Consider the following 61,100-nt stretch of genomic DNA (forward strand, 5'->3'; position numbering starts at 1 on the left):
CGTCAATATTCTTGCCTTTTAATTGGGTGGGAAAACATTGTGCCACTTCATGGCCTCTGGCCCTTTAGTTTATCTCAAATATCTTGGTTGTCTTTCTCCTTCTTTTATGATTTATTTACTTTTACTTCATTCTATTTTTGAGACAGGGCATCATTATGTAGCCCTGGCTGGCCTCAAACTCAAAAGATCCGCCTGCCTCCCACTTGACCTTTACGACCAGTTACCTTTATAGACTTCCTCTTTTATGAGTCATTTGGGTCAGGCCCCATGATGACCTCACTTAAGTCTTGATCATTATCATTAGGGGCCTGTCTCCAAGCACATTCATGCCCGGAAAACAGACTTTCAATATATGTTTTGGAGGGGGGCATGGGCAGAACACAGTCAGACCTTACTTAAAACTTGTACAAATGAACAGTGTACAATGTGTCATTTCTTTGTTTGTTTGTTCGTATGATTGTTTCAAGACAGAGTCTCATCTGTAGTCCAGGCTGGCCCTAATTTTTTTTTTTAAATCTTCCTGCCTCAGCCTCAAAACTGCTAATAAGATTAGTCAGGTGTAGTGGTACATGCCTTTAATTAATTTAATTCCAGCATTTAGGGGGTTGGGGGAGGGTGGAGTTCCAAGCTAGCCTGGTCTTCATAGAGCATACCAGGATATCCGAGGCTACATTAAGACTCTGTCTGGGGGCGCTTGAGGGGTGCTAGGGTTACAGATTCTATCAGAAACCAGTATCTTAATACATAAGCCAAGAATACAAAATTATAGTTTAAATAAACACATTTGAGGGCCTGGAGCATACAGGGTTGTTTGTGCAGTGCTCCCAGTTAAATCTAGGGCCTGGTGCACCCTGGGCAAGTGCTAGTTGTATATTTCTTGTATACTTGTATACCAAGAAAAAAGTATGGCTTCTTCTTATACAAGTAACTACTTGTATATTTCTATTTATTTATTTTATACGTTATGTGCGTACACTGTAGCTGTCTTCAGGCACACCAAAAGAGGGCACCAAATCCCATTACAGATGGTCGTGAGCCACCATCTGGTAGCTGGGAATCCAACTCAGGATCCCTGGAAAAACAGTCAGTGCTCTTAACCACTGAGCCATCTCTCCAGCCTCTACTTGTATACTTCTTAAATAAGAGAGTTCTTACGTCATCTTTTAGAAGAAGCCCTTGGAGTATGCTAAAGGAAAGATCAGCCTCAGAAGAGAATGACTGAACTCCTGAACTCCCTTCAAAGTCTCAAGACTTCAGGCGGTTACTCATCCCATGGCTGTACTTTGAGACAGGGTCTTGTGCTTTCTGTGCTGACCTCCAGCTCTCAGCCTTCAGCTAGGGAGGCTTCCGCACACCTGGGATTGGAGGAGTCTCTGGCGAGAGCTCTCTCCCCCCCCCCCCCCCCCCCCCCCTCTCCCCCCCCCCCCCTCTCTCTCTGTTTGCCTTTCTCCCAGCAGCCCTGAGGTGGCCCCTCCCTAACTGTGCACCTCTCTCTTTTCTTCCTCGCCATCCGGCTTACAGAGCACACACCTGCTTCTTTCCCTCAGAGTTCATTAACAGGAGTCCTCTCTTCTTTCACCATTTGCTGAAGCCTCTTTAAAAGTTGTGTGTCAGGGTGAGGTTACTGAACTACGGAGGAACGATGCTAAGACAGCTGAGCCCACAGGGCCAGCCCTGCCCTGCCTAACAAAAGCTCACCACAACTCTTGAGGACCAAAGGATGTGTTTCTTGTGGTAAAAGTATTCTCAGAAAGCGGCAAATACTGAGGCTATCTTCGAGAACTCTGAAAAAGGAACTCATGATAACTCATGAATCTAAAACAGCATGATATCATATCCTCTTCTCAAAAGATAAAACAAAAAAAAACCTTAGTAATAGAAATATTTACATATACACACACCAAAAAAATTTTTTTTTCAAACAGCCATGATGTGGTGGGAAACCCACTTCCTTCCTGACTGGAACTGATTCTTTCCATTTTCTAGATCATCTCTGGCCCGCTGTAACCCTCATATAGACAAGCCTGTACGTGTAGCTATACTTTAAATTTATCTTAAAAAACAAACGAACCCTTAATTTTCTTTTGGTGCTGGGGATTGAGGCGAGAGATCTACGTGTGCCAATTGCGGGCCCTAGCTCTGAGCTATGCCTCCAGCACCTTAGAGATGGACTCGCTCTCTTTTAGAACATATCGTACTTCATACTTTCTCCAACACTAGACCTCAGAGGTCATCCCAGGTACACATACAGATCTAGTTCCTTCTTTGTCGGGGATACAAACTCCCACTCCATTGTTCCCCAACCAGCAGACATTCATGGCCTTTTTCATGTTGCTCTTGTTTTCCTTTGTTAAATTCCTGAATGACATTCTATGGTGTGTGTGTAGTTGGGGGATGGGGAGGGGCGAGTGTAGGTGCACGTGCCATGCATGCATGGAGGTCAGAGGACGACTCCCAGGAGTCAGGTCTCTGCTTTCACTGCCTGGGTCCTGAGCTCGGAGTCGAGCTGTTGGACTTGGTGGCAGGAGCTCTCTCAGCTGACCCCAGTCTTCTGCTCTTCTAAAGCTGCAGTGAATACCTAACTGTCCCAGTGACTTTCGATACACACCTATTGGTTTTGGCAGAACATACATCTAGAAAGATAATTTCTACATCCAAATCGTTATTTAACATTTTTAAATTAAAAGTAAAATTTTAAAATTAAAAGTGTGGGGCTGGAAAGGTGATTCAATAGTCATGAGCACTTCCGGAGGACTGAAGTTCAGTTCTCAGATTATACATCACACAGCTCACCACTGCCTAGAACTCCAGCTCCAAGAGACCAGATGCCCTTCAATACTGATGTACACACACCTACCAACATACACAAAGTTAAAATACTAAGGCCAGGCGTGTAACCCAGGAGGCAGAGGCAGGCAGATCTCTGAGAATTCAAAGCCAGCCTGGTCTAGAGAGCAAGTTCCAGGCAAGAAACACTGTCTCAAAACAGACAAACAACAACAAACCATAATAATAAGATACTCTAGAAAACTGCATGAAGTCAATGCTGACACAGACAATATTTGGGAAGAACTCAGTCATTCGACCACTACTTAATAAGCTTGCTGTGTCGGTTGGGGATTTAGCTCAGTGGTAGAGTGCTTGCCTAGCATGCGCAAGGCCCTGAGTTCGGTCCCCAGCTCCAAAAAAAAAAAAAAAACAGAATAAGCATGCTGTGAAATTCTGATTGCTTATTTAAAAAAAAAAAAAAAACCTAGAAGCGTGTTTGGCTCACAAGAAGCTATCTAAAGCATTAAGCTTTTATATTTTACCAAACTGACCTCAAATACTTTCATGAGAGTACATTTCCCTTTCCTTTACAGCATTGCTTATTTGGAATTTGAATTGTGTCAATCTAAAGGGAATAAATACTATGTCATTGGGACTTTCATTTCTTCCTGCCTCCCCGCTCAGAACCTCACTATTGTAGCTCTAGCTATCCAGGCTGGACTTAAACTCATCTGTTTGTGCATTCCAAGTGCTGGGATTAAAGGCATCTGCAATGATGCCACACTCTGACTACTGTCTTAAAAAGCTTCTTCCTACCCTCCTACCCCGGCCCTCAGTACCATCTCAACCTTCATCACATTTCTCATCTTATTTCTTACCAACGTAAATATATCTGCTAAATTCTTGATTCAATCTGTGCACATAGTCCAACTGCAGCTGTTAAATTCTAAATTTGCCAGCTGAGGTATAGGAGACCCAGCTCAATCTAATAACATAGGTTTCCAACCGCCATTTTATTTGCAAACTCTAGCAACTCTCCGTTCTGCACTGTCCTTCATCAGTAGTTACTACTTTCTGCGTTATGCAGTTACTTGTGGTCATGAGAATTAAAGCCTTAGTCGGGCAGGGGCTGGGCCTTTACACTGTTCATCAGTTCTTTCTCTGGAACTATCTGCTGAATTCATTGTTTCTCCTTATAAAGGGAGTGTGGTGGCCATTCCTGGTTGTCAACTTGACTATATCTGGAATGAACTACAATCCAGAATTGAAAGGCTCATCTGTTATCCAGATCTTGAGGCTAGAAGATACAAGTTTCTGACCTGGATCTTGGCCTGGAGATCTTGAGGCATAGTGGCCATGAAAAGCTTAGGCCCGGGCAAGGTAGTACACCCTTTAATCCCAGGTGAGGCAAGGAGATCTCTGAGTTCAAGGTCAGCCTGAGACAAATCAAGTCCCAGATACAGGCTTGAAGGTACACACACCTTTAATCTAGGCCACACCTTCTGCTGGGCCACACCTTCTGCTGGAGGCCTATATAAGGACATTGAAAGAAGGAAGATTCACTCTTTTTTGCCTGATCCTACTTGCCAGCAGATCTGTTGGAACCTACTTCTGAAACCACTAGTCTCATGGGACTGAGTAAGTATTAGATTCTTGAATTTCCCATTCATAACCATTGTTGGGTTAGTTGGACTACAGACTGTAAGTCATCACAATAAATTCCCTCAATATAGAGACATTCCCTAAGTTCTGTGACTCTAGAAAACCCTGACTGAATTATGTTGGGTTAGGGAGAGTTCTTAAGATATGAGGCTAAGGAAGAGGAAAATTAAGAATTTCAATACTGCCAGCCCATGATGTCACATGCCTTTAATCCTACCACTTGGGAGACAGAGGCAGGTGGAGCTCCGAGTTTGAGGCTAGCCTGGTCTACAGAGTAAGTTTCAGCACAAACAGGGCTACACAGACAAACCCTGTCTTGAAAAGAGAAAAAAAAAAATTCTAGGGGGAAAGCAAGTTTCATCTTGGTCTCTTACCCAGCCTAAAGTGGAGCCATTCCAATACAGCAGTCTAACATCAGTTCACAGAATAAGGTCTACAGAATACACGCACCCCTTTCAACTGTACCAAAAAAAAAGGTAAATAATGCAGCCCCCCCCCAACAGTCCAGTTTGGGGGCATTTCCATCACACAAAACGATCCGTAGCCCATTCCCACCCCCAGACCCAGGTATACAGAGTTATTTACGTGTACTTTATTGAGCCGGAATGACCAAGTTCAAGGTAACTCAAAAGAAACTCAGGCTAGACTCCCAATGAATGCTCTGTGTTCTGCAGTGCGTCAGAGTCAAGTTCTGCTTGGCATGTGACTAAAGTCTTCGCTCATTCCCTAGGCTTTTAAAAAAGCAGCGGGGTGCCTCCGTGAGATAACTGACATCGGAGAACCAAGCGAAGAACAGGATGTTTGCGCATGCGTAGCTTCGGGGCTCCCGAGAGACGAAACTGAGATCCCTTGCTCCAGACCTGTCGCACCGGCTGTTGGAACATTAGGGATCTAAGCATCCACCCGTGACACCTACAGAGTCCAGATCTGGAAGGGGGTACAGTGCCCACCCCACACCGGAACTTGCACTCAAATCCTCTCCGGCCGCGAAGATCCTCAAACTCATCACTCGCCCCGGCACACACACAAAACCCTTATCCACGCCCCTAAGCTGCCATATTGCGTCTGATTGGCTGCAAAACGCTTCAGTCCCACCCACTTGAGCCAACGCCAACGGCCACGTACCCGTTTTACGTGTCTTACCCCCGAAAGCGGAAGTTGCGCAAATACTCGCGAGCGCTGCGGAGTCGCTGAGTTTTGTGTGTGTGTACACACACATACACATATATTGTATTCGGCCGCAGCGCGGGGGCGGTACACGGCATTAGAAGGCGCCGGAAGTGTCCGTGTCGAGGGGCGGCGGGAGAAGGGCCACCAAGGCAAGCCAGTCAGTAGAGCTTAGGCTCAGCGAGCAGCAAGACTCGCGTCCGCCGCTTCCCGAGTCCCCGGCTCAGCCGGGCTGTTCTCTTCAGCCAGACATGGACTTCAGGGAAATCCTCCTGATCGCTTCCAAAGGACAAGGTGTCAACCATGTACCGGTGAGTCACCGGGGTTTCTGTAGGAAACCCAGGCGTCAAGTTCGTATGTGGTGGGTGGAACTTCCAGGGGAGCGCCTGTCGGCCTCAGGGAGACCTGAACTACGCACGCCCTCTTCTGGAGTTTCCGCGGAGATTTGGGTACACAAGGGCTGGGGATGGGAAAGGGAGATCTTTCTTGGGGTCGGTCTCACTAGCTCATGTGCCCTGAAAAGTAGGCTTTGCGGCTTGCGGGTTTTTTTTTTTTTTTGTTTATGGATGTTTTTTTTTTTGTTTTTGTTTTGTTTTTTTTTAGAGTTGCGCAAAGTAGGGGATGAGCCGCGCCTGACAGGGTACTGTGTAGCATTAGTAGCCCCTGACTTCCAATAAACTTCAGCCCCTAAATTGAGGACCAATATAGCCAGGAAACTCGGGGACTTTAAGGACTTCGCCTGATAGCCTTTGGGTCTTTTTAGCGGTGTCGAATACGGATTTTCAGGTGAATGTTTAGTGATTTCTTGAAAGGGTTCTCTGGTTCGTAGCCCCACCCACTGAACCAAAGATGAATCACCTGCCAAGGAGGTATCTTATATTGGAAAGAGTTCAGGGCTTTGCAGGAAATTCATTGCCAACTAACTGTAAGGTGATCATGTGGGCTGCGGGTGTGTGGTAGACCTTTTATTTGCCGCATGTCCCTTGGATCTATCGATTCTCCATGCGAGCGGGTTGGGCAAAGCCATTTTCAGCTTTCATTTCCTAGTGGACTTCCAGATTTTGGGGTTCTGTTTGCTCAGTAGATGTGTGAGTTCGATCATATTCTCAGAGGTAAATACTGAAGTGGCGCCACATCTGCTTTCTGGGGTTGTAGCTGTTTTGCATAAACTAATCATTTCTGGATCACCAGAAGGTACCCACAGAACAACTGTAAACCGATATATCGCATTGTGATACCTGTGATTTAATCAGTGAAGTGTCGGACTTAACCTTTTAGAGTCAGATGAAACTTGAGATCTCACTTGCATTCTGCAAAATTTATAATTTTGTATGTTGCTGTACTTTTTCCTCTGTCACTTCTTGTCAAATCCAGCCTATTTTTTTAACTCTTGAATATATCTACCTAAAATAATGAGTAAAAGTAATGTGTGTATGTGTGCGCATATATGTACATATATATTACATGTATGTTAATATATGTGGTCAGTCATGTCCCACCCTGATAATAATCACTCATTAAGACTCTTCTAAGCCGCATCTCATAAGTCTTGCAGGTTGAATCTGTGGGCACAAGCCTTTGAGGTCTGGAGCAACAATATTTATCTATTTGTAGATTATCTAGTCACATTTAGTTAGGTCTAATAGTCATGTTTGCATAATTTGGTCTGATTTTATCTTAGATCTTGAATCTTGAGAAAGATTTTGGTTTTGTTTGTCTGTTTTTGTTCTGTTTTGTTTTAAAAAGATACTAGCTTTATATGCCTAAGAATTGTCTTGTGGAAGAATCAGAACCCAGATTTGATTCTGGGGGGGAGAGACAGACAGACAGACTATTAAAAGCCAAAGCTCCTGGAAAAAAGGCAGACACGGTAACCAACATCATCCCTTTGTGTGCTTGGTCCTTTCTCCCTTTAGCTGTCTTCTCCCTGTCAGCATCATCTTCGATCCTATCAGAATGGACTCAGATTCTAGTCTTCAGAGTTTTTAGACCATACCTATATTGAAGAAAGCCAACCTGGCTGGTGATGGGCTAAAAGCTAAGAGGTTAACATCCAAAACACCCGTGCAGCCATGTTGGCTTGTCACAACAGATGTAGGTGTCTGTGGCTGCCTACAGAGCTACAGTTGTATACCCTTACCTGGAGTACTTGGCTCTAGAAGTATTCTGCATGGCGGAATTTTTCTGCAGAATTTTTATAGAAATACATTTGTGTACATATATGTATAAATATAATGAAGTATGAGGATAGAAATTAGGTCTAATGACAAAATTCATTTGTTTTGTTTGTGTAAAATTTGTGTAGTTTGGAGATATTTTTAATTTTTTTATTCTGTCAGTTTCATGGTAATTATTGTCACCCTCCGTTATCCTCTGTCCCCTCTCCAACTATGTCTCTTCGTCCCTAGGCCTCTCCTACTTTCATGGTGTGGGTGGGTGGGTGAGAGAGAGTCACAGAGAGACCCACTGAGTTTAAATAGTCACGTGCATGAGCATGGGTGAGGCATGGCCAGTTTACCAGAGGCTGCATCTCCAAAGAAGTCACTCCCCCTCCCTGAGCAACCATTACCCACTAGCTCAGCAATCTTTATTTCCTACCTCAAAGAGTGGCTTTCCTATTGCTGTGATAAGACACCATAACCAAGGCAACTTATAGAAGAGTTTATTGGAGGCTTAGAGGGTTAGATGTCATGACCAATATGACACCAGGCATAAAGTCACCTTACGAATGAATCCCGAAGCCTAACACCAGTGATACACCTCCCCCAAGGCCATACCTTCTGAGTCTTCCCAGACACTTCCAACTAGGGACCAAACAGGAAAACGTGTGAGCCGGCAGAGGCATTGTGATTCAAACGATCACAGGTCCCATGAGCCCCTCTCCCATACATAGTGTTCGGAATGTCAATTTTATCCTGCTTGGATCTTGTACAGCTTGAAGATCCCTTTTGTTCCTCTTTAAACAATTTTAAACTTTATTTTATGCATATGGGTGTTTTGCCTGCTTGTATGTCTGTCCGACACGTGCACACAGTGCCCCAGAGTCCGGAAGAGGACATCAGATCCCTTAGAATTGGCACTACAGAAAGTCGTGAGTCTCTCGGTGAGTGTTGGGAACTGAACCTTGGTCTTTCAGCAGAGGATCAGGTGTTCTTAGCCACTGAGCACCTTAGAGTGGTTCTTCACTGACTTTAACCCAAGGTGTGAAGGCAAATAAGCAGTTTCCCACTTGTGCTGCCCGCTTGTTGGAGAGGTCAGAGTTCGGGTTAGGTGTTGCCAGGTTCTTGACCAAGAGTTGAAAAGGCATACACACACATCGATGATCTTATTTGCAGCAAAGCAGTAGTACTGTTGAAAGAAGTTACTTAACAGCACAAGAGCAACGATAGATCACTGCAGCCTGGGGAAGAGGGGCCTGGTTTTCTTTGGGTTCAGTTATTTTGATTGATGGGTAGGTTGTATAATCATTTTTCTACTATGCATGTTCCTCTACGTCTGATTTTGACCCTGTGCACCCCCAGTTATGCCCAAGTAAATAGAGATTCTCCTCTAGGGTTCCAAGGGGATGCACTTCTTCCTCACGGTGCATGCAGCAAAACCATCTCAAGCCTAATCGGCCCTTATAATCTGTCAGACCTGGAAACTGGAAATAAGCTTGAGTAGAAATTGTAAGTTTGCTCATTAGGTTGGAAAGTATACCATTGTTTCAGAGAGGGAAGAACATGTAACCCACATAAATGATGGATTGAGTGGCTTTGAGGTTGCTAGGTGCAATTTAGAGTGGCTATATGTGTGCATGTGTGCGTGTGTGCACGTGTGCGCAAGTAAAGGAAACAGGCTACCAAGGACTTTTTTCCCAAGGGGTTGTGAATAACCCAAAACCAAATAGTGGTCCCACTAAACTGTCTCTTATACTTTTACCTGACTTCACTATCAGCCAGCCCTTAAGACACTTCCAATTTTTGGAGCACGTTGGATTCTGGATTTTTGAATTAAGGATGCTCAGTTTGTACTAATATTTCCCTCATTGCTCTTGTTTTTAAATGGATCAATCATCTTCTTCATGTTTTAGTTAAAACAAAGGTAGGATTGCATCATGTGTGGAAGTATTAGGCAGAGACTCTTTTCTCAGTGGAATTCTGAACACAGAAATAACAGCTGATCAGGATGATGTAACCAGGCATTGCCAGCAGCCTTTCCTTATAAAGACAGGATCTTATGTAAGGTTGGCCTATGGAACTCATTATGTAGACCAGGCTAGCCTCAAACTCTGAGAGAGCTGCCATCCTCTGCCTCCCAAGTGCTAGGATTGTAAGAAATTGTCCAGAACGGTGTGGGCTAACAAAGGTTTTTGCTGGAGTAGTGACTGCTCTCTGGAAATTGGATCCTGGCCTCCCACTAAGGGCTAAAGGCTGACTAAGACATCCCTGCTATCTCAGACAGCTGCTCTCTAGTCTAGAGTGTGCTTCTCAACCAGTGCTTCATGTACACGGGCTTTAGAAACTGCTGCTCCACCTCCCTTCCCCAGGGACTCTGTTGTCTCTCTCCCCCATAACACCTTAGAGAATCTCTGAATAATGGGATAGCAATTAACAGCCATTGTGCTGAGGCTGTGCCAGCCACTGTTCTAAGAACTTCATGCGTTAATTAATTTAGTCACCATAATGAGCATATGAAGAAGATTTTACTTTAGACGGAGGCCTAGTGAGGAGAAGAAGCTGCCCAAGGCTGCACAGTGAGTTGTGGGACTGGCTATAATGAAACAGGGGATCTGCTCCAGCAGACTGCTTCACAGTTCCTGCTCTTGACCATGGCCCCCTGTTGGGCTGGGGGAGGGGTGTTGAAGTGAGAAAATTCGCCACCTTCATAGGCAGAAACTCAAGCTCCTTGCCCAGCTCTTCTTTTTTAATACAACTTTAGGCAGTAACACTTGGATTTTTATATAAATAGAAAATAGAAAAGAAATACAAAAACCAAACCAATAGCATATAGAAACGGCGGACAACTATGACCAACCACCTGAACGGGCCCTCCTGATCATGTCTGATTTCTGAGGTTAAGCAGGACTGGAAACTGGTAGACAGTGGGATATGGGAACTCTGTTCTAAAAAGTGTAGGCGTGATTCCTCTCCCAAGGAGGGAAAGGACAACATAGGGAAGATCAGCTGTAGACCTCTCTTGGGTACACATGCTCCGGTAGAATTTGGGGAAGTCTATTTAAGATCGAAGTCTGAGCTGGAGAGGGGAAAAGTGTTGGAGTTAGATAGAAAGTTAAAGTGTGGGAATATGTTTGGTCTGGAGTCAGAAGACCTGCATTCACTATGTATTCAGCTACAAAGCTTATGCCTAAGCACCGGGAAGCCCAGTCACTGTTTTTAAAGACCATTTCTAGTAAAGAAGTACTCATTGGATGGGTGCGTTTGTGAGATTTGAATAAAGCACTAAGGATTGAAGCAGGGCCTCCAACATGCTAGAAGTTCTCTATCACCGAGCTGTGCCCCGACTCTAACCGAGGATTTTATAAACCCCACAATATTTGGTTTTGGCCCTAAACACCATAGACAGCATGAATGGATGCTCTGGATATTTTCTTTTCACATCCTTTCCCACATCCTGCTGAGCTAGCTTAATGCAAAGAGCTACTTCCTGCATTCCTCCCCTAGCTAGCGTCTTGAGAAGGTGTTCAAAACTTTGTGGTGTTGATTAAAATGAACACATTATTTGACTACTCTAATCAATAGTTAAGTGATGTTAAATCATCAGAAAATATATTTTTTCTACAACAACCTCATTTCTCCTAAGGAGCGTTCAGGGGTGAGTAAAATGCTGGTTCTAACGGAGCGTACTTGTTGAGCAAGGCTTGTGAATGGCATGCTGCGTCTTAATCTGATCATGACTGGAGAGTTTCCATGCAAGGAGTGTTTTTAAATAGCCTGATGTGTTCTAAACGCATGGGCTTTAGAACTACAAATCTTGGCAAACTCCATGGTGCCATATTAAATGTAGAAGTGCCACCATGGTGGATCCTTCATGGTCCAAGAGTGATGAGACTGGCTTTGTAGGGTAAAGAAACTAGTCCAGCGGCTTTTCATGAAGCCTAGACAATGAAGCAGCCTTGTGCCTAGAATCAAGAGTCAGAATTGATAGGTACATCTTGATGTGCCGCTGCTATGGCCGTGCGTGGCCATCTGAGGCAGGAGACATGCCAGATGGCCTAAAGAGAACACAAGTGTTCTGACCTCAGGTTTAAACATCATTCTCTACTGTGAGTTGGGGGAAACCTTACAAAATATTCCATCAAAACATATTTTGGTCTGCTTGCAGCCCTCTCTAGAAAGGTTTATGGAATTCAGTGTTAAAAGATATATGATCGGGGAGGGGGGAGCCCATATAGAAGGGGAGAGGTAGGGGTTATAGGGGGATGTTGGCCCGGAAACCGGGAAGGGGAATAACAATCGAAATGTAAATAAGAAATACTCAAGTTAATAATATATATATATATATATATAAAATCATATACCCAAGGGAAATTTAAACATCCATCCCGCCTAAAATGTCACAGCAGCATTTTTTTATGAAGCCAAAAAACTGGAACTAGTCCAGATGGCCAGCTGGCAAACAGATAATGTATTGTGTATCTATGCCCTGCAGCATCGTTCAGCTGTTTAAGGAATGAGCTCCTGACAAAGCAACATGAGCCTTGAAACCTTTATGTTCGTGAAGAGGCCAACTGAAAGACTGTTCTGTCAGGCGCTAGTCTCTGGAGAAGCACAGTAGGAATGGTTGGAGGGGGTTATTTGTGCAGCTGGCGAGTCCAAACTTCGTATGGGAGGCCAGGCACTGTGGAGTTAACGCTATCATCCAGAGGTAGTGTCATCTCTGCTGACCCCAGAAGGGTTCTGAAGTCACCGAGCTAAGTAGGGACCGTGGGCATTATGGCAGTTAAGCTGACTCAGATGTTAATGTTATCAGTAAAATTCTTCCAGGCGCAGAAGATAAGCACCTGGTTAAATAGTTTGGTTCTAAGCCAAGTGAGCACACAGAGTTGACTGTCACAGTGTAAGATTTCATTAAGTGTATAAACTCGAGGGTAGGTGATTTCGTTTTGAGGTGGTTACTATATTCTGAAACTCTGCATATACCAGAGATACTTAGATCGTGAAATGCTGCCTGTGAGCTGCATGTCTTAGTAAACTGGAGTCGGGTGTCATATTCATAGTAGTATTTCTGGATCGAAAGAGCTCTCAGTTCAGTTTACAAAGATGTGGACTAATTATAGGATCTGAATGTGTCCTAGCCTGGGTGACTAGGAAATAATTGGTGCTGTCTTGGGATTTCTCTGGCAGAGATGAGTCAGTCGTGAACACTGCCATCGTGCAGGATTTTCAGGTTGGATGAGGTCTGCCTTCTCAGCCAGCTGCTTTTTCAGTTGACTAATTTACTTGAAACTTGAGCTTACTGCAAGATACATTGTGTTTGTCAGCCCTGTAGTAAGCAGATCCTTTGACTTTCTTCCAAGGATGCCATACACGGGATGGGAGAGCATGGGGATGATAGGCTGTCTGTCATACACGGGATGGGAGAGCATGGGGATGATAGGCTGTCTGTCATACACGGGATGGGAGAGCATGGGGATGATAGGCTGTCTGTCATACACAGGTTGGGGTTTATAAACCGAGCATGGGGTTTATAAACTGCTGGCTTTTTCTACAAAGATGATTTTACTACCAACACAGACACAGATTCAGTAGATAAAGAGAGTGTCTGTCTTATATAACAGAGAGGGTTGGAATATAGCCCAGTAGTAGAGTGCCTGGCATGTGTGAGGCCTGGGTTTCTTCTTAGGCTGTGATTTAAAAAAACAATCTGGCCCATAAATTATGTCCATTGTCCCAGATAGGAGAATTAGCTCTGTTTATCCATGCTTCTTTAATAGTAGATATTTAAGAGATTGAAGTATTTTTTTCTTTCAGGGTTCAAATCATCCTTATTCCTGTCTCAGTCATTTTCTGTATGCAATTACTTAAAAACCAAAGTCCATAAAAATAACATCTGTGCCTGGGCAGTCTTCGTGATCTTGGTAATTCGAAAACCAGTGTAAAGGAGCTGTGTAGCAAATTAATATTTAATGAACTTAAATGCTACAGTTAAAGATTACAGAAAACAAGGCTCTTCATTTAGATTCCTTGTTCTTTCCCTTCCTCTTCTCATCCTTTCCTCACTTTCTTTTCTACATTTTCTGCAGTACTGGCTGGGGATTAAACTCGGAGCTGATACACGTCAGACAAGCACTCTCCTCTGAGCCTCACAACCCAGCCCCTAGACTATATGTTTGTAAAGTGTTGTTGCCTATAGTTTTTATTGTTTTTGTTTTTAGAAAAGGTACAGTTTGGCGGTGGGACCTCCGAAGAAAGACCCAAAAGTGAAAGGTGTCCAGTCAGCAGCCGTGCAAGCTTTCCTTAGGAGGAAAGAAGAGGAGCTTAGACGGAAAGGTTTGTGCTTGTGCTGCTTCTCGGCCTGTCTGCCACCAAACCCACGTGTGTTTGTGAAAACCTAACAGCTTAGTAGTTTGGGAATATTGCATGTGTGTCTGGGTTAACTTCATAGACAAATACATGCGTCCTTGTGCGCTTGCATGTGTGTGCGTGTGCTCAGAGTTGGTTATTTGTGTTGTTCTCTCTAACCCCATCTCACCCACCCCCAAGGCTTTGTGGCACTGGGCATAGTGATATTCACCTGTCACCCCGGGTATACAGCAACTGAGGCATGATCATTTCCTAAGCTCAGGAGCTTCAGAGCAGCAGGGACAACACAGCAAGGCCTTAATCTCATGAGGGAAGGTGGGGAGACATGAAAAGGCCTGGCGTATCGACCATTTGAATAGCCATCGTATGTCTTCATTCCTTACCTCGGTCCTGGTACTGTTACAGGTTTTCATTCATTCGTTCTTAACAGCTTCAGTGGGTGCTGGTGTTTCATTGACTTAAGTGTATTTGAGACATTTGTGCATTTAACCAAAAGCCAAGTCCCTTACCTGCTTAGTCATTAAGAGAAGCTCATATATGACCCACTTCCTTATTTGACAGATATCTAGAAAACCATAATTTAACACTAAGCTTTGGCTGTGCACTGACGTCACAGGAGCAGCTGCTACACTGAGGCTTGAAATAATGTGCTCTTGTTTTACTCCTTTCAGCCTTGGAAGAGAAAAAAAGGAAAGAGGAACTAGTGAAAAAGCGAATTGAGCTCAAACATGACAAAAAAGCAAGAGCTATGGCCAAGAGGACAAAGGACAATTTTCATGGTTACGATGGGACTCCTATCGAGGAAAAGACAAAGAAGAGACAGGTGGTGGAAAGTCCCCTGAACCAGGGAACTGATCAGGAGTACGATATGGAGGAGGAAGACTTCATAGAATACAATCAGGCCGATTTGGACCAGGACTATGAGGAGGAGCTAGAGCCTCCCAAGGTTGAAAGCAAACCAAAGGCCCCCCTTAAAAGTGCCCCATCACCCATGAACTTCACTGACTTACTGAGGCTAGCTGAGAAGAAGCAGTTTGAACCAGTGGAGATCAAGGTAGTGAAAAAAGCAGAAGATCGGCCCCTGACCGCAGAGGAACTGAGGGAGCGAGAGTTTCTTGAACGGAAGCATAGGAAAAAGAAACCTGAACCTGACGCCAAACTACCTCCAGCCATGTCCAAAAGGGCGCCCTCTCATAAAGACATGAGGGGCACACAGCCCAGCAAAGGTGCCGGGGACAGGCAGCCTCCTTCCAAAGGATTGCCCCCTCCTCACGCTGAGAAGAAATTCAGACCCAGCACAGCCAATGAGAAACAAGTAGCTTTGCCTTCATCCAAATCCCTGCCAGGAGAGAGGACCAAGGTAGGATCTGGCAGTAGCTCCCAGCCCTCACTTCGAGAGGGTCACAGCAGGCCTGTCTTCAATGGGGCAGGAAAGTCCCACCCCAGCACCTGTGCACCAAGTGTCCCAAAGACTGCTGCTAGCGGGACTCAGAAATCTGCTTCTGAGCACAAAGCCAAAAAATCTCTTTCTTCTCATCCGAGCCATTCCAAGCCGGGGCCCACAGTTCTCTCACACAACAAAGCTAAGAGTCCAGGTGTCAGACAACCGGGCAGCAACTCTGGCTCTGCTCCGGGGCAACCTGGCCCGGGTACAGCTCGACCTGCACTTAGTTCTGGCCCTGTGCCCAGGCGCCAGAACAGCAGCTCCAGCTCAGGGCCTGAGCAGTCAGTCAGTGGGATCAGAAAGCCGGCCAGCAGTGCACATCCCTCTGGACGAACACTCAATGGCACAAGTGGCCCTGGGCGACCTGCAAGCATCTCTAATGGCCCCGGGCGACCCATCAGTGGAGCTGCTGGTTCTGGAAGACCTGTGGGCAGCTCTGGAGGCCCTGGGCAGCCTATAAACAGTCCACATGACCTTCGACGACCAATGAACAATCTAGGCCCTCCTGGGCGGTCAGTCAGTGGCCCTGGGAGACCCATAAGTGGTTCCATTCCAGCTGGACGAACTGTCAGTTCAGGCCCTGGAAGACCAGTGAGCAGCTTAGGGCCTGGACGAACAGTTAGTAACCCTGGTGTCCCCACAAAGCCCAAATGCACCGTTGTCTCAGAGACAATTTCTTCGAAGAATATTATTAGTCGGTCAAGCAATGGACAAATGAATGGAATGAAGCCTCTCCCCTCTGGCTACAGATCTGCCCAAGGTAAAATTGACCCTCATCTTAAAGAATATATTTATCACGAGGCCTTTGGAGAAAGGACCTTGCTTATAGAATCAGGAACCCTGTGACCACTTTCACAAGCCCTGTAATGTGCTCGTTGTTGATAGTAGAAAAAGAGGGCTTATCTAGGAGCCCCTGCTCACAGCCCCCACCTTGTCTCTCTCACAGCAGGAAACCTGGCTTTGTGATGTGAGAGGTGGTGACTGGACATAGTGGTTCTGTAGGATAATGTTCTATGTGAAGACTAAAACTTGGAGACGAGAGAATAATTAAGAACTTAGAGCGTTTGCCACTCTGTCGTTCAGCAGATATTTGTTAAACGCCTCCCCGTACCATCAGCTATTTAGGCTGCCCTGAGTTCTGTTCCTTTTAACGGGTGGTGTGAAGACCTTGTCACTTGGTGCTTTAGGAATCGGCCATCTCAGAGTTCAGAGGCACTGACCGCTGTGTGCCGCATGCTTTTCAGCCAGAGATTAAAAAGTTGCTCTCAGACACTGGTCTGTGGTTGAGTACCTGTCTCTTGAAAGTTGTTCTTCAGTTCATGGGTGGTTTGCTTTTTGTTTTATTTTGTTGTTTGTTCATTTGGGGTCGTAGGCTTTGTTTTGTTTTGTTTTTACACAAGATAGCTCATGTTGACCTGGAACTTAACATATAGCTGAGGGTGACCTTTAATGTCTGATCCCCCACCTCTACCTCCTGAGTGCTGGGTTTAATGTAGTCGTACTTTTAAGTCTATAAAAGCAACTATAACTCTGAAAATGTTTCCTACTTGTTTTTTTAAGCTAGGCTCTTCCTGTGTTGTCCATGACTTCTTAAACTGTTGGCTTAGATAGTTGACACTTTGGGCATGTGCAGGTCTTTGAATTTTTTTTTTTTTTTTTTGGGTCTTTTTTTCGGAGCTGGGGGCCGAACCCAGGGCCTTGCGCTTCCCAGGCAAGCGCTCTACCACTGAGCTAAATCCCCAACCCTAGGTCTTTGAATTTTTAAGTGAAATGAAAATTTCTCTGTAAAAAAAAAATAGGAAACTACTTTTGGTATGTGTATTTGGTAAAATTAAAAATTAATGGTGCTGTGGTAGTTTGTAACTTGACTCAGCTTCAGAAATTTTACTGATCTTTTAAATCCCAGAATAACTAAGCTAGAAAATCTCTGACAAGGCTCCGAGGTGTGCTAAGACGCCCAGGAGCTCTGTCCCTTTGGGTGCTTGAGCCGTCTGGTGCACCCTGCTTTCAGGGGTGCCATCGTAGTGTTTCTCTGAATCCTGGGTGACATGGTCCCCTGCAGGAACTATTCCTCCATACAGTGTTCTTACATGGCTTTTGTTCGTAGGTCCTCAGAGGCTACCCTTCCCCACTGGCTACAAAAGGCCTCGAGAGTATGATGATGATGATGATGAATATGACTCGGAAATGGATGATTTCATCGAAGATGAAGGAGAACCTCAGGAAGAAATATCCAAGCACATTCGAGAGATCTTTGGCTATGACCGAAAGAAGTAAGCCAAAGATTTACCTAAACATAAACTCTATCATTTATAGGGGAGAAACATGAACAGTAGAGGCAGCGAATGCTTAGTTAGAAACCTTTGGGTGGTGATGCTTCTTAAGAGCCCGAGCTGATTAGTTTTTAATGTCAGCTTGTCACAGCCTAGAGAGAACTTGACACAGGAAGGGAAAACTCAGATTAAGAAAATGCCGCTAGTGAGATTGGCCTTTCGGGAAGTCTCTAGTACATTTTCTTGATAATTGATTTGGGAGGGCCCTCAGCTTTCTATTGGCAGCGTCACCCCAAGGTTGGTGGTCCTGGGTGCTATAGGAAAGCCCGCTGAGTGAGCTCTGAGGAGCAAGCCAGCAGGCAGCCTCAGCATCAGCTGCTACTTCGAGTTCTCGCCCTGCTTCTCTGGATAATGGACTTTATATGCAGTGAATTGAACCCTTTCCTCCCGGGGAAACCTTGACTAAGATAGGGCACACGATAGTTCTAAGGAATTCAGAGTCGTTTGTGTTGTTGGTATGGAGGCTGCTTTCTTTAAAAGCTTGGGAGTGAAGCAGATCCGTGGAATAGAGATAGACGAGCTGTGGCGCCAGAGGTGGTGAACTGCAGGGAATTTCCAGGTAACACTTTGGAAGACTTGAGGGAGGGCGTGTGTGAGACAGTGAGACTGTCACACTTCCTAAGACAGTGTCGGCACAGCTTTAGAGCCCCTCTAGAAACCAGGCCGTCCAGACAGCATCAAAGACGCACGGCACAGTGGGAGGAGGGGCCGCTCTGGAGCACATGGCAGCCGTGGAGCAGCAGCACCGTCTGTAACGCTGCCATTAGCGAGCGTCTCTGCCTCAGTCTGCCATTGGGAAGGTCTTGTCTGCCGGGTGTGAGTTATTAGATAAATGCAGCTGGTTGAGGACACCTTGTTGAGTTCGGTGCTTTTGCTAATGCTGGGTTCTGGAAGAGTTGCCTTGTAGGCACCTAAGGCTCATTTAATGCCTTTACTCAATACCCATTTCTACCCACTCTGCCATTCTCACTCCAGACAAGCCAGCAGGAATCCTGACACTGGGTAGTTTGGTTGTAAGCAGGTTTGGTTTTGTTGTAATGAGAGGCTGTAGCTCTTTTACGAAAATCGAATCTTGCTGGGCAGTGGCAGCACACGCCTTTGTCACTGCACTTGGGAGGCAGAGACAAGAGGATCCCCGAATTCAAGGCCAGCCTGGTCGACAGAGATTGTTGCAGGACAGCTAGGGCTGTTGCACAGAGAAACACGGTCTCAGAAAACCCAAGAGAAAAAAGTGCATCTCTGTTCATTTTTGACTTTGCTTTCTTGCCAGATACAAAGACGAAAGTGACTATGCCTTACGTTATATGGAGAGCAGTTGGAAGGAGCAGCAGAAGGAGGAAGCCAAGAGGTGAGCATGTTGTATACAAACATCTCAAGCCTGCAGCTGCAGGGTCCCACATGGGGCCTGGGCCACAGTTCTCTAGATAGCAGTGCTGCTGGCTGCCTGTGAGAGCTGCGGGCGGATGCCTTGCCTTTCTGAGGTTTTCCCATTTGTAAAATTAGAATGTACTTTAGTCACTGAAGCTTCTGGGGTTAGCAGTGTGTACCCAGGTGATTACAGTGTCTCGTGTGGGATGTATAGTAAGATTAGAAGCCTCGCCAAGTCTACCATGGGCTGTTTGCTTTTCTGTGCCCATCAGACTTGTCTGGGTGTTAGAACTTGTTAACTTTGCTACCTCGGGGACCTAATTGGAGTAGATTAGATTCCCTCTACCTCCTTATTTGACTGCCCAGTGGTGAGTTTCCAAGAGTTTTTTAGGTAAGGGTAACAAACAAATAAACTTTGCTTATAGTGTTGATGATGATAATTCCCTATTATACTGGAACAATTTACCTCAGTCCTAACACAAAACACTAAACCACTTTTTTTCTCTTGACCTTCCCTCCTCTAACTAGATAAAATGTTAAAATAAGTATTAAGAAAAAAGAATATGAACTATTACAATGAATGAATGTTTCCTGGGTTTTTATACTAAGTGTGTATGTGGGGGGAGGGTCACTTCTTTTCTACCTTTATATGGGTATCAAGGATCAAACTCATGCTTCTTTATTTTCAAATGTTTTTGAAAAGGGTGGAAAGATTGCTCAGTTGTTAAGGAGAACTGCTGTCGTAGAGGGCCAGAGTTCAGTTTCCAACACCCATATCAGGTGGCCCAGAACTGCCTTTTACCCAACTCTGCTCCATGGAATCTGTCTTCTTCTGACCAAGAACCTGAACGCATATAGACATATTTTTAAAAAAACAAAAAAGCAAAAAACACGGTTTCTCTGTGTAGCCCTGGCTGTCCTAGAACTCACTCTGTAGACCAGGCTAGCCTTGAACTCACAAAAATCTGCCTTCCAAGTGCTGAGATTAAAGGCATTCACCACCTTGCCTGGTCTTATAGTCTTGTTTTAATTTTGGATGTTAAGACTTTTTCATCATTCTTCTTGTGAAATCTTTATTCTACATTTTTCTGTCTGTGACCCTGTTTTATTTAAAGTGTGTGTGTATGTGTTGTATGTGTGTGTGTTTTATGTGCCTGTCACATAGGGGCAAACTCATCAGCCAATCCACATGAACGTTCTGTTGAGATGCCAATTTTGCTTTTTTAAGTTGTAGTTTCATGAATATTAACACGATCCTTCAAAACAATCTCTCCATAGTTTAAGACTAGGTATGCAAGAGGACTTGGAGGAAATGAGGCGTGAAGAGGAGGAAATGAAACGTCGAAAGGCCAAGAAGCTGAAGCGACACTAGCTGCTGCTGCTGTGAATTCTGGGAGGGACACTGCTGCAAGGATTTCCTGCCTTCAGACTGAGCAAGCCTCTTAGCGGCTTAGATTCACCCATGGGCACGCAAGAGGAAGGAATACATGCTTTCGTTTGCAGGCTATCGTTTGAGTGTGCAGTGTTTTCAGATAGTCCAGGGTGGGACCTGTAATGCTGGCCGTGTGCTCTGCTGAAGTCAGCCATTCCTGGGGTCGGCCGTGATCCTGATGAGCTATGCATGCTGGTGTGGGACCGCTCCCCAGTCAGCTGATCGCTGTTCCTTTGCTACTTCATTCAGAAGGAGAAAGACTGACATGTGAGTAGGGTACCACCCAGATCGCAGTCTCACTTGTCCTTAGGAAGGGCCTGGCCCTTCTGTGAATGCTGCCAGCAATAAAGTGACCTGTCCTAGTCTATGTTTGAATTAAAAACCCAGGAAAGAGTAGGCTTTATAGATATTACGTGAGTCTCATCCTTGTGACTTTGACACACAAAATAGAATGAATTATATTGTATTTAGCTTATTTGTGAATTGGATGCTAAGCATTCTTAATTGATATTAGGTAATAAAAATTTCTTAAGTTAAAATACCAGTTTTGCCGGAACAAGAATGTTCTTTTCCAGTTCTCCTTTCAAGCTTTCTGTTATGTTGATTTTGCCTGAAGTAGATGAGGGCCCTTACTATTATGGTGATTGGTTTTTTGTTTGTTTAATTCCTTTTTATATTAAAGAAAGATGGTTATTAAGATATTAGATTTGAAAGGTTAGTAGTTTAAAAATTAGCAAGCAACATGTATTTTGGCCCCTTCTGCTTTATTCTCCCAATTAAAATGCTGTATGGGACCCTAGGGTGACCCTGTACCTCTTGATGTTAATAACATTGCATTTGTAGCTTAAATTCCTTAGAAAATGTTAATGACCAAAAAGCCAAATATTTAGTGTATCAGGAATACCACCTCTCTTTGTCCGTATTGCACTTTTATTTCTAACTATGCACTGTGAAGAGAATTTTCCCTGTTGTTGGTGTTTTACTGAGCTGTGTAAAACCTTAAGTTCTATCCTGCTTAAAGCCAGACCTACAGACTTGATGTCACTTCAGCCTAGAGTCCATCCAGGCTGATCTAGGTCTGGCTGGAAGGAAGCCATGTCTCGAGGACAGTCAGCAACAGAAAATGAAATACCACGCTAGAGACTGGAGTGTGGAGGGTTGGGAGTAGCCAGGATTTGGATTGTGGGGCAATTCCACATGACTCTGGCTGTCTTCAACTGTTAAGCCATGATGGGTGGGAAGCTGGAGAGGCTTCTTTTCAACAGGTCCAGACTTTATGCATTTTGTCCATGATGTCTTCATTCTTTAAGCTTGAGTATTATGGGTAATCATGTTTCGCCTTCCTTTGTGGGACCATTTGACCCAGTCCTTAAAACAAACTCATTTTGAATTGAGTTTCAGACTTTGAGAAAGTGCAAGGATTTAATTTTAGAGGGTGTAGAACACTATGACTCTCCATGTAGGTCTTTATACACTGGGAACAGAGAGTCTATTAACTTCCCTTTCCCTAGCCCACCGCTAATACAAAGGGAGTAAGATTCCACTTGATAAGTAGGTTTGAGCATTGTGTCATTGCTGTCACTTGTATGTTTCCCCTCCTCTGTGATTTTCCCTGAATAACCTTTTTTCATATCCATACTCTGGACTCTGTCATTGCAGTCAAAGTTACTGGCGGCTGAAAGTTTACTGTACTCAATGTCAGGGTGCAGCTGTTTGCACAGAAAGGAGCCGTTGTGCTAGATTAAAGTTTCAGAGCTCGGTAGAGTGAGATTGTAATGTCTGTCATGTATGCATGCATTTCTGTAACAGACATGCATCAACTTTTACATAAGTACGCTGTGTGGCTCGTTGAGAAAACACAGGAAAGAAAGATTGTAAGTCCAAATCATGTCTTCCACTTTGCTCTTCTATATTTCCTGACCACTTAGAAAAAAGCTCACAAGCCTTTGAAGAAACAGCAGCAGGCTGTTATTTTTTCAAGGTTTACAAATTAAGTGCTTGATTTTTAATGTATTCTCGCTACTGTTTTGATTTTCAGATCTTGATTCAATATTTGAAGATGTGCCTTTTATTGGGTAATGTTAATTCTCGAATGTAGTAATGTTGTACCACAATTGTAATGTTACATGATCATGGGTGTGGCATTCTCTGACAAATTATGTGACAAGAAAGTCATTTTCAGAGAACTCATGGCTCCGATTGCACAGTCCCCTTGCTAAAGCAAAGGGCACTCTCTTAAGGCTACTTCAGAACTGGTCTTTGTATTTTCTCTAAGTGATGGATGCGTCGTGTCCATTTAGAGGCAGGGTACCACGTGTCCCAGACAGCCCTAGATACGTGCCATGAGAAAGTTCAAAGACTAACAAAGTCTATAGGAACTCAAAATTTCATTTTTGTAATGGTAACCCCCCCAAGATTTTCTCCAAGAAATAAATTATTTTGTACTTTATAACTTAAAAGCAGCTAGTAGTACATTTCTGAGATATAGCAGGAGACCAAAACATTTTTGGAAAAAGAATAAATATATAAAGAGAGACTGGTTGTTTTATTTTCAGTGTGCTGATTAGACTATTTATTGTGTGAGTGGATGAGATGAAATACATATTCAGGTTCAGGGTGTGATTAAGAGTGAAATATAGATTTCTTTGGCATTATTAAATCCATGATGTCTTCTACATAATGGACAAATCAAATATGAAAGAAAAACAAACACTTTGGCATAGCTTAGCTTGTTTTCTGGTGCTGTTGACCTGCAGAAGAATATACTTTTGCATATACAGGTGAATGTCTTGCAATTTATGTATACAAGAAATTGTAGGCATTAAAATATTTTGTTGATATTTTTACTGGTTCTCATTTATTGATCAGAACTTGAAGCTATTCCTTCTCACCTGGAACACCGCACTAACTGGGAACCTCTGTAGGCTTATTAGGTTCCAAGGTCAAGCTTGTCCCTGGGACACACTCCTGCTTGTCGTCCCTTATATACCTGTATCTGGTCAGCCTACCACTGATTTCTCTTCCACCCTCCCACCGTCAGCTAGAATACCATTGTGTTCTCAGATGCCAAGTTAAAAAAAAAAATGGAAAATGGGAGCTGGAGAGTTTGCTCAGCGGTTAAGAGTACTTGTTACCCTTGTAAAGGACTCAGATTCAGGGGTTGGAGATTTAGCTCAGTGGTAGGCGCTTGCTAGGCCCTGGGTTGGGTCCCCAGCTCCGAAAAAAAAAAAAAAAAAAAAAAAAAAAGACTCATATTCAATTCTGAGCGCCCACATGGTGGCTCAATCCCAGTCCCAGGGGCTCTGACACCCTCTTCTAATCTCCACCAGGACCCCGCATGCAGGCAAAACACACAAAACATAAAATATAAAAAAATAAAAAAGCTGGACGTGGTTAGAGCAATGAAATGTAGCTTTGTGACTCAGGGTTTTGAAGGTTTATTCAAATGGAAAAGCAACAGCAGAGCCGCTATATAATTCCTCTTGTCAGAATTACCAGTTCAAACCCCTGTAAAGAGCTGGAGCTGAAGAAATGGCTCAGTGGTTAAAGCGCGTTCCCCGGACAACCATCAGGACAGTAACAGTGTAGCACACACACAGCCAGATGAGCACCCCACACCCTTGTGTAAGCCCAGCTGTAAGAATGGCAGGACAGGAGCTGGGGATTGCTGGCTTCTAGCCAAGCCTGGCCAACAAGCCCCCAGTCCCTAAAGACAGCTTACCTGGAAGCAAGGTTGTGAAAGAGGACAGACACCCAGTACATTCTGGCCTCAGTACATGCCAGAGATATACATGGACTGACGGTGGGTGAGACTAAGGTGAGTCCTTAGGAATGTCACAGGATTAGTGGACACACCCATGCATGCGGAGAATGTGAATAATTTGACCCACTACCGTGTGCTGAGTCTGGGTCATGTGAGAAATGTAAGAGCTACTGAAAATGTCCAGATTCCCAGTTACTACGATTTACATGTGTGGGTTTTATATCCATCTCCTTTCCATAGGCAGGGTCATTTAGGGGCAAGAGGGTGGATTGGTGTAAAGGTGAAAAGAGGTGTGAAAAGAGGAGTCTCTGAGTTCAGAGGTCAGCACATAAAAGGGAGGCATGATGGCGGCCATCTGTAAATCCAGCACTTGGCAGTGCAGAGGTGGGTTCCCATGGCTCCCTGGCTGGCCAGTCTAATCAAGGTAGAGTGATAAAATAATAAAAGACACCAGGCATTGACTTGGTCTCCACAGTGAGCACACAAATACGCTCTCAGTGTAGGACCTCTTAAAAAAGGGTAAGAACACCAAATACCAGTATTTTCTGTGTAAACTATAGGGCTGCTTTGCTGGGGCAGGTCTGTTCTCTTAAACAGTGGAACCATCAGTCACCAGAATATTTGTCTCCCCATCACCACCTCTCTCGTCTCAGTTTTAGAGGGTGTAAGATCTTGGGGCCCACATCCCTGATTTATTAACTGCTTAGAATTTATATTTAGGTTCCCATCCTTGGACTCAAATTCACTGCATCATACTGAGAGCCGGTTAGGTTTTGTTTCTATATATCTTATCTGTTAAAGGATCACCAGAGGTCTCGAGAGAGAACTCAGATTAAGAGCATGACCTATGCACGAGCACTTGCAGAGGACCTGCGATCCAGTCCCTGCATCCACACTGGGCAACTCACAATCACCTTAAACTCCAGGAGAATCAGACCTGTGTATGCTGGCCTTCGATGGACATGGCATGGACACGACAGGCTGAGCTCTGAGTTCAAGGTCAGCCTGTTCTACAGAGAGAGTTCCAGGACAGGAAGAGAAACCATCTCTAAAAATTAAAACTAAATTAATAATAAAAATAAATATTTCAAAAGGAATTTTCGTTAACGTCTTTGGTTTTCAGGAGAGGGAGCTATTCAGGCAGCAAGATTGGTCTTGTTGGACCATTGCCTTAGCACCTAAGGTGTTCCTGGGGTGTTCTACTGTGCTGGCAAGAAGCCTCTCAGCTTCTCTTTGGTCACTTTGTAAAATAAGGGCAATACCCAGCTTCAGCAGGTTCAGGAGAAGATTAAAGTCTCACTTTAGTATCTCGCCCAATACTGAGAATGAGTCGTCCACACACAACTGCCCCTCCCCCCCCACTCCCCCCACCCACCACCCGTACGGGGGTAGTTTTTACCTTTGGACCCTGGACTTGGAGTATAGTATTTGGAAAGTGGGCCTAAAAATTCATTACCTAAGATTACAGAACGGGATTAATTTAAACCAGTTGTCTCAGTCTTAGAGGCTCCAGCAAACAGACCATGGTCATCACGCCTGTTCATGCCCACCTGCCCACTCACCCTCGTTCTCCAACAGAATATTGCTTCTGTTCATCTTAAAAAGTGTAACTACACAGAATGACAAGATAACGTGCGATTACTTTATGCGAAACCTACAACAGGAACTGTGCAGTTGAGCGATCTTCACAGCTGCATGGGTTCACCAGGGTCATCTTTGTTTACTTCCAGAGGGGTCTGGTGGGGGGAGAAAAGCATACGTCAGGAGGCTCTAAGACTGGAGGAGGAGGAGGCTGTCTGATCCTGTTAGCAGGCGCTCAGCACTATGGGGAACCGACTGCCACCACGACCCCCATGGGTCAGTTTGCAGAAGTGGGCTGATCTAGGACATAATGCTGAAAGCTGAACATTTTAAACATCCCGTCAGCTTTACAGAGATTAATGTTGACCCTAGGGCACAAACACTCTACCTCCATTCTTAAATAAGTGTAAGAAAGCACGTGGGAAACTGGGTGTGGCTCAGACGGTAAATGCCTACCACGCAGCAGGCCCTGGTCTGATCCCAGCACCACAGAATCTCAGCATTCAGGATGCAGAGGCAGAAGGACCAAGGCAGCCTTGGTTCCATCCTAGGCTGTGTGAGGCATCTGTCTGCTCATTAAAAGCACACGAAAGAAACCTGGCTGGCCCCCAGTTCTGAGTAGCCAACAATAGGAGATAAACTACGGGAACATTTTCTCAAAAACTGGAGAGAATCTGTTTCTAAAGTCACTAGGGTTAGATTGTCATGCTTCCTGGGTTAATGCCGGGGACTCTCTAGCAGTAAAGAAGTCAAAAGTCCACTTACCCCTCCTGGGGGATACTTATATCCCTTCCACATCGTTCCTGCAATAAGAACCAGCCATAAGACAACAATCATTGTGGGTTGCCTTGGCTGATGATGGTGGCAGGGTGCTAATTGGAAGGCCTGAGTCTATTTGTAGAGTCCTGGAGATCCCTGGCTTCATTACAGACCAGATGATGGGTGGCCCAGCATGGTACTTCCTGACTGGTGTACTTTGAGGTCTAGTCTAAACTAAAATGGCCATTTTGGGAGGCCAAACTCAGACACTAATTGTGACATCAGTTCCTATGACACGGGCGGGCCCCAGGGGTTAGAGCAGCAATGGGTTGACCAGGACTTTATGTTTGTTTGCATGAAGGGAACCTGGAAAGGGAGGTTTGGAACCTTAATAAGCCATTTGCATGATAAGATATGCATTTGCTCAAACTATTCAGGGCAGAAAAGGATGGCTGTGAATAATCAGAACCACCTGGGTTTGTTTGCTGGGAGAGTAGGATTAACAAACTAGGCGGACAACAGCCTTAGGCTAGTGTTAAACTACGGGAGGAAGAAAAGGCTTGTGACAGTGACTCAATAAACAGGTGTAACTTCTTCCGTCACACCCACACAATGTGACCGCTTTGAGCTAGGAGGCCTGAGGGAGAGCCAAGGGCCAGCAGCTACCATCTCCTGCTCTTACTATACCTGAGGGCAGGGCTACCATCCCCACACCTCCCCTCAAGTCCTTCTGCCCTTGACTCAGTATATTAAGACTACCAAAAGTGGTCTTTATCAAACAATGTCACTGCTCTTAGAAAAAAACAAATCTGGATGAAATGGGTGGACCGCTGGAAGCCCAGACTAGGGGTTCCTGGAAGAGTGTTGTGCTGACTTCTGTTTCCAACGGTAGGAGTGTGAGACACTCTGAGGTCTGGCTTGCACCCACGCTCGACCCAACCCACCATACACACACACCAATGAGGTGATTGTATGGTGTTGTGGATGGCCCAGCCACTGTCACCAAAGTTCACTGGCAGGTTCTCATTTCACTTATTAAAATTTGTAATTCGCTAATTTTTTCTTTTCTTTTTTTTTTTTTTTTTTTTCGAATTTAATTTTAAGCTTCACTTTAAAAAAATAGATTCCCAAATGTGACCTTCACGAAAACAGTAAAAGAGCAAAACATCTCCGGTTGTACCTGTGAAGAAACTGACATGCAGAAGATTTAAACCTCTCAAGTTCTCTCAGTAAGTTGCAAAGTTAGAGCTCAGTCTCAAGTTTGTGTTAGTTCTAGTGTGGCAGACCTTCAGACGGGGCATTAGAAGTGCTCCTCCTGAAATTACTTTGTGCAAGCTACGGGGCAGCCACTTAAAACTCTAGGTCTCCTGTTTCTAATGGCTGGACCAAGAGTGCGCTTGTGCCTCCAAAATGTCTCTTAGGGCCCAAGCTCAGGTGTCCAGTGTTTTAAAGACAAAAGCCACAGTCGCATCAGTGGGGGTTGGTCACATCACTGAAGGATTTGGAGTAGCCAAGTAACATCTCTTTTCTTGCAAAATTCAGCCCGTTCTCCAGATAAGCAAACGACAATTCCCTTTGATTTACACTGCCTCTTAGCTATTTTAGTTTTATGCTTTAGCTTGCACAGGCATCGATTTTTCTGTTAATATGTCTGGGCCATGGTTAGGGGTCACAGACAAAGGTGTTAGCAAGGCAGGTGCAGCTGTTGGGTGGGTGGGTAGAAGGCTGAGACAGCTATAAAAAACAGCTATAAAAAAAAAAAAAAGTTGCGACAAGATGGCTTTGCCTTAGTCATTTCAGTCTGAGCCATCTATGGTGGCAGGCACGTGACTGTAACACCAACACTCAGGAGGCAGAGGAAGGTAGACCTCTGTGGTGGAGTTTGACACTAGCCTGGTCTACATAGTGAGCTCCAGGGCAGCCAGGGCTGCATCTCAAAAGGAGAGAGAGAACAAAGGCTCTACTGAGGAAGAGAAAGGAGACGAGGGAGGAAAATGAGAGAGAGGAAAGAGAAGGAGCAATAAAATCAAAGTCATTATAGACATGGATATATAGATGCTCTTAATATAATTACACACGTATGATAAATAGTTTATATGACTAACATATGCTGGTATAGTTTGAGGAAGAAGGACTAATAAACGGGAGTTGTTCAGAAGGAATCCTGTGAGGCACAGCTCCTCACAGACTGCCCATGCTCAGCCTGCTTTCCCCAGCAGTAGCCCCCAGACGTCTGTCCTTGAATACATCTCAAGCCATCCCCCTTCTGTGGTTTGCCTGTTTCCCACAAGGGTAAACCGTCCCCTCAAGCCCGCAGGGCGTTGGAGCATTCTGTGGATGGGGGGCACCCAGACCTACAGACCTGACTCACTCAGAGCAGCAGCTCCTCCTCCAAAGCTTGAGCCCTTCGTCGTGCCTTGTTCTCCCGAACAGATAGCCTCTCTTTCCACTTTAGAGTTGGAGGCTGAGACAGAGAGAAAATTACGGGTGGGCGTGGCCCCACCCATTGACGCCAAGGAGAGTTGCTGTGCTGTGGTGATTGGAGAGGGGCTGCTCAAACTATAACCCCAGCCTAGAAACTCATCTACTTGGCTTAAAACTTGGTTTAAGCTAGTCACTGTGTCCAGTGTAAAATGCTTTAAAAAAAAAAAAAAAAAAAAAAAGCAGACACTCAGAGTTAAAAAATGTCATGAAGCCTGGACACAAGTGACATCTATCTAAGCAGAGGTAGGGGACACAAGAGACATCTAAGCAGAGGTAGGGGACACAAGTGACATCTAAGTAGAGGTAGGGAACACAAGAGACATCTATCTAAGCAGAGGTAGGGGACACAAGAGACATCTATCTAAGCAGAGGTAGGGGACACAAGTGACATCTAAGTAGAGGTAGGGGACACAAGAGACATCTATCTAAGCAAAGTAGGGGACACAAGAGACATCTATCTAAGCAGAGGTAGGGGACACAAGTGACATCTATCTAAGCAGAGGTAGGGGACACAAGAGACATCTATCTAAGCAGAGGTAGGGGACACTAACTCCTCCAAAGAAGAGTGTCCCAGTGGAATGAGGAGAATATCCTGGCTTCATTTCTGTCACATCCTGACTTCCAATTAGTGGTAAAAACCCTTCCCTACTTGGTCAGAAACCTAGATGGGAGAGTGAGGCAGATCCAGACCTGGCAGGGATGCAAAGCCGGTACTTACCATCGCCTCTGGAAATGTGCCCATGTAGGACGCAAGGCCAACAAAAAGTATCCAGCCCAGCACGATCATCACCAAAAGAAAAATAATTTCTGAGCCACAATCACACGGTAAGGGACTGTTCGCCAAGATCTTGGCAAAGGAGCGAACTCATGAAACTTTCAGTTGACAGACTGTCGCATGTTAGTTCCATTCCTTGGTTCCAAAGGATCTGAGAGTCTCTAATGAAGAAGCTGGAGTCCAGGGGGCATTGTGACATCATCGGTCATGTGTTTTGGATTCAGTATGTCATAGGTACTTCAGCCATAAGTTCTTGTGTACATTAATGCCCAGCACTACCAAAAGGTCGGCACGACTGCTATAACCCCACTTACCTAGTGAGAAAATGAAGGTTTAGGAAGTCCACTTGACTTACACCAGGGGGCAGGCACCAGGCAGACCACTGATGTGAGGTCAGATTTTAAAATGTGTGTCACTATGACTGCTTCCAATGAAACAACCTGCAGTCTATGAAAATGATACATCTGTTATTTTGAGACAGGGTCTCTTGTAGTCCAGGCTGGCCTCAAGCTTGCTATATAGCAAGCTTGGACCCTGTCCTTAACCCCTAACCCATTTCTTCCATCTACCTCTATTTTTAGCCCTACAAGACCTCTCCTATCTTGAAGATAGGAGATCCTCTGGAAGATCCTTGAAGATATCCTCCTCTGGAAGGAGAAGGAGGCTTCCTCAAAATACTTGGTACTTACATTCTTCAATGCCCATGGTCAGTCCATCACTGGTCCTCTTCTAGATTATCAAAAGTCACAGAATTGCTGGATTTTTTTTCCAAAGAGGAGCAGGAGGAGGAAGAGGAAGAGGAGGAGGAGGAAGCCACCTCCATTTGACACAATGTTTTGCTTCCCAACTGTTCTATGGCCAATTTCCTTTTATGATCAAATATCCTAGATGAGTGGTCTACCCAAAAGTCCCTTCTTTTGAATCTACACCTTTTCTCACGTATTTCATTCTGATCTAGCCCCTACCTTAGAACTTAGATGCTTGCTCAGACATAACCAAAGATCTCTCTCTCTCTTTCTCTCAAATATAATAACATATTTTGTTACCTCGGACCCTCACATACTGCCTAGGTGCAGAATGTATACCCTCTACTAATGTTCTTTCTTACTTGCAACTGCATACATACAGAAGACTATAGAGGGTCTTCTCCCTGTGTTGTTTTGCTAAAGATAACCATACTTTACATGGGAAGAAGGAACTTTCTTTCCCCCATACCCCCTGCTCTTGCAACAATACATCTGAGTCATTAAAATAAATCTTACAGAACCATATGTAAGAACCATAGCCATAAAATCCTAGCCTTAGGCAGGTTAAGGCAGGAGGATCTCTGTGAGTTCAAGGCCAGCAGCTACTTAGTAAATTCCCTTCCAGTCAGAGCTCTATAGCAAGACCCAGTCTCAAAACAACAAACTCTGCACTCTTTTAGTTTGCTTTGTTTTGATCCGAAGGCAGCAGAAGGGGACTGGATTTGTTTCACATTGGGCTTAGCATGAGCATAAGCAGACTTCAAAGCCTTACTCCACACTTTCAAACTTTCTTTAATAAGGCCACACCTTCTTCAGTAAAGCCACACATTCCTAATATTCCTACTCCCTATGGGCACTTAAACACATGAGTCTGCGGGGATCAAACCTAGTCAAACCACCACACAGACCTTATATAACAAAAACCCATTCAAAGGATCATCTACCATGATCAAGTAGGCTTTACATCCAACAGATGCAGGTTCAATATAAGAAAGTTGACCAATATAATCCACCGAAGAAACAAATAAACAGAAAGAAAGGAACTGCAGGATCTTCTAGTCAGAGAAGAGCCTAGCTTTAGAGCCAAGGTATTTATTAATAAACGTAGTTTGAGTCTGAGTCTTTATTTCTGGGAACATGGGGCTGGGAGGAAGAATCAGGCATAACTTTGATACAATTCCACTAAAATCAAGGCTGCCACTCCCTCCATATCTATTCAGTACATTACTTGAGTTCTAGAGCAATAAGACAACTGAAAAAGGTAAAGGGGATACACGTTGGAAAAGAATAAGTTAAAATATCTTTACCGGCATGTGATACAATAGTGTTTAGAAGTGACCCTAAAGATTGTACTGGTGAATGCCTACAATTGATGATCACTTTCAGCAAAGTAGCTGGATGCAAAATAAACTCAGAAAAATCAGTAGCCCTCCCATATACAAACGACAAATTTACAAGAAATCAGAGAAACAACATCTTTTTACTGTTGCCCCAAATCATATGTAATATCTTGGGGCTAACTCTAACCAAGCAAGTAAAACACTTTTATGATAAAAATGAAAACTTCCAGGAAAATTTTGAGGAAGGTGGAAAGATCTCCCATGCTCATGGACTGGTGGGATTAACAAAGCAAAAATGGCCAGCCTAAAAGATCTCCATTTGATATTAGTGAAGCCATTTCTTAAGAATGAGAATCTTTTAAGCTGGCCCTTGCTTAACCCTTAAACATTAGACAATAGACCAGGAAATACAGAAAGCACATGCCCACCCACTCTATAGGAAGCTGCCCAACCATAAGAACAGATGGTATAGATCGTATTTACTGCAGGGCAATTACAAGGCAGGAATCATCTCCGGGAAGCTGACTGACCACTATAGATTGTGCTGCAGGACGAAAAACATATATCAAGTTAGATGTCCTTGGTACTGACATAGCTGTGCTGACATAGCTATAGCCTTGTCCTGGGAACTCCAGGAGAGAAACATCTGCCAAGTCAGATATCCTTGGTCCTTGTCCTGGGAATCCCAGGATGGGAAAACATATATCAAGTCAGACGTCCTTGGTACTGAAATGGCTGCGCTGATATGGTTGCGGCCTTGTCCCAGGAACTCCAGGACGAGAAACACCTGCCTAGTCGGATATCCTTGGTACTGAAATAACTGAGCTAATGAAACTGTGTAACCTTAAATGATTATATATATATAAGCTGTACATTTCTGCTGGTCTGGGTTCTTCACATCCTCCAGCGTGAGGACCGTGTTGAGCCCCAGTACACTGGTATCCCAAGTAAACCTCTTGTTTTTACATCAAGACTGAGTCCCGTGTGTTCGTGGGGTGGTAGGTGTCCTTAGGACTGGAGTGAGAGTCTCCTCTGTCTGAGGGTCTTTCAGCCTACCAAAAGCAATCTATAGACATTCCAATACAATGGTTCACAGATCTTTTCTTTAAAGATCTATTTACAATATATAAGTACACTGTAGCTGTCTTCAGATACACCAGAAGAGGCATCAAATCCCATTACGCATGGTTGTGAGCCACCATGTGGTTGCTGGGAATTGAACTCTGGACCTCTAGAAGAGCTGTCAGTGCTCTTAATCACTGAGCCATCTCTGCGGTCCTGATTCGCAGATCTTGAAAGGACAATTTTCAGCCTCCTAACAGAAGGACAAAAACCCAGGATATCTAAAACAATCCTGAACAATGAAGGAAACAAACGCTGGAGGTCTCTGGAGGTCTCAGCACTCCTGACGTGTATTCCTCACAGAGTTATGATAATACAAACAGCATAGTATTGGCATAAAAACAGACACATTGATCAAGGAGATTGAATTTAAGACCCAGAAATAAATTCATGCAGATATTGACACCTAATTCTTGATAAGGAAGCCAGAAATTCACAATGGACAAAAAAAAGACATCTGGTACTGGTCAAACTGGCTATCTGCATGTAGAAGATTAAGAATAGATCCATGTCTATCACCATGCACAAAACTCTAATTCAGGTGGACCAAAGACCTCAACATATACCAAACATACTGAGCCTGATATAAGAGAAAGCGGACAATGGCTGTTGTTGAAGACTGTGCCCCTAGCATCTCGGTAGCCATTTTGTTCCATGCCTGCCAGCTATTTCATATTGTCGCTATGATACACCTGCCAGTCATTTTCACAGACAAATGATTTGACTTAGAGTAGGGTGAGGCTGACCACACACCCTGTTATGTTCTGGATGCTAAGGGGTTTGTAAAAAACCACATGGTGGGGGCTGGAGAGATGGCTCAGCGGTTAAGAGCACCCAACTGTTCTTCCAGAGGTCGTGAGTTCAATTCCCAGCAACCACATGGTGGCTCACAACCATCTGTAAAGAGATCCGATGCCCTCTTCTGGTGTATCCCCAGCCCGAAGATCCGATGCCTCTTCTGTATCTGAAGACTGTATATATATAATAAATGAATAAAGCTTTAAAAAAAAAAAGGAGTGGCTTCCTTCTGTAGCAGATGGGAAGAAATTCTGAGACCCACTGCCAGGCAGTGTGCGGGGGAAGCAGGGCTTGAAACACACCAAGTGGGTCTCTGATTCCTGTGCCTGCTCTCGGGGCTCTCTTATTTTTCTGTTGGCTTGTCCTGTCCAACTTCAAGATGATGGTTTTTGTTTCACCTTATTATATTTTACTGTGTTATGTTTGGTTGTTATCTCTTAGAAGCCTGTTCATGTCTAATGAGAGACAGAAATGGACCCTGATGGAATCGGGAGTGGGGAGGGGCTGGGAGGAGCAGAGGGAGGGAAATTTGTATTCAGATTATATTGTATGAGAAGAGAATCTATGTTTAACAAAATAGAAAGAAAGACAACTAGAAGTGCAATTTTCCATGTCTGGAGTCCACTATCAACTTTTCCAGCTCTGGCCTGTGCAGCACACAAGCTTCTCTCCTAGGCACTGGCTGGCTCTACCCCACTCTCGCTGCCGTTCTGGGCAGTCCGCCCATGGCTCCTGGTATCTCCAAAATGCTGGGGTCTTCTGCTGCAAGTGGGCTGTGCTGAGCCCAGGTCTTCTGGAGGAGCAGCCAGTGCTGTTAACCCCTGAGCCCTCTCTCCAGCCCCTGCTTGTTTTATCTTGATCACTGCAAAGGTCTCAGCCCAGCTGCCCAGCATCAAATACAGCAGCAAAGCCAAGGTTTCATCTAGTGGCCTCAGCTGCTCTCCATGACCCCTTAAGACCTTCCAAACCAGCACCACCTGGGTGACTCTTCCATAAAATGGCTATTTTCAATGACCAGTTTTCTCAACTCCCTGCCAGCCCTTTCAAACATTTCTCCCAACTGTTCATCCCTTAGTTTCCCAAGAGTGTGCTTAAACAGTCCCTTCTCCCAGTCTTCCAAACGGTAACAAATGGTCTAGCCTATCTGCTGAGCTTAGCTACTTCTGGCTCAACTGTCTTCTAATGCAATCTTCTGCACCAACTGCCGCCTTCTTCTTCTTCCTCTTCTTCTTCTTCTTCTTCTTCTTCTTCTTCTTCTTCTTCTTCTTCTTCTTCTTCTTCTTCTTCTTCTTCTTCTTCTTCTTCTTCTTCTTCTTCTTCTTCTTCTTCTTCTTCTTCTTCTTCTTCTTCTTCTTTCTTCTTCTTCTTCTTCTTCTTCTTCTTCTTCTTCTTTCTTCTTCTTCTTCTTTTTCTCTCTCTCTCTCTCTTCTCTCTCTCTCTCTCTCTCTCTCTCTCTCTCTCTCTCTCTCTCTTCTGCTTTCACCCCCTTTCCCTTTTTTTTTTTTTTTTTTTTTTTTTTTTAAATAACCTATCCAGTTCCCAGAAATTCAAGAAGCAAATAACACTGAAGCTCTCAGGGTCAAACAGTTCTAGCAGCTAAGAATTCTTAAAGGGCCAGAAGAGTAGCAGCTGGCGATCCTTTAAAGGGCCAGGCCATGTGCACAAGATAATTCACGCTACACTCTTTTTTTTTTTTTTTTTTAAAGATTTATTTATTTTATGTATGTGAGTACACTGTCACTCTCTTCAGACACCAGTAGAGGGCATCAGATCCCATTACAGATGGTTGTGAGCCACCATGTGGTTGCTGGGAATTGAACTCAGGACCTCTGGAAGAGCAGTCAGTGTTCTTAACGGCTGAGCCATCTCTCCAGCCCCCACTACACTTTTTTTTTTTTTTCGAGCTGGGGACCGAACCAGGGCCTTGCGCTTGCCGGCAAGCGCTCTACCACTGAGCTAAATCCCCAACCCCACTACACTCTTATATAACCAAGTTCAGCTGCCGGCACAAGGTATATAACCTTAGGCAAGTCTTGAACTCAGCTACTGTGTGTTTCCAGAAGATTTCGCGTCAATAATGCTAGTCTTTTTTTTTTCTTTTTAAAAATGACTTCTTTTATCTTCTTTCATTTATTTTTTTAAGACAGCCAAATCTTTTATCATTATTTTTAAATTGGGGGAATGGGTCTCTAGGGGCCTCCCTGCACAGCTTATTCATTGGCCCTGCCTCCAGAACCCTGTGGCTTTATCACAAATGGAAGCTCCGGAGGACTGGAAAAGGGGTCAATGCGCAGAGTTTCTAAGGCACTGTCTGCTCCAAAGGACAAGCCCACTGTGGCTGGGGCCTGTGGCTATGCTGTCTGACTAGTGAAGCCACACTCACCCAGAGTTTTCCTGTCATCAAGGAGTTGGTCCTCCTTGTACAGTTTCTGCTACTACAGCAGCTGCTTAAGGATTCCCTCAACGATAAACTTCAGCTTGAACACTGTGCTCGACTCCTTCACCTCAGTGAAGATGGTGATCTTGTGGCGCCGGGTCATGAGAAACTCGTCCTGAGGACAGCGGGACCACATCAGCACTAGCCTGAGGCAACCTGCCTAGCCCCGGAACCCTGCAACCTCCAGCCCTGCGTCGATCCTCCCGTGCCCGCTCACCTGTGTTTTATTTTTTTATATGCATTGGTGTTTTGCCTGCATGTCTGTCTGTCTGTCTGTCTGCAGGTATCAGATGCCCTGGAACTAGAGTTATAGACAATTCTTGAGCTGCCATAGAGTACTTGCAATTGAACCCAGGTCTTCTGGAAGAGCAGCCAGTGCTGTTAATCACTGAGCCATCTCTAGAGCCCCTGCTCGTTTTTTTCTTGATCGCTGCAAAGGTCTCAGCTCCAGCTGATACCACAGAAAAGCAAAGGTTTCATCCAGTGGCCTGGTATCTTGTGAACGAACCACAGCTCATTCTCCAGCCCTCACTTATCAGAACCAGCTGGAAGGATCTTGGCAAGCCCCGAAAGCCTTCTAATATCCAGGGTGAGTTGGTCAGCATGGCAAGTGTGTAGATAAGATGGTGAGAGTGGGGGTTGGGGATTTAGCTCAGTGGTAGAGCGCTTGCCTAGCAAGCGCAAGGTCCTGGGATTGGTCCCCAGCTCCGAAAAAAAGAAAAAAAAAAAAAAAAAGATGGTGAGGGTGGGGTGGATATACCTACTAAGAATGAGAATATATTCCTCTTTTACCCACGAGCATAAGCCCTTGTTGGTTTTAATTATCTTGACCGTTCTGACCAGCTAAGAGAGTCTCAACGTAGTTTTATTTTCGCATTGATCTGATAGCATAAAAGGCTGAAGGTTTGCTTCCTTGCTTGCCCTTTTGAGAACAAGTCACCCTCTGTATTGTTGGCTGTACTAGAGGTCTTCTTCAAGACCAGGCTTGGCAGGACCTCACAGATATCCTCCTGGGTATCTTTCCTATTGAGGCTACGTGAGGTAGCCCATTTAAGGGAAAGTGATCCAAAGACAGGCAATGTAGACCGAGACAGCCCCTGCTCCCGCTTTAGGAGTCCCACATGAAGACCTAGCCGCACAGCTGTTTCATATGCTCATGGGGCCTAGGTCCATCTCACGCATGCAAGCCTTCATGTTGGCATTTTTAGTCTCTTTGAGAGCGCAATGGGTACAGTGTAGTTGATCCTGTAGCTTTTTTTGTGGTGTCCTTGACCCCTCTTGCTCCTTCAATCCTTCCCCTCTCTCTTCCAAGGATTCCCCAGCTCAGCTTAATGCTTTGTTGTGGGTGACTGCGTTTGTTTCCATCAGGTGCGGGGGTAAGCCTCCCTGATAACAGTTAATGCTGGGCACCTGGGTGCAAGTGCAGCAGACGATCAAGAGTGGCGGGGTGGGCTCCCTCCTCTTGTCTTGGGCCACAAGCTTAACCAAGCCCAACCTCTGTTCCACCCTTACCACTTGTAGGCAGGACAAGTCGTGGGTAAAAACTTTTGTGGCTAGCTTGGTCTCCCACTCCTTCCATTGGAAGACTTGCCTGATTACAGAAAAGGGCAGGTTCAGGCTCCATATCCCCCATTGCTAGAAGTCAACCCTGGTAAGTTCCAGGGAGTGTGAATAGCCCTTGGTTTCTAGCTTGCCCCAGAGAAGCAGCAGCCCATTCAGTTGTCTGTCCCTGCATTCTCTCCCCCTGTCCCTCATACCTGATCCCTACTCTTTCCATCCCCAACTTTCCTCCAGTGTCCTCTCTCCCTCTCCACCCAAGATGTCTACTGTTTCTGCTGCTCAGAATCCATCATCTCCCCTTCAGCCTTTCTCGTTTCTTTGACCTGTAAATCGTAGCATGGTTTTCCTTTACTCGTCACTAATACCCACTTATAAGTGAGTGCATACCATATTGGTCTTTCTGGGTCTGAGTTACCTCACTCAGGATATTGTCTAGTTCCATCCATTTGCCTAAATGGTCATGATCTTGTTTTTAACGCCTGAATAATGGGGCGTTGTGTAAATTTTATTCATCCATTCTTTGGTTGAAGGGACATCTAGGCTGTTTCCAGACCCTCGCTGTTATGAATAAAGTTGCTATGACCTTGTTGAGCCAGTGTCCTTGGGTATGGCGGAGCATGTTTTGGGTGTACTGCGTGAGTGGGAGAGCTGGGTCTTGGGGTAGGTCTATTCTCAGTTTTCTGTGAAACTGCCAAGCCGATCTCCAGAGCGGTTGTACATGTCTTCACTCTCACCAGCAATGGAGGAGTGTTCCCTTCTCTACAACCTCCACAGTATGAGCTGTGATTTGAGTTTTTTATCTCTGTCATCTGACAGGCGTAAGATGGAACCCAGGGTCATTTTGATTTACATTGCCTTGATGCCTAAGCGTGATGAACATTTCTTTAAGTGCTTCTCACCCATTAGAGATTCCTCTGCCGTGAGGTCTCTGTTCAGCTCTGTATCCCCCTCCCCTTTTTAAATTAGGTTATTTGGCTTGTTAATATCTAGTTTCTTGGATTCTTTACGTATTTTTGATATCGGTCCTCTGTTAGATACGGAGTTGGCGAAAAATCTTTTCTCCTTCTGTGGGCTGCTGTTTTGCTCTCTTGATGGTGTTCTTTGCTTTACCGAAAAACCTTCTTCAGTGTCATGAGGTCCCATTTATTAATTGTTGATCTCAGGACCTGAGCTGTTGGTTTTCTGTTCACGAATTTGTTCCCCATGCCAGTGTGTCCACGGTTATTTCCCACTTTCTGTTCATAAGTGTACGCCATTTTACACTGAGGTCGTGGAGCCACTTGGACTTAATTTTTGTGTAGATAGACAGGGATCTATTTGCATTTCTCTTCATGCAGACATCAGGTAGACCAGCACTATCTGTTAAAAGTGCTTTCTATTTTCCATTGTATGGTTTTGGTTTCTTTTGTCAAAAATCCAGTGTCCATAGTTGATTCACTTATGAGTCTTTGATTCAATTCCACTGTTCAGTGTGTCGTCTTCACGCCACTAACGTGTTTTTCTTCGCTTTTTCTTTTTTTAGTTACTGTGGTTCTGGTAGTAGAGGTTGAGACCAGGGACAGTGAGATCTCCAAAGACTTCATTGTACAGCATTCTTTTAGCTGTCCTGGGGTGTTTGCTTTTCCATATGAAGGCTCACATCAATCTCAAGTATGGGCGGGAATTCTGATGGGAATCGCATTGAATCTGTAGATCGATTCTGGTAGGATAGCCCTTTTTCCTGTTAATTCTACTGATGAGAGATCTTTTTATCTTCTGACATACTCCTTAATTTCTTTCTTCAGATACTTGAAAATATTTTCCTATAGGCCTCTTACTTGCTTGATTAGAATTATACCTAGATATTTTCCATTTGTTTAAATGAAGTGTGTTGTTCCCCAATTTCTTTCTCAGCCAGTTTATCACTTCTATATAGGAGTGCTACAGGTTTTCCTTTTTTTTTTTTTTTTTTGACTTAATTTTGTATCAAGCCACTTTGCTGCAGGTGTTTATCAGCTGTAGGCGTTCCCTGGTAGATCCTTTGGAGGCACTCATATATTTTATCATATTGTCTGTGAGTAATGATTCTTTGACTTCTTTCTTTCCAACTTGTGTCCCCCTGATCTCCTTTTGTTTATTGCTCTAAAATTTCAAGTACTTTGTGAACAGATATGGAGAGAGTGGACAGCCTTTCCTTGTCCATGATTTTTATGGAATGCCTGTAAGTTTCTCTCAATTTGATGTTGACAATTGGCTTGCCATGTATTGCATTTCTTGTGTTTGTGTATGTACCTTGTATCTGTAATCTCTCCAAGACTTTTATCCTAAAAGGGTGTTGAATTTTGTCAAAGACTTTTTCAGCACCTAATGAGAAGATCCTGTGTTCTTTTCTTCGTTTATATGCTGGATTACTTTTTATATGTTGAACAATCCCTGTGTCTCTGGTATGAGGCCTATTTCACAGTGGGGGCTGATGTTTTTGATATGTTCTTGAATTTGCTTTGTGACTATTTTGGCATCAGTATTCATAGGGAAATTGGTCTGAAATTCTCTTTGTTGCTGCTTTGTGTGGCTTAGATATCAGACTGTGGCCTCATATAATACCTTTGGCAGTGTTCTTTCAGTTTCAATTTTGAAGAATAGTTTGAGGAGTATTGGTATTAACTTTCTCTGAAAGTCTGGTAAAATTCTGCACTAAAACCATATGGCACTGGTTTTTTTTTTTTTTTTTTTTTTTTTTTTAGTTGGCATGTTTTTTAGTTTAATAAGTGCTTCTGTTTCCTCAGGGGATATATGCCTACTCAAATTGTTTACCTGATCTTAATTTAACTTTGGTAAATGGTGTCTATCAAAAAATCTCCCATTTTATTTAAATTATCCAATTTTGTGGAGTACGGGACTTTCAAGTAAAACCTAATGATTCTTTGGCTTTCCTCAATGTCTGTTATGTTATGTCCCCTCTTTTGTTTCTGATTTTATTAATTTCCATACTGTCTTCTCTGCCTTTAGATGGTTTAGCTAAGGTTTTATCTCTCTTGTTGACTTTTCTCAAAGAACCAGATCTTGGTTTTGATTTTGTTGGTGTCTCTAAATGATTGATTTCAGCAGTAAGTTTGATTATTTACTACTAGTTTCTCCTCTCAGGTGTGATTGTTTCCTTTTTTCCCCCAAAGCTTTCAAGTGTGTTGTTAACTCATTAGTATGAAATCTCACCTATTTATTTATGACGGAAGGTACTTAATACTATGAACTTCCCTCTTAGCACTGCTTCCCTTGTGTCCCATAAATTTGGGTTGTTGTGCATTCATTTTCATTGAATTCTAGAAAGTCTGATTTCTTTCTGTATTTCTTCCTTGACCCAGTGGTCATTGGGTAGGAAGTCATTCAGTTTCCACGGGGTTTTAGGCTTTCTGATGTTGTTGAAATCCAGCTTTAATCCACAGTGGTCTGGTAAGATACAAAGTGCTATTTCAACTTTCTTGTATCAGTTGAGACTTGCTTTGTATCCACATAGATGGTCAATTTTGGAGACGGTTCAGTGAGGTTCTGAGCATAAGGTATATTTTGTGTTTAGGTGAAATGTTCTATAGATATCTGTTAGGTTCGTTTGATTCACATCATCTGTAACTTTTATCATCCTGTTTAATTTCTATCTGGATGACCTGTCCATTGATAAGAGCCTGGTGTTGAAGTCTCCCAATATTAATGTGTTGGGTTCGATATGTGATTTAGTAAGTTTTCTTTAATGAATGTGAGTGCCTTTGCATTTGGAGCATCAGTTTTCAGAATTGAGATATCATCTTGGTGGATTTCTCCTTTGAGGAGTATGAAGTGTTCTTCTCCATCTCTTTTAGATTACTTTTGGTTGAAAGTCTATTTTATTACCTATTAGAATGGCTATACCATCGTGCTTCTTGGCTTAGTCTGCTCCTACAATCTTTGTCCATCCCTTTATCCTGAGGTAATGTGTATCCTTGTTGCTGAGGTGTTTTTCTTGTATGCAGCAGAATGGTGGATCCTATTTTTGTGTCCATTTGGTTAGCTTATGTCTTTCTCTGGGAACTGAGTTGATTGATATTGAAAGGTATTTAATAATGATAATTTCTATAATTTTGATAATATTTGTGTGTGTGTGTGTGTGTGCGCGCACACAGCTGTGTGCACTTCCCCTTTGTTTGGTTTTCTTGGTGTGGTCTTGTATACTTCCCTGTGTTTTCTTGTGTGTTCTTATCTTCCCTGGGTGGGAGTTTTTCTTCTAGTATATTCCATGGGGCTAGGTTTGTGGACAGAAAATAGGTTAAATTTGTTTACATATTTATGGTATTTCTTGTTTTATACCTCTATAGTAACTAAAAATTTTGCTAGGTATAGAAGTCTGGGCTGACATATGTGGTCTCTTAGGGTCTGCAAGATATCTGCTTAGGTCCTTCTGGCTTTTTGAGTCTGTTGAGTAGTTGTGTGTAATTCTGATAGGTTTGCCTTTATATGTTGGCCCTTTTCCTTTGCATCTTTAAATATTTCCTTGTTCTGTAAACTTAGTGATTTGATAAGTTCTTTAGTGTTCTTTTCTTTGGGTCCCAGCTTTCCTCTTTCATGTTTGGTGTCAGAAACATTTTAGATTTAATATTTTCTCTGACTAATGTGTTGATGTACTCAGTTGTATGTTCTACGCATTTGAGAGTCTGTCTTCCTTCTCTTGCACTCTGCTGGAGATGCTTGCATCTGTAGTTGTGTTCTCTTCCCTGGGTTTTCCATCTTCAGTGCTCCCTCTGTGCTTTCTTTGTTGCTTCTGTTGTTGCTCGGTGGTTTCTTCCTTTCTAAGGAGGGACCTGTATCTTCTAGGCAGCTTTGGAGCAGCTTTATAGTCAAGGCTGACCTCAACTCCTTACCCTTCTTTTTCTACCTCTTAGGCAAAACAAGCTTCTTGAAACAGCCTTGCCTGGAGAGGAATATATGGCCCTGAATTCTGTAATGTTTCAAAGATCTGCGAATTAATTTTAAGGACCACCAATCTAGGTAAAATGTGGAGCCCAAATTTCTCTGGGCTTTAGCACCAAGAGGGTAGGACTAATGTTCTTTTACATTCCATTTTCCACACAATCCTGTCACTCAATAAATGTTCTATAAAAAAATTGATAAAACCTTGCATGGTCCTAATTAGCCACACAAATATCACTCTAGGAAGGTGAGACAAAGCAACCTGAGTAGGAGGCCTGGCTTGTCCACACAGTACATTTTAGAGCAGGTGGCTTTACAAGGAGAGACCATGAGTCCAAATGAAACAATAGGAAACAAAGCAATTAGGATTCAATCAATAAGACTAGGACTCTGGGGTGTGGCAGAAATCTGAGTGATACCTAAGTATACCTACTGGATTCAAGGATCTGCAGGGTCAGAGGAGCCTAAGAGTAGGTGGACCTTTGAGTTTTCTGTCTGGAGAAGGTATGCAAGCCCTGGTGTAAAGGACTTTTATCCAGCCACGTGGCTGCTCTGATCCTATCCAAAGATATTCTTGGTCTGTGTGATCTGGCTGGAACACAGACAGCCCACATGCATTAATCCCTCTGGCCAGAATCCTTTAGTGCGGTTGGGTTTTTAGCGTTTACCCTTGGAGTGTCCAGGAGCTGCTGCATATCAGGCAGCGAAGGATGGAAGAAAGCTGAGTTACACTACATGGGTCTTCCCTTGGGGTATCTGGGAGCTGATGCGCTCAGGGCGGGAAAGGGTGAAATGAAGGTTAGAATGTGCGAGTCAGCAGGATTGACGTTCCTCTACTTTTGTGGGATGGGCTCCCCAGATGAGGGGAAGTTGAAACCTTGATAAGAAAGGGGAGTCCAGGGGTTGGGGATTTAGCTCAGTGGTAGAGTGCTTGCCTAGGAAGCACAAGGCCCTGGGTTCGGTCCCCAGCTCCGAAAAAAAAAAAAAGAACAAAAAAGAAAGAAAGGGGAGTCCTCCATTTTGCACTGGGCTTAGGAAGGCTGTCTGGACATAGGTGACTACAACCTTACTAAGGTGGGAAGTACAACACTTTAGTACACACATTTAATTAACATCTAAATGAGAAGCAGACGAAGTGATGAATTAGAGAAAAATTGGACAGAATGAGTCAGGAGAAATGGCTATTTAAAAGCAGCAGAGAGGGGATTGGGGATTTAGCTCAGTGGTAGAGAGCTTGCCTAGCAAGCGCAAGGCCCTGGGTTCGGTCCCCAGCTCAAAAAAAAAAAAAAAAAGGCAGCAGAGAGAGAGGCAGTTGAGTGAATTGAGAATTGAGTTGGTTGGTTGAGTCCATGAGTGTAGTGCCAGTAGAGTTGAGTTTGTCTGTCTGTGAGCTCATTCAGTGCAGGTCAGCACAGGCAGTTGAAGCCAGAAAAGAGGAAAGATCCAGAAGGTTAGAACAAATTGGCAAGAGTTAATTTGAGGCCAACAGAGCAGTTCAATGAGAAGCTGACAGAAGCGGGATTCAACAAGTCCGATTGCAATGAAGTTTGAATGAAAAGAGTTGAGTTGAACCAACCAGGCAGAGTTGAGAAAGAGCTATAAAGTGTGAGTTATTTGGCAGTAAGACTCAAAGAATGCAATTACATCAAGGGAAATAAAAGATACAGTTATAGGGCTGGAGGGATGGCTCAATGGTTAAGAGCACTCACTGCTCTTCCAGAGGTCTTGAGTTAAATTCCCAGCAACCACATGGTGGCTCACAACCATCTGTAATGAGATCTGTTGCCCTCTTCTGGTGTGTCTGAAGACAGTGACAGTGTACTCATATATAATAAATAATTAATTTTAAAAAAAGATACAGTTATACCCTGGTCCTTGGAGTAGTGGTCAGAGAGGCATCCAAGCAATGTACAATAACTTACTGGTTGCCTGGTGACTTGGTGTTGTGAATAAAATTTATATACATGGGTATGCTTCGGGGTTGAGGGAGTGTGTTACCTTCAAGAAAGACAGAAGAAGCTATGGGAGGAGATTCTTTGGTAGCATTCTGGAGATGGTGTATGTGTTTGGAGGTTGAGGTCCATCAGCTCCCCAGCTTGATGGGTAGAGGGTCTTGAGAAAATTCAGGAGATTTTTTTTTTTGCATGTTTTCAGCATAGATGTGAACACTGAGATCCATAGGAGTGCAGGGCTCATGAAAGACAGGGGAGGAGTGCTGATGAGACCACTGGGTGCTGGTCCAGCTTCTCTGATTTTGTGCACTGTTCACCAACCAAGGCCTGAGCCTCATGTGGTATAAGAACTCTAGAGGGATTCACGGGGAAGCCTGAGTATAGAAGTTAGGGTCTATGGATCTTCTCTGATCTATTTTTCTTTTAGTCCCAGGTTCTCCTGTGCAGTAAGGTCTCCAATGGGATCAAGTTGCTATGTAATGCTAAGATCTCCAGTTCCCCAAGGCTTCCCATTGTTACCTGATCCATAAATAATCAGAGGACACTCTGTAACTTCAAGAACCAATCCTTTAGGTCTCCAGTGACTTCAAAGCTTCTCAACATGCCTCAGGTCTACCAAGTCAAGTTTTCCTGGTTTCCCAAGTACCTTTGATGTCACAAGTTTCTCCCAATGATGCAAGGAGGCAGAGGGTGGAGTGCACTGTGTTCATCAAGGAACAAATGTTAGTCCTGAAAGAATATTTTGAGAAGTGCAGATACCCAACCCACAAACAATGCATGGCACTGGCTGAAAGGCTTGGATTGATAGATTACAAGATCAGGGTCTGGCCCCTCTTGTCTCTTCCCATTCCCTAATCAGCTAGCCATTCCCCTATCACCCAAGTGCACATTTCCCTGACTGTCCCATCTCCTTGTCCCAGCTCCAGGTTGTAGAAGGGTGATGAAGGTGTATTCAGGGCTGAATTTGCATCCCCTGTAGCCTCTCCGTGCAGAATTCTTCCTGGCACACTGGGAAGGCATACTGGTTTCACATAGTGTCAGGGAGGCATAGACATCAGAGTTCTCCTCAAATTTTCTGACTATTAAGAGACACATCCTTAATCTATGGGTTTCATGTCCAGCTCATTCTGCCTCCATTCTTCTTGGGTCCAGGAACCTTAGGGTTCTATGATATGTTCTGGGTAAAGACCAAGTTCCAGGCTTTTCACCAAGCATCTTCAGATTTTGGATCCAGTTGGTTCACCAGGCCTCTCCTGATATGGTTTTTCTTTTTATTTGTCTCTCTAGGTCTGGTACCAGAACAGACATGCTAGGGAGCAACTGAAGAAGGTTCAAAAACTACCTAGGAAGCCTGGATATGGGACTCAAGATAGGCCCAAAGGTTGTGAACTTCCTGTTTCCTCTGCCAGAAACATTTAAATGTCTGCTGTCCTCCTCAATTCATTCCAAGTACCTTCTAAGACCAGGAATCCAACTTCTCCATCATTGATTAACCCTTGACGAGATCTGCCTCAGGAAGAGTCAAGTTAGTGGACCCAACAGAGGCAGAAGAATCAAGAACTACCTAGGAAGCAAGGAGGGTAGGTCTGGCCCCCCAAAGTTTGTGTTTCTCTTGCTGGGTCAGTCAGTGCAGTTTCATCTGTGAGAGACCATCGGAGCCAGCTCTCCTCCTCTCCTCACACCTTGGAATATTGCCCCAAAACTCAGAATCCACCTTCTCCACGTGTCAGACATCATCAGTTGCGAACCCTCTTCTGAACTCAGAATCTCAAGGAATCCTTCTCCTCCAACATTGATCCAGCCTGTGGGGAGCTCTACCCAAAAAAATACAAGACCTAGGCAGCAGAGGGAAAAGACTATAGTAAAAATGTGGAAGCAAGGATCGATTACTGTGCTAGATCTGCCAGCCCCAAAGGCACTGTCTTTCCCCTGGTCTGATTGTGGGGATTCCTTGTCCCAGAGACATTCTGTCTTCAGTTGTCCTCCTCCACTTAGCTCTCCTAATACTTCCACAGACTCAGAATCCATATTCTCCACGTGTGAGAGACCATCATGTGTCAGTCCTCCTCCTCCACTCAAAGCTCAGACCAACAAGAGTCTCTTATGTGAAGCCCTGGTGTCTGCCCAGGCTGACCAAGCCCCAGCAGTAGTAGACATAAGCACAGGCCAACCAGCAGCTTATTCAACATCTGCACACCCAGCTCTAGCCCAAGACCTTGCCTACATTGGCTCCAAGCGCCATCACATTTTCAGCAGCAGCTCCAGTGACAGCTGTGAAGGTAACTGGAAGCCCAAGAGAGACTCCATTCCAGGGGACTTATTTTTTTTTTAATTTTTTTCAAATTTGGTATTAAATATTTTAATATATAGAAAATATACAGCTCTATAACATTTTTATTGATTCTCTTAGAACTTTAGATCACAAACCACCTGGTCACATTCATTTCCCCATCCTTCCAAGTCCACCCAAACTTGTGACCTTCCCTTGTGACAAAAAATATTTTAAAAAATAAATGTAGAAACAGGACCAGTTTGTGGCCTCTACATACTCATCAGAGCATGGTTATATGCTCCCTAGTCTGCTACTTAAACACAACTGAGTCCTTCTCCTCCTTCACCGTTGCCAGAAGCCATCAATCGTGAAGTATCCCATCCCATTTTAATATTTTTCTTTGACTTCCTGTCTAGTTTGATACATTGGTTCGGGGTAGGTTGGGATGTGATTATTGGTTGTCACAGAAGCTCTCCGTGTCGCTCACTCTTAACTATGAGTGTCCAGACATCGATATCACAGCAATAATAATATCCTTGTTGCTCTTCATAGTCAGTGGAAACATAGATCATGGGCATCCGCATGGATCCCTGAGAAAGAACAGACCACAAACATGGCCCCCAGCAGCAGGAGAATTATGAACCCAGACAAGGCCCACAGAGGCAGCCAGGATCATAGATGTCAACATGGACTAAGATGAAGTACAGGCCACTGTCATCAATATGATCTCCTAGCTCCAGCAAAGCCTGCTGACACCAGCATGGCCACGCAGGCTACAGTACAGTCTTCTAGCTATTAGATGCAGCATTTCTTCATGGAGTCCAGCATAGCCTTAACACTCTGTGTGTCTTCAACTTTCTCATGAGTGTTGAGATTCCAACTGTGTCCTAACACACCTCGCCTCACCATGACCTTCCCTAATCAGCGAGTTACACTTCTCTATTGTCCACATGTGCCTCTTACTGCTTTACACTGTCACAGCATCAAGATAATAAGAACCTTGTGTGCTTGCAATGGCTCAGCACCCAGTTCAGTTCCCAGCAACCATGTTTTATGTCTCCCACTCTCAAGACCGTCAATGCAGGGCCTTTTCACCCTCTTCTGGACTTATGTGCACACACATTCACATGTGCATATACTGCTTTTATGCGCTCAACCACATGGGATGGTGAGCAGGCCCTTGGGCAGTATGAAGAGTGGAGAAGGCTGGCTATGCTCGCCTACAGCTTTAATGCCAGCATTCAGGAGACAAAGGCAGGTGATGTCTGTAATTTTCATGCCAGCCTGCTCTATAGAGTGAGAGCCAGAGTCATGGCCATGTAGACCGATGTTGGACGAATTTGAAAAAGAATAGAGCAAAAGGAAGGAGTGTCTAACAATGGGAAGGAATGAGCAGGACCCATGGTCTACAGACCACGTCGAAGTCATTTTTCTGAAATGGTCACTTGTCAAAGAAGCATCTTTCTGGATGGAGCACAAGCAGGGCAGTGCCAATGTTCTGTTAGTTTTTCAGCTCCCAAGCAAAATGGTACTGTGAATCTCTGCTCGAGAAAAAAGATGCCCTCAATGTGGCCATGATTCCATATGGTTTGGGCAACAGACTGAGTAGAGCTATTTGGCAGGCTGGTTTCCTAATGTTCCACAACTGTTTTTTTTTGTTGTTGTTGTTGTTGTTGTTTTGTTTTTTCTTTTTTTTTTAGTCAGTGAGGTAGGCAAACCCTTAACCAAACTAAAAAGCTATTTGTATGTTTATTGAAATGTTGAGAATACTTCTAGACATGGGAGTCAGAGGCAGACGGTCAGAAAGAGTGAGGCTCCTGACTGATCCCTGCTCTATCAGAATTCCAAAGCAAGGGCTGGAGAGATGGCTCAGCGGTTAAGAGCACTGGCCATTCTTTCAAAAGTCCTGAGTTTAAATCCCAGCAACCACATGGTGGCTCACAACCATCTGTAATGAAATCTGATGCCCTCTTCTGGTCTGAAGACAGACATTGTGCTCAAATACATTAAATAAATCTTTTTAAAAAATTCCAAAGCAAATGATGGGTAGTCTGTGGAGATTTTCTGTTTCCCTTTTCAATAAGTTCAGAGTCCATATATGCCCCAAGGTCCCTCCTTGCATTCAAATTCCCAAATGTCTTCCAAAGTTTTTCCCAATCTGCACCCATAGAAACCAGTTCCCAAATGTCTCAAGATTCTGCAAGGAATTTACCTTTCCAATTTACTCTTACCTGTCAGAGTCCCTTAGTGTCCCCTAGATGTCTGATGCAAACAAGTCTTTCAGTCCCTGAAAGTTAAACTCATGTCACCAAGAGTCCCAAGGACCATCAAGAAAATCAAGTATAAGGTCCTATAATGGGCCCGGGTTTACCAACATGGAGAAGACCCTCAGTGCATCAAAGTCCTCAGACACCTTCAAGGTCCTCAGTGAGATCTGTTTTCCAAGATTTCTAGGACCTATGGTGCTGTCAGATAAATATGGGGACGGACAAGCCAGCCTTGTGGCTCCAAGGGAGCAGCCAAAAGTACACATGCACTGTGCACTCCAATGACCAAGCCTGCTCAGCCAGTCAATAGGGTTTTGAGGAGGGATGGGGAGGATTAAAGAAAAGACAATTAGACAACACTGTAACATGACTCCAGCCAGTGCTGAAGCTGAAGTGGGCTTATTTTTTCCCAGTCTGCTTTTCTACCATTTTAGGTACAGGAATAGGGTCAGTTCTTAGATCACAAAGTAGTCGAACAAGACAATAAACAAAGTCCCATGGTCACTGTGCGTTGAGGCTTATCAAGATGACCAAGATAAAAGGAATACTACACTTTCCTCCGATGTGTTTACCTTCAGCTTTTGTATTGGCCCGAATATAAATATTATTATCTGAGCCTACTCCCTTGTCTTCCTAGCCCAGTTTAAATATTCTTGCCACTCTCCTAGAGGCAGCATCTAAGGCTCTCCACACTCCAAGGAACAAAAGCTCCTGCTGTAAGAACATTTTGATCAGTGCACATACCCAAACCCGGAGGAACGTGTGGCACTGGCATTATTGATTGTTGTGACGGAGTTTGAGATTCTGGTCTGCCTATCTCTCTCCCCTCTCTCCAACAGCCACAATCTCTACTCCCCCCATAGGCACCTGAACTCTGTGCTTCTTAAACGCTTAGGGGAGCTTAGACAGCTGTGGATGGGAGATATGCATGCGCCCAGGGCATCAACCTCACATTCTGCTAAGCCGGGTACCAATACAGATGAACATTATTCCCCTGCAGGATCTCAAGAGATCTAGACCTTGGGTCATAGTAGCTGAATCTTCCTGGCCTTTTGGTGTCAGGTCATACACATTCTACTTACTACAATCTCTTAGGAACGTAGAGACTCAGACTTCTCAATTTCTGACTCAAGGAGTATTGCTACAGAAATTCCTTCCATCCAGAAACTTCACCCTGTGACCCGGTTAGGAGCAAACAGGTAATTCCTCTGATGCCAGGAGCGGGTTGAAAAGGGACACAGAGTAGGACTCTGTGTGGCTTTAAAGACTGATTGTCTCCTGACGTTCTGACTCTCTAACTATATTGAAATGCCCTTTCTGCTGGCTTAGGTGATTGACACCTGTAGCCTACCATCCCGGATTGAGTAACATGGCCTTTGTTCTCTCTCAGCAGGATCTGCGGGGCTTTAATTCTCAGCCTGCTAGGAGAAGTCTGAGAAGAAAAGGGGACTCTTAGGAAAGTGATTACAGCGTTTATTACTAAGTTGTAGAAAGTTTCCTATGAAAGCTCTCTAAGAAAAAGTGGGAAAAAACAGAACAAATGAAAAGGGGGGATAAGGGAAAATTCTTCCTCGCACCTCTTTGTCTAAGAAGTGTTCTGTCCAAAAGGCTCTCCTCAGCTCAGAGCTGACTTCTTCCCTGTCCTCAGCACTTACACACCTTTCAGAATACACGACCCCATGTTAAAAGAGTTCATCAACAGTGCCAACCAACCAGAGCTTCCAGGACTAAGCCACTACCCAAAGACTATACATGGACTGACCCTGGGCTCCAACTGCATAGGTAGCAATGAATAGCATAGTAAAAGCACCAGTGGAAGGGGAAGCCCTTGGTCCTGCCAAGACTGAACCCCCAGTGAACGTGATTGTTGTGGGGGAGGGCAGTAATGGGGGAGGATGGGGAGGGAACACCCATAGAAGGAGAGGGGGGGGGGTTAGGGGATGTTGGCCCGAAACCGGGAAGGGAATAACAATCTAAATGTAAATAAGAAATACTCAAGTTAATAAAGATGGAAAAAAATAAAATTTAGATATGAAAAAGAAAATAAAAGAGTTCATCACAAGTTCTCACGTTCTCAAATCAGACATCGAATAAGAAGTTCACAACAGAGAACACAAGCTCATAACATGCATATCCATTGGGGTAATGATCTGGGTAAGCATCCATCACCTGTCACAGCTCCACCGATTCACTGAAAATTAGAAACCATAACCAAGTTATTAGTGAGGTTTTGTACAGATAAAACCCAGCCATTGTTTTATCTTATGTCCTAGTTCCTTTAATAAATTGTTAGCTCCCTTTTTATAACCTTTTGGTTAATGGTTTTACAACCTCTTGGAATGTGCTCTAAGTAGGAGAACGTCTGGTTACCATCTAAGAGCAATTAACTGGTGACATGTGGGAGACCGGCAGAGTTCTCGTTGCAGTTTTGACTATCGGAAAGGACCTGATAGCAGTCCACTATAAAAGAGCTTAATAATCACAGATATTACTTTAGGACTTCTTATAGGATCATCATTAAGGATTAAGAAATCTTCCATTTGTCTATGGAGCATCACTACCGGGCAGTACATCTTCGTGGATCAGCAGAGATCTGCTCAAAAGGGTGGGCTAATGCCTAGTGATGGTCATATATGTTTAATAATAATAATAGGGAAAGCATATTAATAGCAGGAATCTTTCCTAAAAGGATTTTCTCCTGAGCCTTGCCTACCAGAGCTTCGTCGTAGATATTAATCTAAAGCAAAGTCATTTCGGGAGGGTGACCTGCTGGTACTAGCTCATCCTATGATGGCTGCTGACACTCTGATGTCTCCTTTGTCTTCCAGATCTGGTTTCAAGAGCAACCAGGCTAAGCGCAAGCAGACGAATCCCCAGAATGTTCCAGAAGGACTGCCAGAGACAAATGGAAGCTCTAAAGCTGTTTCTGGGTCAACCCATTTTCCTGGTTCCTTTCCTGCTGTTGCCTTTGCCAATGGACAGTCCATGCGTTCAGGCACATTGGTTGTGGATTCCATTCGCAAACTCAGCTGCAGCCAGGAATCTTCTCTGCATGCCGATCAGGTCTGTGATGGTGCCGGGCGTAGTCTGCAAGAAGACCTGCTTTGATGGCTGTGCCCCTGTCACTGCTGGGGACTCTGGTGAGTCAACAGCAGCTGAAGCCCAGACTGAAGCTCCAGTTGCCATGGTAGCTGCTGCTCAAGGACCAGAGGACGTTCAAGATTCAGGTCTCTCTGAGGAGGAGCTCTGGATGGACACCTGAAGACTTTGACAAGTCAGAGGGCTGGGATGCGTGGAGATACACCCCAAATCCAAGCCATACCTCTCACCCCCTTGACTGATCCAGGCCATCACAGCAAGGGAGAAGTGTGTTAGTGCACAGCCTTAATCTCAGGATTTGGGGAAATTAAGCAGCCCTATTTGTTGTAGCTTCATTCCACTGTGGTTTGTATAGTGGGATTGTTCTTTAAAAAAAAAAAATGAAAATATTCATTCCTTATTGTTAGATTATATGCTCTTTAAATAAAAGAAGAAAAAAATTACTGCAAATTTTTAAAAAAATGTTTTCCAGACTTTCCCCCCCCCAAATATTTATACATGTGAATGCCTGCGAGATAAATAGATAGATAGATAGATATAGATATAGATATAGATATAGATATAGATATATAGATATAGATATAGATATATCACAAGTGTCTTGAGACTTGGAGGCAGAAAAGAGTGTAGGATCTCCAGGAGTAAAACTAGACGTTCCAGGTCTCACATGTGTGTGTTTGGAAATGAACTCAGATCCTCTGTAAGATCCGCAGTTCCTCCTAAGCACAGCTCCCTCCATTTTACAGATTAATAATTATTTAAACCATCCCCCACTTCCCTTTTCCTCTGGGAATGGGGAGGCCCATCTGGGTATCGCCTCACCCTGGGACATCAAATTTCGGCAGAACTAGGCATATCCTCTCCCACCGAGGCCAGATAAGGCAGCCCAGCTAGGGGAATGGGACCCACAGACAGACAGAAAACCAACGGAGGGACAGTATCCACTCAAGTTTAGAGACCTGCATGAAGACCAAGCTGCCCATCTATTTCTCTTCAGGGCCTTCAGTCTTTCTCCCAACTCTTTCAGCAGAGTCCCGGAGCTCTGTCTAGTGTTTGGCTCTGGGTCTTTGCCTCAGTTTCAGCTGCTGAAACTGGAGCTGGGTGGAGCCTCTCAGAGGACAGTTAGGCTAGGCTCCAGTGTGCAAGCCTAAGAGAGTATCAGTAATAGTGTCAGGCACTGGTGCTTGTGTAATGCTGGGGAAATGTTAGTGCCCCCCCAAAAACAGACAGGAGCCAATCTGATACAACTTACAGCAGGGTCTTCATTCTATTTGAGCTAGTCACCCCACCCACCCCACCCAGTGCACCACTGTCACACAGGACAGATTGGTGGTGGAGGAGCCCTGAATGTCTATGGGACAAGGCTTTATAGTAAGCAGCAAGCAGGGAGTATGTGTGCAAGCATCTAATTGGAAAGCTACTGTGGCCTTTAACATAACTGTCTGGTGCTGGGAGTCCTATCATAAACCTAATTTCTGCTGCCTTCTGCATTGGTGGTCGCTAGGCAGGGGGTGGGCTTGTAACCTGGGAGCGCAGATTTGTTGGGGGAATAACCTGGAGACTCTGGTCTTGTTGGGGAGTGGCCTAGAGACTGGAGCTAGGCTCAAATTTTGTTGGGGGGCAACTTGGAAACTAATGCTAGGTACCAGCCTGTTAGGTTACCTGGGTTCAAACTTAGGTCGGGTTCTCTAAAATGGAGTCTGAACTTAAAAGACTTAGCATCTCACTTGCCAGTGGATCTCAAGTTGGATGGGTTATTGTTTGTCCATTCCATCAGTCCCTACTCCATCTTTGTCCCTGCATGCCTATTAGACAAGACAAATTTTAGGTCAAAACTTTTGCGAGTGAGTTAGTGTCCTGATCCCTCCACTGGAGTTCTACTATGTGGTGGGTCATGCTAGTTCAATACACAGAATCAACCAAACCAAGAGCTGGTTTTCTGAGAAAAATCAGCAAGATAGACAACCCCTTAGCCTAATTAACTAAAAGGCAGAAAGAAAACATCCAAATGAACAGAATCAGAAATGAGAAGGAGTTCATAACAACGGACACTGAGGAAACTCAAAGAGTCATTAGGTCTCACTTCAAAAGCCTGCACTCCAAAAACTTGAAAAATCTAAATGAAACGGCTGATTTTCTAGACAGAATCCACTTGCCAAAGTTGAGACCATGTAAACTATCTAAATAGTCCTACAATCCCCAAGGACATAAATTAGTCACTAAAAGTCTCCTAACTGAAAAAAGCTCTAAGGGACAGATGGTTTTAGCATAGAATGCAGAATTCTACCAGGTTTCTCAAAGAAGAGCTAGTACCAGTACTCCTCAAAGTATTGCACAAAATACAAACAAAAGGAAGATTGCCAAACTCCGTCTGTGAGGCAACAGCCACCCTGATACCTAAACCACGGAACGATTCAAGAAAGAAAGTTTCAGACCAACTTTCCTTACCAATGAAAAAGTACTCAGCAAAATACTCCGGAGAGACCAAATCTTTTGGGTTCATTCAGACTCTCTTAGAGAACCTGATTTAAGGGTGAATTCGGGATAATTTACAGACCAGTACCTAGCACCATTTTCCATGTTATCCCCCACAACTCCACACCTCCAGATTACAAGCCACTCCCACCTAACCACCACCAATCAGAAGGAAAGCAGAAGTTAAGTTTATGGTTTGGCCCCCAGCATCAGCCGATTGTGTTAAAGGCCATAATGGTCCCCAAATCAGATGTGCACCGGACTAGATACCTACTTCCCACCTCTATAAATGCTTGCCTGAAACTGAGCTCGGCCACCCCCATTGTCCTGCGTCCGAGACGGTGGTGTGGCCCAAGTTCAAGCTTGAATAAAGAGACCCCAATGTGATTGCATCATATTCGGTTCCTTGGTGGTCTTTTGGGGGTTCACGAATGTTTCCTGGAACAATATTTTTGGTGTGTTGGCCAGGAACTCTAAGGCCTTAAGAACTGGACCCAAAGGGTCTCAATACCAATAATGTCTGTCTGAGTCTGTGAGTCTGTCCATGTGTTTATGGTAATTCCAGTCTTTGTTCATAAACTCTGAGTGGTGCCACGTCTGTAATTCTGTTCTGAAAAAGGCCTTAAATCCATATTTGTGGCCAAAGGCGGTTAAAGCAGACATACTAGGGGACCTTGGCCACATGGGACCGGAGGACGTTCTAAGTCCCGGTCTGGGGTGGGCGTGGGCTGAGAGAGCCAAAGGTGCTCACAGGTCTAGGAACTTTTGTTCCTGACAGAAGGGACAAGTTTCTTTTCTTGTCTACGAGCGCCACCTTCTGGCTGTTTTAAGGCGGCGTTGTTGCAGTGCAGAGCGCTTGAAATTTTTCTCCTGTTTTGTCTTTGCTGTCTATGGGGCAACTTTCTGATAGACGTTTGATACCTCTAGCTTTCATCAACCAGGGAGATATTAAGAAAACAAAACAAAACCTCCAGAGGGTTGAGAGGTTAAGAGAAAAGAGTCTGGGAAACTTAATGATAATGGCAGAAAAAAATGTTTAATAAAAGAGAAAGTGCAGGAAAGACCAGAGCGGTGGCAACAGACCCTCGACCTGACAAAGATCCTTTTGGTAGCCACAGGCAAACAAGAGAGGACTGTAGAAGACGTCTGAAACAAATGGCTTCTAGAAAAAGAGGTAAAGGGGGCCCTAAAGATCAAAAATGTCCCTGCTCAGAAAAGAAAAAGATGCCAGGGTAATCCTAAAAATAGAGGGGAAACCCTAAAAATAGAGGGGAAAACCAGCTTCCATATGATTAATAGAGCTCAGCATTCTGTCTTGCTAAAACCTGACGATAAAGCCTCTTCAGCAGTTTACACATGACCTCCTGGTGCAGCAGAAACCAAGAATGCCTAGAGGAGACCCAGGACCTCTTGGAGGCCCTGGGAAATTTGGATCATTAAGACTCTGCTGAGAACACCCTACTCTGTCAACCACAGGTGACCTCCCTAGATCCTGGGAGATTCATATTAAGAGAAGGTGAAAGGTGGCTCTCTGAAGCCAGAAAGAAATTTCCACACCAGCTTTGGGATTGCCGGAAATGACTAAGCCCTTCCATCTCTTCATAGACCAGAGATCTGAGATAGTGAAAGGGATATTGACTCAGTCTCTGGGCCCTGCCGCCGGCCAGCCAGTGAGTTGTCAGAGAAATTAGATTCAGTCGTCAGGGGCAACTGTTTGCACATCATCACAGCCATGGATCTCTGGTCAAAGATGCTGACAAACTGTCATTGAGCCAAAGCCTGTCCATCACCAATGCCAGAATGACTCATTACCAGTCTCTCCTCTTAAATGCCCCCAGAATAACTTTCCAGACCCCAGCTGCCCTGCTGCTTGATCTGGAGTTCGATGGGCCTCTGCAGGACTGCTCGGACATTTTGGCCCACATCCATATGACCAGACCAGATCTTCAGGATGCCCCCTTGATGAGTGCAGAGGTAACATGGTTCGAGAATGGCAACAGCTTCAATCAGGATGGACAGAGGTATAGTGGGTCAGCAGTGTTCTCAAACACTGAGATTATGTGGGCGGGGCCGCTCCTGACAGTGATGTCAGCCCAGAAAAACTAAACTGACAGCTCTGACCAATACATCTAGGCGTGAGTTGACTGAGCCATAAAGACAGACATAGCCCTGTTACTGTTTTCATGAGGTTAAATAAACTTCAGGAAGTCCCATGATTGGGTCTTCCAGTCACCAGAGAAAGGGGGAAATGATAGATCAAATCTTTTGGGTTCAGACTCCATTTTAGAGAACTTTACCTAAGGTTAAACTCAAATTAACTAACAGGCCCGTACCTAGCACAAGCTTCCAGGTTACCCCCCAACAAGACCCGCATCTAGCTTCCATTTCCAGGATATTTCCCCAACAAATCTGTGCCCCAAGCTTACAAAGCCCACCCCACGTCCCACCCCCCACCCCCGGCATTTCACTTCCTAACAACCACCAATCAGGAAGAAAATAGAAGTTAAGTTTATGGTTTGGATCCCAGTACCAGCCAATTATGTAAAAGGCCATAATGCCCCCTCCCCCCACCAGATGTGTACTGGGCTAGATTCCCCCTTCTTGCATCTATAAATGCTTGCCTGAAACTGGGCTCAGGGCTCCACCTTCCCGCTGTGTCAGGGTTGGGGAGAGCCCAAGCTCGAGCTTAAATAAAGAGACCCTAATGCGATTGCATCGGATTCAGCTCTTTGGTGGTCTTTCAGGGGTTCACAGACATTTCATGGCGAAAGAGCACTGTGCACTTTTTGCATTTTTTTTTTTTTTTTTTTTTTTTTTTTTTTTTTTCCGAGCTGGGGACCAACCCAGGGCCTTTTGCTAGGCAAGCGCTCTACCACTGAGCTAAATCCCAACCCCGCGTTTTTTTTTTTAATGTTTATATTTTATTTTATAGGCCTGGGTGTTTTGTCTGCATGTACATCTGTATACCACTTGGGTGCTGGCATCTACAGAGGCTAGAAGAGGGTATTCAGGGCCCTGTAATTGGAGTTCAGATAGTTTTGTCCACCATGTCTGTGTTAGGAATTGGACTGTTACGTGTCTTTCATATGTCTCCGGGTTATTCTTATGTTTTCTTTTTCTTTGTTTATTATATGTGTGGGTGTATTGCCCGTGTATATGTCTATGCACCACATACATGCAGTGGAGGCCAGATAATCCATTCTATGGGAGTGGGGTTATAGAGGATTACGCGACATTACATGAGTGCTGGGGATCCAGCCTTTTATTTCTGAGACATAAGCTTTCATTGAATTCCTGGAACTTACTCATTGGTCTAGATTGGCTGGCCAAGGAAGGTCCAAGGGCCTTCCCAGAACTGGTATTACAAGATCAGGTTGCCCAGCCTGGCTATTTTATGTGGGTTCTAGGATTGAACTTCAGGTCCTTTATACTTGTGCAGCAAGCATTCAACTGACAGGACTCCCTCTCTCTCCCCCCCCCCGCCTCTACCCCCCCAGGCCTCCAATCTTCACTCACTATGTGAAACAGGGACTCACTATGTGTCTGTGACAGACCTGGAACCCACAGATATCTGCCTGCCTCTGCCTCTTGAGGGTAGGAGGCAATGTAGGCCCAGCCTTGAGATAGATCTTAAAAGCAGAGCTATGGAACCAAAAGTATGTCAGATTTCTGGGACTGGAGATACGGCTCGGCAGTTATGAGCCCTGGCTGTCCTCCCAGAGGACCAGGGTTTGATTCCCAGTACACATACCAAGCATTTCCCAGCCGCTTGCAACTCCAGTTCCAGGAGGTCTGATGCCCTGTGCCCGCAGAAGGCACTTGCACACACATGGTACTTATAGACTCACACAGGCATATACACATACATTAAAATGAATACACACCTTTTCAATTTTAATCTTATGTGTATCTGTATGGGTGTTCTGTCTGCATGTATGTCTGTACACCACTTTCATGCCAGGTGCCCAGTGAGGCCAGAAGACAGCATTGGATCCCCTGGAACTAGTGTTAACAGATGATTCCAGGTCATCTGGGAGAAGAGCCAGTGCCATATTTCCAGCCCCAAATAAATAAATCTTAAAAAGAAAATCTAAATCAGATTTATATCACTTTTTTCTTCACAACCTTTCTCCAATGGCTTCTCTTTTGTAGAAAAACAAAAAACAAAACCACAGCAATCTCAGATTGTAACTTTAATTTTTTTCAAACCTTATTTTCAATGATGGTTCTTAAATGCCTTAACCCACTACTCATCAGAGGTAGCGGGAAAGAAAAGTTTCTTTGGAGCAAATCCTATCTGATTGTCGGGAAACCTACAGTTCACTTCACAGATCAGCGGTGGCAGCTTCAATCCACTCGCAGACTCGTTACAGATACAGCAGCATCCCGTTCAGTGGTCAGGTTACCAGCAGTGGTAGCAACATGACCTAGACCTAGCAGGAACAGCCAGGCCTCAGCAGAACCAGCACAAATCAGCAGGAGAGGCCAGGGCCAACAGGAATACCAGGAGTAGTTCTTCATTGTGTCTCTCAGCAAAGGGAAGATCAGTGAAACTGCGACACCAACATGCTAGCTAAGCAAGCCGAGCTCAGCCTCCATCACTGTTGTTGACAGTGCCCTAAGTATCATGTGACCTCCGACTCTTGCCCTAGAATGTGCGTCTGTCTCAGCTGACATCACTCTGCCAATCAGCCCTGGAAGTGACAAGAAACTGCAGCACACCACCAGAAGGTTTTTGGGTTCTTTGTGTGTTTGTTTGTTTATTGGTGTGCTTCTCTCTATGGAGTCCCTGACAGACGCAGCTCAATTACGAAATGTAAGAAGGACCAATACATGTGTGTTAGCAAAGAATCCTTCATCACGTATCCTTTCATGTTCTTGCTTTAGCAGAACATCCTCTCCTGAGTCTGCTTCAGCGAAACGTCCCTTCACGAGTCTGCCTTAGCCTTTCACCTGTGTCCACTTCAGGAAAACACTCCTTCACGTGTTTGCCCCAGCAAAACACCATCCAACACTGACACTCCAAAGAACTCTTAAGTTTCCACATATATATATATATATATATATATATATTACATGCAACTCCACACAAACACGCACATGCACACACAAACATGCGCACACATGCACACAAACACACGTGCACGAACACACATGTGCACAGGCACGCACATATGCACAAACACACAAACACACACAGGTATGCACACATGTGCACACACACATACAGGTTGTTTATTATATTTTATATAGTTAATCTCAGTACTGACAGAATTTGCCCTATGCCTCAGAGCTGGGTCAGTTCATTCCTCTGTTGGATAGAAGCCATCCCACAAAACACTAACGTCAGACAAGGTCACTGAGATCATGGAAAAATGAGACACAACAGGGCCACTTATAATTTTGTCTACACAGAGACAAGAACAAGGAAATACCAAACAGGTTCCTGTTTGCTAAGACCAGCTGCCCGGGCTCCTTTACCAGTCATTGCCGGTCAGAGCCTTCTCATTGCCCAAGTGTACCCATCTTACTTACGATCTTCACTGGGAAATTAGTCGCTGAAACGTCTCTGCTTCTGATAGCACATAGTCCAGAGTGAGGCCTTTCTTCCTTATAGCTTCTACCAAGTGTCCAAATCCCCAAATCCAAACACTTCAAACACCCTCTCCCTGAGCTGTACTGCTGTCCCTCACTGTAAGGAGCAGAAAACCTAGTTTCTTTCTTTTTCTAATTGTATTTTATTTATATGAGTACACTGTAGCTGTCTTCAGATACACCAGAAGAGGGCACTGGATCCCATTACAGATGGTTGTGAGCCACCATGTAGTTGCTGGAAATTGAACTCAGGACCTCTGGAAGAGCAGTCTGTACTCTTAACCTCTGAGCTCCTCTCTCTCTCTCTCTCTCTCTCTCTCTCTCTCTCTCTCTCAACCCCCAAAACCTAGTTTCTTAACTACAGCTATGTTCCAGCCTCTGGCAAGAAGGTCTTTATAAGCCAGAGTCCTAGAAGAATGCCCCATAGTACAGTGTCCCAACTTCACCTCCTGGGGATT

At 44.4% G+C, this 61,100-nt stretch overlaps 2 protein-coding genes and 2 pseudogenes across 2 annotated transcripts; 2 read left to right on the forward strand and 2 right to left on the reverse strand.

Annotated features, from left to right (window-relative positions):
* Window positions 1-5,588: 5,588 nt before the first annotated feature.
* Spty2d1 (SPT2 chromatin protein domain containing 1) lies at window positions 5,589-23,546 on the forward strand. Its single transcript, XM_032893565.1, has 6 exons — window positions 5,589-5,909; window positions 13,976-14,090; window positions 14,795-16,327; window positions 17,675-17,840; window positions 19,171-19,248; window positions 20,547-23,546. Exons 1-6 carry the CDS (start codon window positions 5,850-5,852, stop codon window positions 20,638-20,640), a joined length of 2,046 nt encoding a protein of 681 aa, XP_032749456.1. The 5' UTR covers window positions 5,589-5,849; the 3' UTR covers window positions 20,641-23,546.
* Spty2d1os (SPTY2D1 opposite strand) lies at window positions 21,801-30,074 on the reverse strand. Its single transcript, XM_032893566.1, has 3 exons — window positions 30,006-30,074; window positions 29,182-29,267; window positions 21,801-21,907 (listed from the first exon to the last, which is right to left on the reverse strand). Exons 1-3 carry the CDS (start codon window positions 30,072-30,074, stop codon window positions 21,811-21,813), a joined length of 252 nt encoding a protein of 83 aa, XP_032749457.1. The 3' UTR covers window positions 21,801-21,810.
* A 6,183-nt stretch (window positions 30,075-36,257) lies between these two features.
* On the reverse strand, window positions 36,258-36,641 carry LOC116893317 (annotated as a pseudogene).
* A 2,031-nt stretch (window positions 36,642-38,672) lies between these two features.
* Window positions 38,673-52,735, forward strand: LOC116893318 (annotated as a pseudogene).
* Window positions 52,736-61,100: the final 8,365 nt, after the last annotated feature.

Source organism: Rattus rattus, chromosome 2 (genome assembly GCF_011064425.1).
Source record: "Rattus rattus isolate New Zealand chromosome 2, Rrattus_CSIRO_v1, whole genome shotgun sequence".
Lineage (NCBI taxonomy): Eukaryota > Metazoa > Chordata > Mammalia > Rodentia > Muridae > Rattus > Rattus rattus.

Bases quoted from the DNA above. Each gene is read 5' to 3' on its own strand.
- Spty2d1 (XM_032893565.1), top strand. From the start codon at position 5,850: ATGGACTTCAGGGAAATCCTCCTGATCGCTTCCAAAGGACAAGGTGTC. The intron at 16,328-17,674 runs GTAAAATTGACC...TTTTGTTCGTAG, and splicing joins TGGCTACAGATCTGCCCAAG to GTCCTCAGAGGCTACCCTTC. The intron at 19,249-20,546 runs GTGAGCATGTTG...ATCTCTCCATAG, and splicing joins CAGAAGGAGGAAGCCAAGAG to TTTAAGACTAGGTATGCAAG.
- Spty2d1os (XM_032893566.1), bottom strand. From the start codon at position 30,074: ATGATCGTGCTGGGCTGGATACTTTTTGTTGGCCTTGCGTCCTACATG. The intron at 29,268-30,005 runs GTAAGTACCGGC...TCTCTGTCTCAG, and splicing joins GCACATTTCCAGAGGCGATG to CCTCCAACTCTAAAGTGGAA. The intron at 21,908-29,181 runs GCTCTGAGTGAG...AGTTGAAGACAG, and splicing joins GCTTTGGAGGAGGAGCTGCT to CCAGAGTCATGTGGAATTGC.